The sequence below is a fragment of the Podarcis gaigeae genome (assembly GCF_964106915.1).
Source record: "Podarcis gaigeae genome assembly, chromosome: 2".
Classification (NCBI taxonomy): Eukaryota; Metazoa; Chordata; class Lepidosauria; order Squamata; family Lacertidae; genus Podarcis; species Podarcis gaigeae.
Window position 1 is genome coordinate 71,683,532 of NC_139679.1, and position 63,038 is coordinate 71,746,569.

The following is a 63,038-nucleotide window of genomic DNA, read 5'->3' on the forward strand; positions in this document are numbered from 1 at the left end:
CAATATTTCTGGACAGACTTGATTCTTTCAATCACAAAACTTCCTCCTCCGATCCCTATGACTTTAAGAGAGCTTCTGACTGAAAAACAAGCAATCGCTATCCGCTACTCTGGGCGACTTGGAAAATAACTCTTTGGAAGTCCGCTGCATTCTTGTTCCTGTTGACCCCAGTATGTGTCACAGGTTGTAATAAGCAGAGAGTAGCTACGGACAGCAAGATTTGAAGTGATGTTTGGGGCCAGAACCTTCTGAGAGATTGTGGTGAGTTTCAAGGAATTGCAGCCAAAGAACATAAACCAGGCACAGCCTGCGGCTCAGGAGCCTCAAAATTACCTTTCTGCATGTTTCCTAAGCTTCCCAAAATCCTCCCTCAGCTGGAATAACAGAAGGCTCAAGTGCAGGAGCATTATGCAAATGGTAACCAAGCTGAATTGAACAATGCCAGAGCCAAACCGGGATCCAAATTTTTTAAAAAGAACAGAATTCAATACAGTGGGACCTCGGGTTAAGTACTTAATTCATTCCAGAGGTCCATTCTTAACCTGAAACTGTTCTTAACCTGAGGTACCACTTTAGCTAATGGGGCCTCCTGCTACCGCCACACGATTTCTGTTCTCATCCTGAAGCAAAGTTCTTAACCCGAGGTACTATTTCTGAGTTAGTGGAGTCTGTAACCTGAAGTGTATGTAACCTGAAGCGTATGTAACCCGAGGTACCACTGTATAAAACTGAAAGCTGAGATGGAGACACCGAGGGATTGTGGTTTTTATTTATTTATTTAAACCAAAAACAACCAGTTTTAATAGGGAAAAATAGTAGAGATGGGTACAATACAGAAGCTAGGACCAAAAAAGTTCATACTGCTGAGCCTTTCCAAACTCCCTTCTTGCTGTACTCCAACCTTATTTTAAAGTGCCACTCCCTGCTCAATGCTACTCTCCATCATAGAATTGTAGCGTTGGAAGGGACCCCAAGGGTCATCTAGTCCAACCCCCTGCAATGCAGGAATCTCAACTAAAGAATCCAAGACAGATGGCCATCCAAACTGTGCCTTAAAATCTCCAAGGAAGGAGAGTCCACAACCTCCCAACGGAATTCATTCCATTGTCAAACAACTCTTATTGTCAGTAAGTTCTTCCTGATGTTTAGTTGGAATCTTCTTTCTTATAACTTGAAGCCAATGGTTCGAGTCCTACCCTCCAGAGCAATAGTTCCATCTTCCATGTGACAGCCCTTACTATTCTCAAACATCTGCCATTGTTTAAAATTGCCACTTCCCTCCTTTCAGTGTCTTTCCATCTCTGCTTTATTTAAATCTCTGCTGTTGTTTAAAATTGCCATTTTCCTTTCGGTGTCACGGCATCCCTGCCTTACTTTCCCCCTTTCCGTGTCCTTCCCTTCTCACTCCCATGCCGTGGTCACTTATGTTACGCAACCTGCCCTCATTTTTGATCCCCTACACCATCCTGACTTCCTGAAAATCCAGGACTGCAATAAGGCACTACAAATCCTCCAATGGGAACTGTGCGACGACAGCCTAACATTTTTATTATATAGGAAGATAGAGATAGATATATTCTTGCTGTTGGCCTAAGTGCTGTCAACTTTGCAATGTCAGCCTTTCCAATCTGAACTTTACTGTGAGACTCATCAGACCCTGGGTCCAGAGAGCTATTCAGTCTGATATAAAAGCTCTCTGCTCTTTCAAAAGACATAGCTTGCAACAACGCTTTCAAAGAAGGAAGGTACTATAATTTCCTGAAACTGGAAAATCCCCCGAAAGCAGGAACACTAAATTTCTCTGACTTACTGCTGACTTGAAAGGTTCTAGTGTGGGCATGGATCAGTGGTGAGATGTTCCTGCACATGTAATCATAAAACTGGTCCCTCAGCTTCCTATGGGGCTATTACAGGAAACAGCACTAGACTGGAACATTGCTACTATAAAAACCAACGGGACAGAGAGCTTTCCAGGCTCCTAGCTGCCTACCCACCCCCTTTTCCCAGAAATTATCAGGACTGCAGAACAGATTACTGTGAGGGGACCCCCCCTTTTTTCATTTCGGATAACATCTTTCAAATAGGTTAGTAAGAATATTTTAGGATGTAAAATGCACAAACTGTTCCAAGATCAGTTGAATATTCTGTGCAATTTCTTGTCAGTACTGCTTTTCCTCAGGTCAGGTCAGCCAAGGATGTGGGGGGTCCTTCTACATTTCTAGCAGCTAACATTATTATTATTTTAAATTCTGGATATTATTAGAGGAGTTGAATAAATAGCACCTTGTCCACAGTTTTAATGAGTTATTAGTTCAAGTTGGTGATGCTGTATATTTCTCTTAATAGTTCACCATCTGGGATTGCTTCACTGATCATTACTTCCCATTTGCGAATATGACCTATCTTCATCCTTATGTAGTGTAATTTGGGACAAGATAAAAATTTCTTTTGTTTTTCAGACAGTCTTTTTTATTTTTAAAAAGCATTCATCTTGATAAGACCAAAGAGAAATTACTGGTTTATATTATTGTGGCAACAAGGACACTGTATGTAAAGTATTGAGAGACAAAAGACCCTCCCCAATTAAAGGAATAGAGTATCCTGGTTTTGGGACTCAACATGTTGGAGCGTATGAGACAAGCAGAAAACGTCGTTCAGTTTAAACACAGCCTCAAGAGGAGGAGGGGAAAGAGTCAATTATTGTTTCATAGCTGAAAGAGAAACATGCAAGCTCTTCATTTTATATGTACGCCGCTTTTCTGGGGGGTGGAATCATGTTCAAAGCAGCTTACGACAAAGAAATCAGGAAAGCATTTCAAAATTGAACAAAGCAAAAAGAATTTCATAATAACAGAAGACAACAACACAATAGCAAATATAAGTGCGTACCAAAGAATCAGCATTTCAGCGCTATAAATACAACAAGATTACATTAACAACATTACACCTCCTGGCAATAGCAAAAATAACATGGGAGCTTGACAGTTTCACCTTGGTGTCCTCTGCCACGATGTTGCTCACAGTCCCTCTTCTGAGGCAGATTCTTATAAGGCTTCCAGGGGTGGTGGGGGCGGGGGGGGTAGCTGGAAACATCCCTCCCATTATGTTACACTTTGGAGAAAAATGTGGAGTAGAAATGCAATAAATAAATATTGTCCAGATTGTTCAGGAAGGATCCAAAGACAAGTTCTCTTCTTGACGGATTGGCTAGCACCGTGTGACAGTTAAACTAACTTTTGCTGGACCAGACCAAAAACTTCCCACATCAAATGCATTACAATACCAATGTCAGAACACATTACACAATACCCTTGGAAACTTAATTCAAATAAACATGATTTCTTCCCAACTTTATTTAGGTCGCAATCCTAATTATAGAGACTTATTGGGTTGTTGTTTTTATATTATGTATTTTGTTGTTTTATATTTTTATTTTATTCTGTGAACCGCCCTGAGACCTCCGGGTATAGGGCGGTATGTAAATTCCATTGATGTCTTGGTATATAAATTCAATAAAAATAAAATAAATAGGAAGCCCCTGTTGAGCACACTGAGACTTAAATGCATAGGATTATACCCCATGACATCAAAATAGAAAAGTCTGGAAGCCTAGAGAATGACAGAACAGACCCTTGAGGGAAGAGAGATGGCAGGAAGGAACTTGTTGCTAGCTTAGGAAAGAGATGGAGGATTCAGCTCATTTGTGAAGATTATAATTATTTTAGCCAATTCCACTTTTCTCCCTGATGAGCACTTCAGGAATCTGCCACCTTTCTTTATACTGTAGGGCACTTTTTCTCTTACAGTAACTTGAAGTTTCCTCCGGAGGGACTGGAGGAGTTATCAACGTGGAGACCATTCTATCCACCAAACATTGATTTGCTGTGTGGGTGGCAGTAGAGTAAGTAGGTGGCCATCACTTGATTCTCCCTATTCTGTTTGGATCTTTTCTTCTCTCCCTTGCTCCTCCTTTTTCCTTCCCTCCCCCCTCCCCAGGAGCCACATCTTACTGAGTTCACAGCCTGTAAATCCTTCCCCTTAAAAGAGAAGGAGAATGAGAAGAGAAGGTAGGAGAGGCACTCTTCTGAAGTGAGAGGGGGGAAAAAAGAATTCCAGGGCTAAGTCATTTCCCTAGCAGTACCCCCCCCCCAAATGCACAAAGTTCTGAGGCAGAGTAAAGGTGAGCTCTGGCAACCCCTACAATAAAATATCCTTCCAATGAGTTAAGACTATGCTGTAGAGTGGGCACAGTTTCTCTTGCTGTGGGGTCTCATTTATCTGTTCTCTCTGGGGCACTGCTTTGAATTCCTCTGTTGCCTCTTCTGAAAAATGCACCACTTACTTTTGTACCTGAGCCAAGGGTCTCATTTCTCTTTCAGAAACGAGGTAAAAAGCTTTAGTGCTCTGCTAAATGACAAAGAACAATGTATGCTCCTGTGCAGCTGCGGGAATCCAAGGCTAACCTGGTCTGATCAAGGCCTTGAGAATGAATGAAGCTATTTTTGGTCCAGGCAGTCCTTGATGTACCTTCAAGTGGTTTTGCCCTTCTGGACACCTCTGCTTAATTCTCTTAATAATCACAATACATCTCTGTTAGGTGGTTGGAGGGAGGTCTTAAATGCATGTTCTCACAGCTGAGCCTTCATCTCACAAAGGGATTGATGGACCCATTGAAGTTTGGTCCATGCCAATTCTCAGAAGGGAGAGGACTAAATCTGTTTCCAAGAAGATTTTTTTTTTGGGGGGGAGGGGAATCCTTAAAAGAGAGTGGGGGGAATCAAAGAGTAAGCAAAACAGTCCAATTAATACTGAGCATGCTCACTGGCTGCAGAATGCAGAGTATCTGTTGGGGTGAAACCAGGGGTGCAGAATGAAATGGAATGGAGTGTCCTGGGAAAGGTCTTAGTGGTGGGCTGGAATCCTCCACATCGACACTCCGGATTGCAACACTTGGATGGATGCCCGTCCTGCTTGTCAGAAAGAAAGATGCTTGGTTGACATGGAATTTAACAGGAAATGAGAAGTGTTTGCTATATTTTTAGACTCATTTATTAAAACATTTAATAAAATGTTAAAAACAGTGACAGACGAGATGGTTTCACAGTGTCTAAGAAGAAACTGCAGTTAAGAACATAAGAATTACTTTGCGGAAGCAGAGCAAGCTTCCATCTGTTCCACCAGCGGTCAGCCAGATGCAGAAGTGGGAGAGCAGAGCATAGAGGCAATGCTCTTCCCCTGCTGCTCACCTGCTCTCATCTACACTGGACATTTGGCAACATTCTGCTCTTGTACATGGCGGTTCCATCTCACTGTGTTGGCTGTAGCCCACTGATAAGTTATAACAGGAGGGACTTCAGGCCTGGGGGTGGGGGGCAAATGTAGCTCTCCAAGCCTATCTGGCCCTTGGGCCTGACCCCAGACCACACCTCCATAGGTCAGAGCTTTCCAAACTGTGTGTTGCGACGCGTTAAGTGTGTCGGCTGCAGTGTTTAGGTGAGTCACAAGAACACTCTTATAAGGGGTTAGCTTAACCACCGATTTGCTAATACAGTGGTACCTCGGGTTATAGATGCTTCTGGTTACACACTCCACTAACCCAGAAATAGTACTTCGGGTTAAGAACTTTGCTTCAGGATGAGAACAGAAATCGTGCAGCGGCGGCGCAGCAGCAGTGGGAGGCCCCATTAGCTAAAGTGGTACCTCAGGTTAAGAACAGTTTCAGGTTAAGAACGGACCTCCAGAACAAATTAAGTTCTTAACCCGAGGTACCATTGTACTGGGAAACTGAATGACTGTGTCACAAAATGATGTGTGTCTAAAAAGTGTGTCACCAACATGAATAGTTTGGGAAGCTCTGCCCTAGGCCATGGCCCTCACTAACCCTGCTTTACACCCATTTTTTAGTTGGTTTTGCCTAGCTAGAAGGTGTTCTTGAATCCACAATGCCTTTTCCTTGCCTGGATGGAGGATAGAGAAGGGTGTGTGTGTCTGCAAGAAACTAACCCACTGTGCAAAGGTAAAATGTACATTTGTTGCTCCACCTATTATTGCTTCTGGCCCCGCCCACTTCTGGCTTGTGGTCTCTGGAATGTGGCCCTCAAGCTGAAAACAGTTCTATACTCCTGAGTTGTTGAAAAATGCCAGAACAGTCAGAACTATGAGAGCTAGGGATTGAATTTTCTGAAAATGTCAAACTTATCCACATGGAGGTTTTTTTTTCTAATTAGAGTTACTATTTTTTAACCTGCTCAGCTAAAAATACAAACTATTCTCACATTAATATTAAATGCACATTATATGCATATATATGCCAGGTCTCCTAACGTAGCCAGCGCAAAAACTGACACATATAATAATGCATAGCTGTATAAAAATACTTACATATAAAAACACTGCTGCAGATATATAGGACTACATGAGGTGTATTTTGTGGATAATTTTGCATATGATTATATTTTTTAAAAAAAACACAATGCACTCCTATATAAACAGACACTTGGTGCAAGAGATGTTGCAAAGTGGGCAAAGCTCAACTGGGCCACACCTGCCAAATTCCCTGAATGAATTCATTTTAAATGGACTCCTCCTCCATCCCTAGCAATAGCCATCTCTACAATTTACCACATTTATATCCGGTCTTTCTTCCGAATTTAAGGCATTTTCCATGCTTCCTGCTCTGTAGCCTACCCTCACAACAACCCTGTGAGATAGGTTAGGCTAAGAGCAAGGATTACCCAGTGAAATTTTGGGGCTGAATGGGAATTTGAACCCAGATCTCTTTCCACAGCCCTAGCTTAACCATAAAATTTGCTTTATACTTCCTTTTTAAATGATATGCCTTTGCTAGCACCACAATAACTAGTTTCATAAGCAACCTTTATTGTGTGTGCCATCACAACAATCCTGGGAAATAGCGTGCTGTTATTCCCATTTTTATAAATAGAGGGCCTGAGGCCAAGAGACATGCTCAAGGCCAACCTAATGGGTCTGTGGCAGAGATGGGACTTGAGAACCAGTTCAGAGGGAAAGCTGAATAAGATGTCCTGAGCTAAATGTGCATAAGCCCAGGCTCCAGCGGATCTTACTTTAGAGTAAAGTTGCAGACTCTTGGCTAACACTCTGGGGCCTACATGACCAGAATTGGGTGTGGAGACACCCCCTACCATACCACAAGACATATGCACATTCACAAGACACAGATCACACACAATTATCTGAAGAGTGTGATTCTTTGTGTATCTTTCACTTGAGCACCTCTGAAAGGAAAAGAAGATGGATTGTCCAGGCGTTCAGTGGATCAGTCATGGTCTGCCCAGATTGAATCAGGGGAGTCTGTTTTGGAATCGGAATCAGATTACTCCCCCACTCCTAGCTTCCCAAGTCAGACAACAGGTAGCTCTGTGGGCTGACTCAGTAAAGGACCTTGGGGTGAAGAACTCATGGGAAGTGCAGCCACTTAGAGCTGTCAAAGACAAAGGACTCGCTGTTGGAGCAATACAATGTGATGCTAAGCAAGCTGGGAGGGCGAGGGGGCCAGCCTTGATCAATGTTGAAAAGAGGGCATTTTGGGTCACTGGGCCTGCTTCCCAATTCTGCCTGCAGCTCCACTGCATAATGGATGCCATCTTAGCAATACAGACCCTCTGACAGCACATGTGTGTATATACATCACATGAGACAGAAAGGCCCGCTCTGAAAAACAGTCCTTGAAACAAACAGTAAACAACACTCAATTTATTCCTTTATATACAGATTCAGCCGCAGGCTGAGACATTAAATTACTTTATAGCCCTTTCTAAAACAGGCCAGCATCCAAGGTCCCACATATTCTGGATGTTTCACTATTCTAAGAGGGGTAAGGGGACCTGCCCCCACCTCTTATGGAAGGGATGAGCTTATTTCTGCCTTTTCCTGAGCCCTTTAGCAAGGGGATCATATCGCAGAAGGTCTCCGGCCATGGTTTTCTTGAACCCACCAGGTGGGAGATGCTTGAAGGGAAGCTGCAGGGCAACTGGAGAATCCAAGCTGCGCCAAGCCAAGGCTCAAATGGAGGACGAGTCAGGAAACTTCCTGAGTCAGAGAAGTGAAAGGCTGGCAGTGTTTGCATAGTGTTAGGCTCAACTCAGGTGTGCTACCTGAGAATTGCCTGGCATCAGTCAGTGCACAGTAGCAGCCTCTTCCTCACTCAGCCCACTGGAGTCCAGATCATCCTCACAGCTGGTCAAAGGGGGGAAAGGCTGGTCTTGATCAAGGTTGACATAAGTGACATTCAGGTTGATATAATGCTCCCCCTTTAGACAGGCTAAAATATGCTGGACTTCTTGGATTACTGCAGAGAAAGTTGGTCGCTCCTCAGGACTTGGGGCCCAGCAATTCAGCATTACGGTGTACCTGTCAGATTAAACACACATTACAGCAGGGGGAATGTAAGGCCAAGACCTCTAGCTTCAAAGCCTGAGGACAGTGTAGACTTGTGGTACTGCATAGCCATACACCATCTCCTGGGCACGTTCCAAGATAACAAACTGCCTTGCATTCCCATTCCTCATTCTCCAGCAACCCCTGGCCCACAGGCAATGATCCTTCTTGTTGGCTCATGTTCACTGGGATTTGTATAGAAAATTGGGGCTCTGGAACATTTGGCAAATAGGCTGTGTACTTATGATATGCACGGCTGGGATGGGACTGCAAGGAAGGGATGGAGGCCCTCAGAGGGCCTATCAATCTGGATATTCATGGCAGCTCTAGGCAGTATTGAATCTGACTTGATAGAACAGGCTTTCTGGGCTTCACAAGCATCCCAAAGTCTGATGGACTTGGTAAGTTTCATCGCAGTGCTATATTGTGTTGCAGTCACCGCATGGCCTGTTTTAAGAGGAACTTCCAAAAAGTTTGCCAGATGTTTGTCTCTAGCAAATCTCATCACATTGGGAATCTGGGTCATCTGAACAGTATCAGGTCTCTGAACCTCATTGTTCACTGAGAATGCCGTGCAAGGCTAGCAGTAAGGGCTGTACAGAAAAAAAAAGAATTTTAAAAGGCTGGTGCCAATCAAAAGAAAGGAGTAGTCTCTCTTCCAGTAAGCCTAACCTTTGCCCCCACACCATCTCATTTATAGCTTCTTTTTACCTTCCCCTCTGCCAGTGGAATATACTCTAGGTGTAGCACACACCCCAGTTTATTGGGGTACACATTTTTCAATCTGCATAGTTCTGCACAGAATTCTAGAACACTTCCCCCAAATATGACTGCCTGTGCCTCCATGTAGCCTGGTGGAGACCAGCTGGGTGCCATCTCAGCCTTCCTATCTCTCCACATACTTCAAGGGTCTTTTTAACCCGTCCTTCCCTAAGGCAGAGGTTTTCAACAGCCCTGCCCCAAGTTCATATATACTCACAGAGAATCTGGGCAGTATTCTGGCTGCGGCAACCTTCTTCCTCGCAACAAATAGCGGGTCATATCATATGGGTCCACTTCAGGGTACGGAGAAGCCCCTCGCGTCATCAGCTCCCACATGAGGACCCCAAAGGACCACTGGGCAGAAGAGCAGAATGCACAGATGGAGAACACATATAGCAGAACGCACAGGCGGCAGTGCAGATCTGTGACCCCCAGAAGGGGCGCAAACAGCCTAGGAGGAGACCCAGGAGAGGTTCGCCTAGTTCCTCGGCATCCCCCATCTACCAAACACCATGTGTTTCTACAGTGTCAAGATGCAGCCTTTCATGCACAGGGGCACAAAGATATTGAAGAGAGGCCTGCCCTGGCTAGCTTGGACAGCCATGGGGCCTGTTTTCTGACATGAGCTAACAATATGTACACGTAATCCAGAGAGTCTTATGGGTTATGTCACTCAGTGATTAGTGAGAGTCTGGAAGTATCTCTGTGTCAGAGAGACAGTAAGTGTGAATGAATGTGTGTGCTTGTATATGGCTAGCTATGAATGTGCATGTGTGTGGATGTATATGAGTGCATCGGAGGGGGCTGGACTAGATGACCCTTGTGGTCCCACCCAACGCTATAATTCTGATTCTATGAGTGGCCGTTTATGTGGATGGCCAATCTACTTTCTGTACTGGCCCCACCCACTGCTGCCACGCAGCCCTCGGTAAGCTTACCATGAGGGATGGTGGCCCTTGGGATGAAAAAACTGTTCCCCATTCCTGTTGCAGCAATTATGCAGCTAGGACAGGAAACACTGTCAACATCAACTTCATTGGACTGGTCATGTTGTTTGGATGCCTGCTTATCGTCTTCCAAAGCAACTACTCTGTTTCAAACTTAAAAATGGAAAGTGTAATGCTCTCTCAAGGCAAATCTTTAAAAATGTAGTATAAACACCGACAATTGGGAAACACTGGCCTGCGATCGCTCCAATTGGAGAGCAACCTTTACCAAAGGCGTCATGGGCTTTGAAGACACTCAAACTCAGGACGCAAGGGAGAAACGTGCTAAGAGGAAGGAATGCTTGGCAAACCCTCATCATGATCAACTTCCACCCGAAAACCTATGTCCCCACTGTGAAAGGATGCGTGGATCCAGAATTGTCCTCCACAGTCACTTACGGACTCACTGCTAAGACCCTGTTCATGGAAGACAATCTTACTAGGCTATGAGTGTTCGCCAAAGAATATGACCCTGGTTCCCATGTCTAAATAGCACCCACTGCCTTTGCTTGCACTTACTACATCAGACTTGGTGGTAAATTTTTGGGTCTGCAGGCTCTCAAGGGCCATCCACTTAACCGGCAGCTTTGCTCTGCGGTGTCGCCGGATGCTGTAATATTCCTTGTCGAAGACGTCTCTGGCCAGCCCAAAGTCTGCCACTTTTACTGTGAAGGTCTCATCTAGCCTGCAAAGCACAGAGAGGAGAGGGGTAGATTTAGAGCACACACTGCAGCCAAATGAATTACAGTCCCTCGGTCACGGAGGCACCATTAAGCGACTCAAGTCCCACTTCTGGACTTTTTGACATTTCAACCCAGGCCTGAGAAATCAGCGCTTGCAGCCCTTTTCAAGACCTATGAGCGCTTAGCGGTTTCCCAAACAGCTTTTAGAAGGGCAAGAGAGAACAGCTTAGCCCTGCATGTAATGAGCAACCACCATACTGAATGGGTGCTCCTCCCAACCAAGGCGAAGCTGTCGCACAGTGAGAGAAGCTTGTGGGGCTTGTTCTACCTGCTAATACAAGGCTTTCACAAAAATAGTAGGTGCAAAGGTAAAGCAGCTGTAGGTAGGAAATAGCTATACTGACACCAGGGAGGGCCTATTTCTGTCAAAACACAGGGAATAAATCAGCTGACAGGGGAAGATGCCTGACAGACTCACCCAGGAAGCCTGAAGGCCCAGCCAGGTATTTGTTATTTATTACATTTATATTCCTTCAAGCTCAAGGTGGCATACGGAGTTCTCCTCCGTTCCATTTTATCCTCCCAACAACCCTGAGAGGTAGCTTAGGGATGAGGGAGAGAGAGTGACTGGCCCAGGACCACCAGTCAGTTTCATGGCCAAGTGACGATTTGAACCCTGGTCTCCCAGGCCCTAGTGCAGCACGCCAACCACTATGTTCTACCCACTCATTTCAATACTTACATACAGTTCCTAGCAGCAAGGTCTCTGTGCACAAACTTCTTCTGGGCCAAATATTCCATCCCTTGAGCCACTTGCAGCCCAAAGCCTATTAAATCCTTCACAGTTGGGTTCTGGGGAAGAGCGGGGAGGGAGAGGAAACTTAAAATGAGTTTTCCATCTGGCTCTAGAGTTTATGCCCCTCTCGAGGTCTGAACTGCTTGCTTGTAACTCCCTCAAGCCAGCACAGCTGAAGCTAATTTCAGGGCTACTTCACATGGGGGAAATTTGCTACTTGGATATCACTTCTGGGTGGGAAATGGAGTGCGCCCTGCATGCGCACTGTCCTATGGGATGAGCGCATGAGCCGACAGAAACTCGGCTGGAGGAATTTTCTGCCGGTAGAAAGTTATTCTCTTTTGGGAGTGCACGTGGCACAGACACTTGCACATTACTTGACAAGGCCTGCGCAGGGTGCAAGCAATACGCGGAATTGATGTTGAAGCATGAATACAGTCTTATGTGCAGCTTCCCTGCTTAAGACTTTATAATAATGTGTTATGTATGCGCATGCCTTTGTGGCCCCCTAGTGGGCAGAGGCTCTCATTGCCTCTCCCGTATCTCATTCAAAGTGTGTCCCAACCACTTTTTTTTTTAATCGCCCTTGTCCCATGAGCAACATTTCAGCAAAAATAGTGGGATAGAGTATCTGAACATAAGAGGTAAAGTAAAGGTAATGGTACGCCTCCTCTCTTTCTCTTTTTAAAAAGGCACATGTTATTTTAGGGCTGTAGGAGAAGAAAGTAAATCTTGCAAAAAAATCATACCGCTGTAAAAGGTTTAAAGCTGGCCATGGTTGTATTTGGTCAGCTAGCTAGTGAAACAGGGCTGAGAAAGGGAAAGGAACATAGGAAGCTGAGTCGGACTATTGGTTCATCTCGCTCAGTATTGTCAACACTGACTTGCTGCACCTCTATAGGATTTCAGGAAGGGGACATTCCTACCCCTACTGGGAGGTGCCAAGTTGAAGTGGACCTGGGACCTTTTGCATGTAAAGTATGCACTGCACCACTGAGTCACTGCCCTTCCCAAGGAGTTTTGTTGCTCATTGCTAATGACATTTCCCCTGAGTCCAATAAGCACACAAGGTACACATGCAACAACATTCCGGGCTGCGTTTACAATGGCAGCGAATGAGTAGCCTGAGCAAGCGTCCCTTTTTCGAACGTACAACTGCTCTAAAAGTGCGCTGCACCTCAAATGGCAGTCTGTTCGAGGTGAGGTCTGTGGACGGTGCACTGCAATCGTTTGAAAAGCGCTTTTGTGAGAAAAGCTTTACTCCCCCCCCATCCCCCAAGGCCTTGCTACTGACAAGTTGCTGGAAGGAAGCGAAGGCTTGGCTTAGATTCCCATAAAGATTCAATTCTCTGTATGTAATCATTGGATACAAGATGACATTGCTGTGGGGCCTGTTTTCAAACTCTTTAAGACAGACACAGCAGGTGCTGCCAGAGGTCACTGCTCAAACTCCAGACTTAGGCAAGATGACAACGGCTTCTGCTTCCCTGAAGGGCTTCTGCTTCCCTGTCTTAAATCTGTCATGAGAATGTGCGATGCATGTCAAATCTTGCTTTGTAAATGAGGCTGCATGGCACATATTGTGTACGTAGATAAAATGTTTCTATGTAGAAACAATATGAAACCTGTGGGGAAATGATCCCATGTATAGTAAAGGTAAAGGGATCCCTGACCATTAGATCCAGTTGTGACCGACTCTGGGTTTGCAGCACTCATCTCGCTTTATTGGCCGAGGGAGCCAGCATACAGCATCCGGGTCATGTGGCCAGCATGACTAAGCTGCTTCTGGCAAACCAGAGCAGCGCATGGAAACGCCGTTTACCTTCCCACTGGAGCAGTACCTATTTATCTACTTGCACTTTGATGTCCTTTCGAACTGCTAGGTTGGCAGGAGCAGGGACCAAGCAAGGGGAGCTCACCCCGTTGCGGGGATTCAAACCGCTGACCTTCTGATCGGCAAGTCCTAGGCTCTGTGGTTTAACTCACAGTGCCACCCGCGTCCCGATCCCATGTATACACATAGCAAAAATACACGTGCTTAGCTGTCACACACCAGACAGTGTACACAAAGTTTTAATGCTATTTCCTATGTAGAAATGCTACACCCTTAGGTGGCCACAAACAATAATGGTAATTGTACCACTTATTTAATCGTTGCAAGCAGTAATGATGAAGATGACAGTGGCTACAGAGGTGGTAGGGAAACTGAAGCCTGCTTACTACCCCGGCTCTGTTTTTCTCCCCAAAGTGAAAGGGAAGATGGTGTTGCTGCAGCTCTCAGCAGAGAGTAGCTAGTTCTGCACTGGCCAGGGTGGGAGGGAGACACGATTGTGCTCTGCGTCTCTGGTAGTAGCAGCAGCAGGTACATCAGCCACCAGCTCACGTTCCTACTGTTCAAGAAGGCTCCGAGTCAGCAAAAAGCAAAGAAACACACAACCTCTGCTCCTTGGATGCTGAGGTCCCGCCTGCAAGAGCAGAAGCTACTGCAAAAATAAGGTGGTTCGTACACATAGAAGGCTCCGGCAGAAACCTGACGAGAATGCTTGAGCTAACAAATTCTGCTGCGCTGCAGGACGGATTTCTCTCCCTGCCGCACCTGGGGGAGGGAGGGCCCAAACCCTCAGTTGACTCATTGTTCATTCCATGGTGGTGAAGACCTAACTGGGGGAATGTTCAAAGACTGCAGTGATTGAACAGGAAGACATCCTGCAACAGGGATGTAGGGGGTTCACAAGGCCAAAGCAAAAGCTGACCAGAGTTGAAAGGGAGAGGAAGGAAGGGTCTGATACAGCACTGTCTCAGTACCCCCTTTCCTTAAATGCTCCACTTCACTAGGTGGGTGTGAACCACTCTCAACCCAACGGTAGCTTCAGGATCAGGAAGTCAGCATATTGGCATTGAGATGCTCATCTCCCAAGGGCTGACTTGCTGGCATAAACCCAAACAGGGAAGCAGTACACACCCTCTCCTCCGAACGGATAAAGTGTCGCAGGTCTCCATGCTTCATGTATGGCAGTACCACCCGGGGAAGCCCCTCCCGAGGGAGGGCAATCCCAATGAGAGAGAGGACGTGGGGGTGGTGAAAGCTCTTCATCAGAATCCCCTCTTTCAAGAACTCTTCCACCTCCTCCAAGTCCGTGATTCCTGGGGGAGAAAAGGAAGCAGGCTGTGAAAAGGCACCAGAGCAGCACATCCACACAAGGAACTGCAAAACTCTTGGGAAATGGGTCACTGGAGTGCAGGAAGTGCACACAAAAGCAACACAAGATCCGTTATGGATGGCACAAGTAGCTTGTTTGGACTTGGGACAAGACATGGCAGCAGGTTAAACCTACAACACTGCAGGGAATAAGGGAGGGATGCCTAGCTGGAGTAAGAACTGTGCAGGGCTAGGTCAATGTGGCACGTGGGTCCCTCTGCTTCCCAAGGCCCCAGGGGATGCTGTTGATAAGGAGGATTCTTCTGAGACTACACTCAGAAGGCCGACAAGGCCTTGAAGGCGATTGGCTGAACTGGAAGCCTTTGGTATGTCTCATTGGAGATGATGAACAAACAGCAGAAGTTGGTTACAAAAGCATCCCTCCCTCTCCCCCCAAAACAGTCCAGGACTGTTTCCTGAAGTGTGTCAAAGAGCTTCCTTGGGGAAGCTTTAACAGCATGTCCTCCCATCCCCAACCTCTCTTCACAGCTATATCCACCTACTCTTGAGTGGAATGACATTGCAAAGGGACATCAAGACTTTGCCGCAGAAAATGGCACTTAAGCTAATGGTGTCTCCTTGTACCATGTCACTGAGCAAGCCGAAGGAGAGTGCAAAGTAGGGCAAGTCTCCCTAGAATCCAGATTACGGTGCCATTTAAGGAAGGAATTATCCGAGGGCCTTCCTTCGATGATTGAATTGTCAAGTCTTCCCCTACAGAACTGAATCTATGCTAGTTATAGTCCAGTCGAAGTAGCATGATGCCCCTTTTCTCAAGGGAGGGAGTGGAAGAGCCCATTCACTTTTATTTGTTAAGCAAGCAGAACACTCTTAGAAACTGTCCACTCCAATGCTGGAAGAGGGACATAGAGCATGTCCTTCAAGTTTAAATAACAGCAACAATGGGGCATGACCGGGTGAGCAGCTGGTGAGGAGGGAGAGGGAACAGACCCCTCATCCCTTGGCTTCCTTTTGCAGGACAGTTAAGTGCAGTTGCCACTGCTGTGAGAGGAATGAGGGATTACTCACGGTTCAGAGATTTAACAGCACAGTGTATATGTCTATGGTCCGAATCTATGTACGTTCCATGATAAACACTCCCAAAGTGACCTGGACAGGAAAAAGAACAAAAAGACCTACTAGACACACAGCCCAGCATGCAAACCAGGTACTCTTAGCCCAATCCATTCCCTTGAGTTTTTGCATCAGCCTCTTGCAGTTAGAAGGCTGCACGCATGAGTGCAGCATAACATGAGAGTGCTGCATAGGCTGTTTCTGTGCTGGAGGCACAGAATAGAACAGAAAACACTGTGAAGACGTGCCACATTTACCAGGCTAACATGGGTGTGTGTGCATGTTATGGCTTTTAAGCCTGAACAAGAATCCAATGGGTTGCATCCAACAGAGTTGTGCAATTAGTGCAAGGACTTCTGCCTGCGCAATGGGACTTCCTCTGCCAGTACACCCCCCCCATATATTCTCCAGAGGGTTAGGAGAACAGATAAGGGTTGTGGAGAAAGCAGAGGGAGAGGAAGTCCCATTGCAAAGGCAGAAATCATTCTGCTAGTAGGACAACTTCATGGGGTGCTACCCTAGGTAACCCTAAAGTCTGTGCTTTCAAGATGGTAACTAGAAATGCCTAGCAGAGAAAAGCACCTAAAAACGTATCTAGCATGGTGGTGTGGGTAGGTAAGGGTACTCTTCAAACACAGATTGTAGAAATTGTAACAAAGCTTTGCACACTATGGGTGATTGATAAAGGCAACCTCAACAGGACTTACCTTTGCCAATGATCTGGTCCTGCTGCATAACCAGCTGCTCTTCGGGGATTAGAACGTCCTTCACCTCTTCTAAGAGTTGTGGCCGAAAATTTTTAATGGAGTAAGAAGGTACTCGCATGAAGGGCATGGCAGAACCGTCACTGCTTCCTGTGTAAGAGGCGCTTCCAAGACTCACTCTAGAAGTACGGGGCTCTGCTAGAGCAGTGCCATCAAGAGAATGGAGGGGAGGAGACTGGCGTTAGATAGGTGCTAGAGAAATGGTAATAATTGTTCATTTTGCATCTCCTGCCATGGGGTCACTACTGGATTCCGGGCAAGACAGTGTCCCCACGTGTCAATAGAATGCCACATGTTCCTCCCAAACAAAACGACCAAAGGAACTGGGGCATGGAAAGGGATAGGTGTTTGAGAACAGTGCTTTTTGTTTATAGGACCATTTAGAGTGAACTGTGGAGATGGTGATGGGAATCCTGGTATCAACTTGGGACATGATTGCTAGTGCAAAGCCAAATATACCATACGACTAAGCCTGCTGCCCAAGCCAAGGCAATCCCACAATAGGAAATCACTTATATGACCCTATCCCAGCTGCTCCAAAGCACTAGGAGCTGTTAAGAGTCTCTTTATGCATCCTTACCAGCAGTATCTGTGTAATTAGGGTTGGAGGGGAGGAGAGGGATGCTCGTCATGCCCCTGTTGAGGCTTGAGAGTCTTTCCAAGTTTTCAGTTCCTGCAGAAACAAAACGGAACACTCAGTTCTCTTTCCTAGTTTGTACGCCCAGCCTCTCCCTGCCATGCCTAACCCTGCCCATCTTGCCAGTCCAGTTACCAAGCCAGATTTGATATATGCCAATGCTCTGACTGGAGACCTTACAGATAGATGCAAACCAGCACAATGATTAAAACATTGGAGAAATGCAGTTGAATGAATACCTTTATTGAAAGCTCTGCTCTGATCAGAAAGCTTTGTGAGAAGCTTGCATTTTACCTGACTTCTTCTTCTTCTTCTTCCGCTGCATGAATTTCATCACGAAAAATGCCAAGAAGCAGAGGAATAGGATGGCTACAACGGTCCCCAATGTAACAGCAACAGGAGATAAGGAGGATTTCACAACCACAAAGCCAAGGTCTGTGCAGTTTCCATTCACACAAATCTAAAAGGAGGAAAGGACATGATGGAAGCAGATTATCAGCCATGCCAGAGCAATGGCGTTCAATGGGCAGGAAGGAGCCAGCAAAGCTTTAACGTGCTGAACTATCACACATTAGTAAACTTGTATAACAGATTGCCAGCTGGACAGAAAGGGAGCAACTCAAATATCCTAGGTTGTTTAGAAGCCTGGAGGGCTGTTGTGTACATTGCACTATTAGTCCCAAAGCTTGTGGTCAGTCAAGATTTGGATTCCATGGAAGGGCATAGTTGGTGAGACTCCATGTGTGCTGTGGTGACATTTTGGATGGGGGCTGTTGGAGTCCGTCTGTTTGGTCTGTTTCCTGCCCAGGGGGGGGGATGATGATAGCGGTAGGAGGAATCACAGGGCAGGAAGAAAAGAGATCATGGGAAGGGGGGCAGTGCAGGGCTTCATCTTTGCACAAGATTCCTTAAGTCTAGACTCAAGTGCAAAGAAGGCATCTCTGCTAAGGTTGTGATGCTCTTGTAGGAGGAGGAGGAGAACTATGAAATGTCCTGGAGGGAGGGTAGCAGGATGGCAGCAGGACACATGGTACAGAGCTGTGTCTTTTATTCCCTTGAGAAAAGCAGCAAGGGTGTGTGCCAGGGAGTGATACACTGAGGATGAAAAACAGCTAATAAGGAAAATGATAAACATCTCCTCCCCTTTGTCCTTCTCTCAACCTGAAGGAACCCAAGAGGGGCAGGAAGCAATCAGAGAGTCACATATACAGTGTAATTTCTCTCACAGAATCTATAGAAGTGACAGACAACCCAGCACACCACCCCCTCTTCAGTAGTTAAGACCACAAGTAGCCGACTCCTTCTTTAGGCAGGATTTGGCATGCTCTGTACACAAATAAACTTTAAAACACACACACAAGAAATTCTAAACTCTGGAATGGCCAGACAAAAAGAGAGAGAGAACACACATGCATTCCATAGTTGGCCGGTAGCAATGCCTCTGAGAACAGAGAGTGCCCCCCCCACACACACACCAGCAGAGAATGACCCAGGGAAAGTATTTAGAGTCATACTGGGTGTGCCCTTGAAAATCAGTGCCATCTAGAATGTGGGCAGTGATGCAAGCATGGGCACCGGAACCAATTTTCTCACCATGTGCTGTTCAGTGCAGGAACTCCAAGGCAGTAGAATTGATTATCCACCTTTTTCTCACCCCCACTCCTGAGAGACTTGAAGATACACAGATAGATTTTTAAAATTTATTTAAACCATTAAGAGTCCCTGGTGAATTCCAAACACGGAAAAACCCTTTCCTAATGAAAAATGAGTCTAAGAAGTAGTGCCAAGGGGAGCCAGAAATTTCCCAATGTTCTGCTGTAAAAATGTATCTGCGGCTTGTTTGGTTTGGATATGCCAGGTATTTCTTTAAAGACTTTCTTTAAAGGTCAGAATTAAGTCTGCTCTGAACTCACAAGTTGCTACAAAGGCCAGATGTTATAGATGACGTGGGATGACACATCCACAGGATGCGGCCCAGATCAGTTTTCCTGGGAGCCATGTCATGCTTAGCTGCTGCCTTCGCTACTTCTCAAACATGCGTTATTAAATAGCCTATATGTTTTAAAAGGAGAGAGAAGCAGAAGTAAAGGGGCAAAAGCTTGTCAGAATGAGAATGCATGGAGCTACTGCCCCACGTTTGTTCAGTTCCATTTCCTCTGCAGCCAGTAGTGGAAAAACCAAATGAGTGACTGAACGGTATCAGAGGAAAAAGCAGCCAGAACGGACAAGATGGGAGGAGGCCAAGCTGCAAAAAGGAGAATGGGCCAGAGGAGGCAGAGAGAGAAGCATGTCATGGCATCAGTGCTGGTTGCGGAGAACTGTTGCAAGCTTCACCTGTGCTGGCAAACGATGCAGAGGGGAGTTCAGGTCCCCGGGGATTCGGCAGGTCACCTCGTTTTTCAGCACAGTGGGGTGGCATTCTTTGCCAGCCACTGTGATAGAGATCGCCATGCAGCCTGCCACAGCATCCAGTCCTCTATGCTGTACAAACAAATAAAGACATATACGTTAACCCATTTCGGGAAAAGATCTTCCTCATTGGGCCTCTTGGCTTTGTTGCCCCATGTTTCCCAGACTCCCATGTAACCCTGCTCTGAATCCACAAGCACTTTTGTCTATGCAGAAGAAACTGTTCTGATGACGCTTTAGCATCCCTACCCTCATCCCAATCCCCTCCTGCTCACATCTAATACAGGGGGAACTATAAACAGCAGCACCACCCTTGCCATTTTATTTAATGGGACCCCCTTCGCTATATACAACTTGATTTCTTGGTGCCAATTCATATGCTGCTAAATGGCTCTGTGAGTTAATTTCAACCTATGGAAGTGGTGTACACATATGAGCACTGCAACTTCAGAGAAACTTCAAAACAGCCAACAATGGAGCAGCTTCTTTGTGCAGAGAATTACACATTCCCAGAAAACCCCACTTGCAGACACTGCTACTATGTCCTCCGTGGCTGTGGTCCTATTCATGTTTACTCAGAAGTACAACCCTATTCCCAGGTGTTGGGAGGGTGTTGCCTAGGGTTGCAGCCTAGGTTTTTCTGATGCCGCATTGCTCAGGTGAGCACAGTAATATTGTTCACACATATTGTTGCCCAACTAACAATTACATACATGGATCTCGATCTCATCCTCTCCTGGATTGATTGTGTACAATTGGTCTTGCTGCTCAAAGGGGTAAATCACTGGCTTGGGGTAGTAGCGGATGCGAAACGTCTGGTGCCTCAGTGCTCCATCCATCAAGATCTTCAGGTTCCCATGAATGCTCGCTGCCTTGTTTTCCAATGGGTAGCGAGGACTCTGGCACACGAGGCTCGTAGCAGACCTTTCCCCTTTACAATCCTGAAGACATCAAGAGAACAGTTTAACTTCATTTGACTTAGTTATATCTATCTGATCACTGCTGGAACACTGGATTCTGTTCAAGGGCACACCTTACTGTAAACTAAATAGGAAGGACAGTGTGAAATTCAGGGGTTGAAGAATATGCCTTACCATGAAAGAGAAACTACATAAATTCCAGAGTTTAATTATGCATTCTGTGCAGCTGTATTTAATTTGCCTGCTCTGTACCTATTAATGATCAGTTTTGTTGCTTCCTTGACACTGTTATTTTACCATGCTGAATCGATGAGATTTAAATCATGATTAAATCAGTGAGAGGGAAAGGGCACATTTAAATAATAATAATAATCAAGTCTCTCGGTGATACTTCATCATATATTTACTAAACAATGGTAAACATCTAAAATCTGCAAATCAGGCAGAGTTTAAGAATTCATATTTGAGAAATAATTGAACAAGTTCTTCATTTCCATAGAAAAAATTTCTTTAACTCAATAGAAGCCATTGATTCAGTTTAGAAATTAGGGCTAATATATTTATATCATTTAATATTCACCAACTTATTCTTTAAGAGAAACTTAGCATTTTCATTTTTTAATGATCTACTTTAAACAGTTCTGAATATTTTTTTAAACCACATTTTACATTTTTTAAAAAATCCAATTTTTATCTACTCTTCATGCTGGTATTTTATTAAATGTGTTGGTACCACCCTGAAAGGTGGCCTATAAATACAGATGACAACAACAACAACTCCTCTATACCCTGCACAGTATTCTATCCCTTTCCTACAGTTTTTGGTCTCTTTTTCCAATCTTTGACAAAAAGGATTTTTTAATCTGCCACAGCAAGACATGATACGATCATCCAGGATAAAAATTCTGAAGGATGTTAATTGCTGAACAAACTATTCACAATTCCAGCAGTTTTCATGTGATTTGATGGGGAAAGCTTTTACAATGAGCAGAATCAAAACCAGGTTTATTTAAGGCAAAACATAAGGAGAAATTGTTAAGAAGAATGAAAATAAAGTCAAAAACAACAGCACCGAGTACTTGAAATATAAGGGGGTGGGGACGACTAAAAAGGTTGTAAAAGTATACATTCCATAAAGGAAATGTTAATGTTTGAGGATAAAACAACCACAATCTATGCATAGCTAGGTGCCCCTCAGTTCATCTTTTCACACAAACAAAAGAAAATGCCTTTAGGTAGTCCTGGAAGAACTATTCAAGGATATTCTTACTCATTTAGAAGCAGGGAGGCACCTTCCTGCACAAACTTTGCTTTTGCATTATCTGTTGGTGAACTAAGACGTCACTACAGACTGCCTTCCCCCCTTCAAATTGTAATGATTTATTGGGTTGACCGAGAACATCCTCTCCATTAGTCCATCTTTGAGACAAGTCCCTACAAGGACATACAGGGAGGTATTCTTACTGGGTGTCCCACACTTGCGGGAATCTGTTTCACAGAAAACATCAAAAATGCTGAAACTAAGAATTTCTAATACTTAAACATAGAATTCCTCTGAAGTACAGTAAGTCCTTTTTGTTTCAAAGTGTTAAAAGCATATGGAGAAGGGTTACTTTGATATGGTATCTCATATATGCAGCATGTTTACTCAGGCCAATGGGACTTGCTCTCTAGAAAGTGTGCAGCCTTCCTTTCTCTCCCTCCACCTGCAATACTCACCTTAGCTTCAGTAAGCACTCCGGCAGACTCAAACTCCACCTTTGCATAATACACTGAATCCAAATTGGTGCCACTGATGGAGATATTTGAACCTCTGAAGAAGAAGAAAAATAAGAAGGCTGTGAAAAAGTTTCCTTATCAAGAGATCCTACAGGTATATCCTGGTTGTGTAGGCGGACCTGAGCAGTAAACATAGGAAATCGGTAATGGTACATACAGTTCTCAGTTCCTGGTGGTAATAAACATCCAGGTCTGTGTAGGCCAGTCTAAGGCCTATTTAGGATGAGATTTAGGCCACAATGCTACATACACTTAGCTGGGATTAGGTCCCACTGACCTCAATGCAATTTACCTCCAGGTATCTGCATTGAATAGCCCTGTTGCTATGGAGCTTCCATTTAATTTGGTTAAATGAGATATTTGATGGCTTGGGACCAGGAACTTTGCTTCACAAATAGCATGATGTGCATCACAGAAAGCCTAGAACAGGGAATGCAATGAGACAGGATGGAAAGAAGACATTCTTCCAAGAATCAGGGCAGCCTTTGACAACCAAGGGCCCTCCAGATGTTTTGGAATACAACTTCCAGCAGCCCCAGGCAGTGCTAGCTCTCTCTCTCTGTATGTGTGTTATATTCCAAAAACATCTGGAGGTTCATGAAGGCTGAATAAGGGTGTCCACTCACTCATAGCTGCAGTTGGGAGCGATATGGTGTATCTGGGGATCTTCTCGATACCAGAAGGGCTTCGGAGAAAGAAACGGCTGTTCATCTATTACTACAGTCACAGAAGCATTGCCCAGGTTGTTCACAGGAGGGGTGGTACAAATAATAGCTTCCTCTTTCTGGCTGGGGAAAAGAAGACAAACAGCATGGTAAGGCCCTGCTCAGCCACCTACCATTTAGTCCCATCCTCCACAAGGTCAGGGTGGAGGCAGTCCTTTGCATAATTGCATCATTGTACGTCATGTCACGATGCTGGACCATGCCTGCAAACTGCCACCATGTAAAGAGGTGGACCCCCACACAATTATCTGTGCCTGCTCACTCTGGGAGATGTGAGAATGCGTCACCAGGGATGCAGGTCCTGACAAGACTCATGTGGCACAGCCTGATGAGAGTGTGACTAATTTAGTTAAGGAGATGCAGCATAACCAGACCTGGCGTCCGTGGTCCAGCTAGGTCAGGCGCTGGCTGAGGGGGTTCAAGGACTTTGGGGGGGGGGGTCCTCTCACTGCTCTGCCCTGGCTGTGCTGCCATTCACCTTGGATGCTTTTCATGTGGTGAGTGGGGGTGCTGCTGCTGCTTAACAGCTTGGCTCCCCATCTGCAGTGGACACCCACAATTCTAAGGGATCCAAAATGCCATGTCCCACTACATAGATCTAGCAAATGTGTTGCTTTCATAGGTTCATAGTCTGGTTAGGGCTATATGGGTTTGAGCTTTGCATTGTGGATAACTTAAAATGGTGGATAGTCACTGTAGGTGGGAAACAAGCTTAGCTGCCATTCTGAAGTGCTGTTCCTTGTCCATCTGAAGCATATGGGGGATAGATGAAGGCTGAGAAAACATGTGGGAGCCTCCACAGCCATGGCAAGTAAGGCAAGGTCCTGTCCTGGTAGAGAAGAGATGCGAAACCATGTTTCTATCTTCCATTGAAGTTGTAATTAGATCCTAAGTCATCCTCATTCATTTTGAGGAACCTTAAAAAATAGTGGGTTCAAGCTAAAACTTTCCTTCCATACAGTATAGGCAGAAGATGGTTGATAAGAGGAGTGGTGGCTGTCCTCTCCCTCACATACCTCTGCCTAGAGTAAGCATGATTATGGGAGTATTCATAACCATTCATAACAAAGGGAGATGGCAGATGGCTATGAACTCACATGCCCTGCAAAGCTCTACTCGGTTCATTTGCTTTCACACAAGCAATAGAGACTGTGACTCATTAGGAAAGTATGACTACGAGCAATCACCAAAGAAGAAGAAGATGATGACTGGTGTAGGGGCAGGCAACCACAGATTTACACACAAAAGAACACAGGAAAAGAGTTGTCTCTTGCATCACCAAGATGTGGGAAGGATATTTTTGACACCTCAAACACTGACCATTTAAATTTAGATACTCTGTATCATTTTCCTGGAGATAATACCAAAAGAATTGAAGAGATAAGGAAGCTGGTAACATCTTATAAGGTTGCCTCAAACCAGCTTAGCTAATGTCTGTGGTCACTCCATTAGCTTCACATTAATGCTACAGTGCTAGAAAATGAGAAAAATCCAACATATCTGGAAGGTGGTCAAAAATGTGTTAATCAACTTTCTAAATGTATTTTGAAAACCACAGCTCTATCCTTTATCAAAGGCAATGAATGTAATTCCCATGTTACAATTAAGTGTCACTATTTGCCATACCTTTCCCTTGAGACCAAGGGACAATCCCGACCATTAACCATCACCTTCCTTGTGCCTCCCACCAGAACGTTTTGTCCTTGGATAAAGATCTCTGTTCCTCCAGCCTGTGGGCCGTACGGTGGATGGATAGAAGTTATTTTAGGCAGCTGTTGATAGTGAAGAGAAGAAATGCTAAACTCACTGTATCAAACTCTCTGAGCCCTGTAACCAACTTTGAGAAAGAAAAGGGAAGGCCACTGTTTTTCACAGACACTGAAGTAATGAATTTAAGCTGTGGCAAGGTAGTTTGGTGTAAAATATTAAAAGAAATCCTGACCATCAGGACCAACAGCCAGAAAACAGAATAAAAGTAGAGGCTGCAAGACCTTCTTCTGGAGAAGTGTTTGCCTAGAGTGGCTGATTACTTGTTCTCAAGTAATAAAACTTGTTACTAGATATTTCTTAAGCAGAAAAGCCATGGCTGGACCTAGGAATTCAAAACTACAAAGCAGGTTTCCCACTAAAGCACCCAAACCCAGCAGTTGAGACCGGCAATCTTGCATTATGCCTCTGCACTACTAGCTCCCATGGAACACCAGCTGCAGAGCACCAGAACGCCTATCACTGGCTCTTAGTGGGTCTATTAAATTCTCATTACATCAATGAACAACAGCCATGAAGAAGCATGCAGGAGCAAAGGTAGTGGAAAGAAACCAAGGCTCACCTTAAATTCAAAGCCACTGAGGACTGAGGAGCCACTAATGTAAAATGGGGTGTGCTCCTTCTCTACAACAGTGACCTCAACCTTCTGTGGCCCCAGCATGTTCACTTCCTCTTTTGGTGTCAAAGTGCAGACAATAACTTCAACATAATCTTTCCAGCGCGGCACTTCACTGTACCTGAAAAGCAAAAAGGGTGCTGAAAAGATGCACAAGAAACTAATGTGATGATGATCTGCCTAATAAAGTCTAGTGGCTCTTTAGCACCATGAAATGGAAAAATATTCAAAATAGTTCACTTGTACACTACTAACCTTAGGGCAGATATGGGGAACCTCCTGCCTGTGAACCAGACCTGGCTAGCTGGACCTCCACATTTGACTTGCAGGGCTGTTTTAGGCAGGCCACACCTACCTGCCCTACACCTGATGCCATACATGAGGGTGTGGCTTCAAAGGAACATTAATGAATTTAACATGAGATCAGGGTTATTCCTTTGTTGGATCAAGGTGCGCTCCCATCAGTTTATGAACAATGCCTGCTTCCCTTGCTCCAGCAGAAGGAAGCAGTTCCACTGAATCAGGGCTTCAAAGTGTAGCATCACCTGATGTCATAGTGATGGCAGGTGACTGACAGGTGGGTAAGGCCACATCCTTCTGTCAAATTTGGCTTGCAGGAGTAGGGAGATAAGGAACTGGCCTGCAGGTCACATAATGTAAAGGTAAGGTAAAGGTACCCCTGCCCGTACGGGCCAGTCTTGACAGACTCTGGGGTTGTGTGCCCATCTCACTCAAGAGGCCAGGGGCCAGCGCTGTCCGGAGACACTTCCGGGTCACGTGGCCAGCGTGACATCGCTGCTCTGGCGAGCCAGAGCCGCACACGGAAACGCCGTTTACCTTCCCGCTGGTAAGCGGTCCCTATTTATCTACTTGCACCCGGAGGTGCTTTCGAACTGCTAGGTTGGCAGGCGCTGGGACCAAGCAGCGGGAGCGCACCCCGCCGCAGGGATTCGAACCGCCGACCTTTCAATCGGCAAGTCCTTTCAACCTGCGTCCCCATAATGTACCACACAAAAAAAGATTATCTGACCTGCAGGCCAGTTCCTTATCTCCCTACCCCTGCAAGCCAAATTTGACAGAAAGATGTGACCTTACTGTTGGAGATGTAAAGAAGGGGAAGGTACATTTTACCATATGTGGGGGGATTGCAAGATTATTATTTTTTAAAAAAAATGGGAAATGATATACAATGAATTGAAAAAAAATGTTTAAAATAACATTTGTTTAAAAACCAAAAGCATTTTGTTGGGTATTTTAGTACAAGATCTGCCGAATGAAAACGGACATTATTCATGTATGCTACAACAGCAGCAAGAATCTTAATAGCACAAAATTGGAAGAGTGGAGAAATACCATCAAAAGAACAATGGCAAGAAAAGTTTATGAACTATGCAGAGTTAGCAAAACTAACGGACAAACTGTGTGAAAAGGACAATAGTGACTTTGAAAAAGAATGGGACCCTTTTATAACATATTTGCAGAAACAACAACAAAAAATGAACTCATTGGCAGGGTTTAAATAAACATTTAGAACTTTATTTAAAGAGAACAAGAAGTATAACAATGGGACAACATAGTATTAAATACAAACAGCAGATTGTATCATTTGATGTAACAAACCAGAAATGGAAGCTGAGAGAAGTCAACAGGTAGGGGGGGGCTGGAAAATGAATGTTTAGTAATGATGATGGATATTTGTTGTAAGAAATAAAATAAAATAAAATAAAATAAAATAAAAATTATTATTATTATTTTAAAAAAAGATAAAGTACCGCATCTCTCCCTTACAGCAATTCATCTCTGAAGGTTGTGTTTGCAGAAAGTGGCAACAAGAGGATGGGTCTTTTCCATTGTAGTTGCCCATCTATGGAATGCTGTGCCCAGGAACGCTTATCGATGCCAAAATTGCCAGTTTTGAGGAACCAGTCAAAGGCATTCCTCTTCACCCAGACTTTGGGATCTCAATTTAAACTGAAATGTGATATGTTCTGTGGTCTGTTTTAATGCTTCTCTTTTAATGGGGTAGGATAGGAGAAGTCCTTTTTATTCTTGTTAATAGATGAGCACCTTCAGAAAAATACAGAAATTTAGGTTTTATGTTTGCTTATTCCATGGTTTTTGGAATCTACCGTATTTACGCGAATCTAATGTGCCATCGAATCTAATGTGTGCCTCAATTTTCAAAACCTTGAAACCAAAAAAGGATTTGCTGGCGAATATAAATGAGCCTTAAAACCTAATGCACACCCTAATTTTTGTGATGTAAGTAGGCAAAATATGGTGTGCTAACTTTGGCCCATCCATTTCAAGAGGTTCACTCTGAGTAAAAGTTAGTTGAATACGGTCCACACATATATATTATTGTGGCAATTTTCTTTGAATGCACACCTGCATATTGCAGGGTGAACTCAGGGAGCCAGCTTCTGTAAATACACAATGCCTGGGCTCCAGCATGCTGTTATAACTCCATCAACTGCCTCCTTCACAGAGGGTTTATCATCATCCTCAGTAGGGATTGTGGTGATGGATCAGCTTGGGTCAAGCAAGGGCTCCAGCTTGGAAATACTTGATCATTTATGGAATGGAAGAATTCAATTCACCTATTCCATTTGCAAGTCCAGAGTTAGATGTGAAAAATGGATCGGGCGACAGCAAGACATAACAACTGTGACTCCTGCTATGTCTTCCTATATACCTGTTTCTCCCTCTAAATAGTTTTTAAGAGGCATTTCCTTACCCAAATATGACCTGCCCTCTTGAATAAAATGCTGCCAGACAATGCTCAGTTGTTGGTTTTAGTTTTTTGCTTAATGCAGATCAAAGCTCACTAGAATGACTGACTCCAGCATGGGCCATGGAGGTGAAACTCTATTTGTACTAATAGGGAACAGTAGAAACTGCTGTTTCATTTCCGCTCCGGGAAAGCTGCCAATGTCTAAACTGTGACACACAGAAATGTCTCCTCTCCTGATTTCAACATGTAAGTGTAAGGCTGCTATGACATCATCTGAGGGCCTCACACAGGCAGAAAGAAGTACCAGAAGGAACTCTAGAAAAAGTCATATTCTAACCATAAGCCCCACATTTTGCATCTAGTCTATGAATACATTGATTAAATGAGAAGGAGAGAGAGATGGATTTGGCCACATGGATAGCACTGTGCTAAGTAAAAGGGGTGAATTACTCAATGACTGAACTGCTACCCTCACAGAACTGGCAGGACCTCTGCAACCATGAAGACTAGAAAATTCTCCCCCCGTAAAAAAATGCTTAGAATCTCAGGATTCTACTGAGATTGTTGGATGCCACATATATTCTACATTCCACAGTACTTTCATACTTTCATCTTGAGAGCTCTGGAAAAGAACATTCTAAACCAGCACCAATGTTTTATTCATATTATAATTCCCTTCTAATGGTGCTCAGGGAGCTGTGAGGAAAGAACAACAAACCACACAAAAATTCATTTAAGCTGAGTGGTACAAACACTCTGAGGTGAAAGGAGAAAGAGAGTCTGTTCACTAAGGCTCCCACACAACCTACACCGTACCCCTACAGAGCCCTATGTCTTCCTAAACTTATCCCTTGGCTGGCCCCATTTTCCTTCAGGAAGATACCAGAAGCTGAAGAAAACATTAGACCACTGCTGGCTTAATGTCCCTTAGCAGTGAAAACACAGAGTCCAGACCAAGAGAAGAGAGCACTTTTCCACCAGTTTTCCCCAGACAGCTTATCAGCTGTGGCCTCACTCTCCCTATCTGGCCTCACACATACCATGTGGAGTCTGAACAGAGCACTGTGCCATTGTCAGCCAAGGCTTCTGAGATTAAGGGCTCATCCAGACTTCCACTTGTCCTTCCACTTTCTGCTTGGAAAATCTGCTCTTTGGTGCTGAATCGGAACAAATGTCAATCAGGTTTTCTGCAGATTGGCGTTTGCTCCTATTCAGTGCTGGGTTTTCCCAGGGAACGCAGTGGGGTAAATGGAAAACCACTCATACCTGTGCCTAGAAAGCATACGACAAGGGTGAAACCCCTCAGACCCATGCTTTCTAGGCACAGGACAAGTGGAAATGTGCACCAGCCCTTAATCAACGCATCACTCAGTATGTTCCTGGTGTGAAGCACTGAAGAACAACACCAAAGGGAGATAGTTCTTCATAGGGACCATGGGACAAGCATGCACAAAGGAATTCCCTTCGATCTTGAACGCCAACCCGGAATGTAAAACTCCTGGACGAGAGGGAATATTGCTTAACTTTGTACATTATAGTCTGCCTGCTTATAGTCCATCTTATTTTGAAGGTTCAGGGCAGCTTTCAACCTGAAAATACAGGGTATAATTCAACATAGTGCTAAGCAGACTGCTCCACCAGCTGAAGTGTTTCTGCTTGCCTGATGGCATGCTCTCTCCTCTCCTCCCCCTTGTGCAGACTTCCACTAGTGGGACCAGATGGTGGAACACGGCCCTTAACCTCTCCAAATTTAAAACAGAATTTATATATAATTATAACACCATGGGAAGTCTCCATGCTTCTACTAACCTATCCAACCTGTCTTCACCCTGCAAAGGTAGCCCAGACACACAGGCCTAACAAGTCTTCCAGAAGGTGCTCAGGCTGAGATTGTGGTGAATCTCCAAAGAAAAACAGCCACCAAGAATTCCTCTCTGCACACCTTTCTTACATGCATAAGGAACATTTACAGAATGCTAGTCTGTGTACAGTAGATGCAGGGCTGAGAAAGTGAACTGGAAAGAAGGAAGGGGGAATACTGTTTGCAGGCTTCGTGTTTTTTAACTTTCAGATGTTACCTGTTTTCCAGGCTCTCTTCAAACAGTATGGTGCAATTCTTCCGTCCCACTGTAACCTTGTAGTCACCAAGGGTTGAAGGTGAGGCATCCATGCCACTGAAATATGAACCTGAACGAAAGCCTGAGCCACAGAGTGTCACCTTAGTGCTGCCTTGTAGTGGTGCATTTCTGGGGTAGAACTGTGAAAACAGATGATACACAAAGCTTTACTTACGCAGTCACCAGCATGATTCGAATAGCCCTTAGATACACCTGTCTTCTGCTCAAGTTCCAAACACCAATAAGACCCAGTTATTGGCACCAGGCAATGCCGCAGACATACTCTGACACAAAGAGAACTTACATGGGAATGGCAATTTTTTCTCCAGGCCCTTCCCTAACTGCTGCAAAAAGCCTTAGGTTAGGATTCACTTCCATTTGGAGGGAAGATGTTGAATGAATTATTAGGATAAGCTGTTGCTCGGACCAAGTGCAGGAAAGTTCAACTGCATGCAGTAAAAGGTGAACACAGTCCATATGGGGAACATAAAGTAGCAGTAATCCCAATTATCTGCAATTAGTTAACATGTTGTTTCAAAAACTGTCTAGGATCAAGGCTGGCATGCTCAGGCTAAACTAATGGTGTGATGATGTCACCAACCAAACCTTGAACAAGGGTGAATAGCAGCAAACTGGGATAGTCCCACTTCTTGAAAGTGCTACTTTGGTACTGAAAACATTTGAGCATGAACATTTAATACTCCCTTGCTTTATGCTCACAACAAACTTATTTTTATTCACTGTTGAGGTCACGTGAAAGTGACTTGATGAAGGCCACCCAGTTTGCTTCAAGGGTGAGCTTAGATCTGAATCTGTCACCCATATTCAAAATCAGTATAAACATGGTATCACAGCATTTGCCTAAAATTTAATACAGGGAGCAAAATATGCAAATAGCAAAACATTTAAACAACTCTAAGTGTGTTTCTTCAATAATATTTTTATATGTTATTTAGCTAGTTAAAAATGAATAAAGAAAGAGTGAAGTAGAAGTTTAAATTTATTCCTTTATCAAGCTGTTACTCTGCCTCTTTTTGAAGCCAAACTAATTTGACCTAATGACTCCCTGTGACGACAAGTGACTAATGTTAATGGTTAAGAGTTTACCTCAGAATGGTTTGCTCTGCTAAATATTAACTCACCTTAAAGGAATATAAGAATCGCAGTGCGGCCACATCAAAAGCCACAAAAAGAAAGTCTTAATCAGCCCTAGCAGCAAACCATGATTATGCATAGACTCTTTATTAGTATCAAGGAGACTTTTTAGATGCCCGCAGTGGTGTGAAGATGACCCCATTCCCAGAGGAGCCACTGTACACCTGGAGTGTGTGTCTGCGCAGGCTCTCTGACAGAGCTAGGGAACCTCAGGCCAAGGGGCCAAGGGTAACTCTGTTTATCTAGTCCTCAGCCACACCTCCTTCTCCCATTCACACCTCTCACTAGTCCTAGTCATATCCTCCCTGAGCATTTATGCTTGTCTGGAATGTGCCCTTGAGCTCTGATAACAGCCATACAGAGGCTGTATTTACATTTCTTGCTTTGCCCACTTTTGCCTCAGGAGTCACCTACTACGGGCATGACACGCACAGAAGGTTGCCCAGGTGGGAATGTGGCCTTGGGCCTGAAAATGCTTTCCCCCACCCCTGCTGTAAAAGGAGCAAGTGTATGTGGTCTCCATATACTGGCTGTTCCATGCACACGAGCCCCAATCTGCTTGAGACAAAGGGGGAAGGTCAATACCAGAACACCAGGAAGGGCTTCGCACTATAGCTGAAAACTCATCAGCCCACCTTTGTCCCCACATGACTGTTCCTTGTGCATGTCAAATGCAGTGAGTCGTTCCAAAAGATACAAAGGATGTGAATGTGTATCTTTGTGGGTTTTCTGTTTGGGAAACAACAACACTGCCCTCACTAAAGGCAAAATGGAGAACACAGTGCTCAATATTGCCATGCTAAAGTCACCCTTTCAGGAAAGATGAAAAGGGTCACATAGAGTAAAAGAGAGAGGGAGGGTGTGGGGTTTTTTTTTTTTTGGTTTGGTTTTTTTGTCCCCCACCCCCCATGGCTCCACTCAAGAAGTTGAGCCAGTGGTGAGGTAGATGTCTTAAGTGCTCTATTTGGACGAACATGCAAAGCAAGAGGTTAAGTCAGAAAGAAAAAATACACCCCGTGGAAAACATAATAACTAATGCAAAATGCAGGTGGAGCATGTCTCAGGAAATGCAGGCATTATGGGTCCCAAGATGCCCAGAGTACTTTAGGCTTTATGACAAACACATTTGACAAACAGAAATATAAAAACATCCAGACAGTTAACAAAGGGTGGAGGGAAGAACTAAGGCAGTCCCAAAGCACCAAATAGCTCAGTGAGCATAGCTGCAGTGCGCATAAGCCACCATGCCAGTGTACCATTAGGCAATCTCATACATAAGAAGATACTTGCGTACATCAGTGAGGACAGGAGAGCAGCTCTTCTGGTTCCACTCTGCCTTGCAGTCTTCCTGACGGGTGCATGCATTTCCACACCAGCCACACTGCATGAAACGCTCTGCCTTCAGGCAGCGGAAGCATGTCAGGAAATGGCGACAGCCTGGACCAGTTATTTTCACCTGGGACACCTGCAAGATGGACAGTTGCCGAAGAGGATGGGTTGAGCTCAACTTTGCATGCAGAAGGTCCTTGTTTCAATCCTCAGCATCTCCAGGTGGGACTGGGAGAGACCCCTGCCTGAAACCCTGGACAGCCACTGCCAGGCAGTGCAGGTCAGCAGCACTGAACCTCCAACCCACTGTAAGATCATTTCCCCCAGCAGGCTGACCACCCACCGCCCCACACCTGGTATCATGTATGACAGTCAGGTGTGGGCAGGAAAAGATATGTCTCCAAAGGAGCCTTAAAATGCACGCCAAGTGTTCACTGGAAAATGGGTTTGTATCAAAGAATCCAAGCCCCACTTGGATCAGCTTCGCTATAAAGTACTGGAAACTCCTGGGTGCAGCCAATCCAAGCAGGGATTTACGTCACCACTAAACAGCTAAATGGCAGTGACTTCAAGGCTGGCTTGGATCCACTGGGATCTTCCTGTGCAGCACAGCTTGAACTCAAGCTACATGGCATCATGTTGATGTCAGGTGATTGACAGGGAGGTGGCACTTAACTCCCCCGTGCTTGGTGTTGACAAGCATGAGCAGGATGAACCAATGACCTGACTTACTGTAAGGTAGCTTTCTATGTTCCTATGTCAAGGGGACTGATGGTCTTTCCAACAGCACATCTTTCAAACAGCATGTACTTTGCTCACCAAGAAAATCAATTTATTTATAAGTATTTTTATACCGTCCTTTAACCATATTCCCAGGGTGGTCCACAACAGGAAAAACCCAATTAAAATATGAATGCAATCTACCCTCAGAACAGCCCCCCTTGTGCATCTGCCACACTCGGTGCTTGTAGCTTGTATCAAGGCATCAAGACATCAGAGAGACGAAGCAGGTGGGCTCCTAATACTCCTGGTCTCAGCAAGGAGCTGTCATCAAGTTCTGAGCTCTGTTTTACAGCTGCCTGACCAGAATATTCCCCCCCCCCCAGTAAAGCTAGAATGAGTTGGCAGCAGAAAACACCCAAAACCTTGCTGAAATCCAGTGGGATTTGCCATGTGATGAAGCCACTGAGACCAAAAAAGGTTAGGTAGGCAGCCCTAGAGCTATCAGAAGAACAAAATGAGGCCCAGTGAAATGGTGACTTAGAACCACCATTTCTTCAATTAAAGTTCCAACATCCTAAGAGAGATAAATGACTGACTAGAGACAGCAAGTTCAAAGGATTTCTGTAGAAAGAAATGAAAATTTAAAGGGCTGGAAGAGTCAAGGAAATGCTAATAAAAGAATAAGGTGAAAAGGTAGCTCAAATAAGCCTTTGTGATCTTGAATGGGGAGACATCTGCTACTCTGACATAGCTTAAGAAGATAGTTCTTTCCAAAAAGGATCATACCAAGGGTCAATCAGTCCTGGAGGACTGTATCTGCTCAGAATGCCAGAGGTAGATTGAATGGTCTTCCACCTCACAAATTTTCTGCCTGTGGAAAGGAAGGAGATGACCCTTGGGGTCCCTTCCAACTCTACAATTCTATTATTCTATAACTAGGCTAGAACTCTTACCCCTGATGTATGCATTTTCTGCAGGCAGGCAGGTTTTTTATGTGGGGTGCTATCAAAACATGTGCACTCTATGTGCACTCTAAACTGGTGTAGAATGCCTCTGCCACTCAGTTTTCCTGAATATGTATTTTGGGTCTGAGATGATGGATGGTGAGATCAGAGCAATCTCAGCATTCTCTCCGTTTGTAAAAATCAAAGCACCTGTAGAATAACCCTCCTCCCACCCAGAAACAAGCAAATAAATAATGCTTCCATTGAAATCTCAACCTCCATGCACAGTCGAGCTTCAGAGCCACACATCTCTTACCTTTTTTCCTGTGACAAACAGCAAAGAGTCATTCAGCTTGCTGACTTCTCGCAGCACTGGCAATGTCTCCCCCAAGGAGAAGTTGGCCAATACGTTTGTGTAGAGACTGGATGGAAGAACCACCTAGGAACATACACACACAAAAGCTTACACACCCTCAGCAGCTGTTTTTAGTGGAGCAGGGACAGTTGTAGGGAACTTCTTCATTAATTTGGCAAACACATCTGTCTGCTGGGGCTGCGAATTACAAGCAGGAGAGTAACTCCACGTTTTTATGAACATCTCTGCACACTGCTAAGTGCTATGAGATGCTGAAATAGATGTATGAATAGATTTGGGCACCTGGGATTCATGTTCAGAATTCCTGATACTCTGCAGGTCGACTCTCCAACAACCCCAAGAGTAATTCCTAATAGCAATTTCAATTATGATAAATCCTTGAGAAGTTTAGCTGTTGACACTTCCTACAAGAAACATTGGGAATTATAATTTTGTGAGCATGTTGAGAAACCCCTTGTTTCAAAGAGCTAGAACTAGGGAAAGGGTTTCTTGTAGAAAGAATAAGAATAAAATAGAATTAGCTTAAGTTGACAGTGGAAACATGGTAATATTTCCTCAATGTTAATGGATTGGCTTTCAGCATTACAGCTTTAAAAGTACCACAAAAAGCCATTTAAATACATGATGGTATTTAAAGAGATATCTGTGCGGCAGATGATAGCACAGAGGTTCACCATATTATAAACGCATATTAATAGATATAAAAAGCAGAGCTGCAGCTCTTAACTGACCTGCAGGACACGCCCTTCTGATGTGCCTAGATGAGCCACAGTCACCTCATCTATTACAGTTACAAAGATGGAGGTCAGCAGCACTCCAGCCATACGTCCATTGAAGAGGTCCACCCTGTAGTAATTTGTAGAGATGAAGGTGGGCTTCTTCCAGCAGCTGGTGTCCACCAGTGGGGCTGAGAAATTTACCTGGCATGACAGAGAACAGGTGCTGTTTCAGATGCTAAGTGAAACATGCCAGGAGTCTCCAACTGGGGACTTTGGCATCCCCACACCACCAGGTCACCAGAGGGAGCTTCTTAGTCTGGTCTCTGTTGTACAGCAGTGCAACCCCCATAATGGCCAGAGGGGGCGCTAATGCTTTGTCGCGCCAACCATAACAAGTGACTTGAAGTTTCAATAAAAGCTTGGCTGAACCTATACAATTGTTCAAGGCTGAACAACTTTTTAATGACAGAAGGTACTAAGTAGACTCCTGCCTTGCCTCTACTTGCCTCATCATCCAGCTCTGAAATTTGGGGGTTTTATTGATGGGCAGGGCATAAACCCTCAAACAAACACACAAACACACCAGGCATACAGCCCACCTTAGACCACATCATCTGTCTCTGGGCCTTTGGATCATTGCCTGCCTGCTCTGTAACCTGACCAATGGAAGGTCTGGATCACGCTGTTTGCTTCTGACTTTGCTGGGCCCTGACACTGAACAGGAAGGTTAAATACCAATTATCTAGTCTAGTCCCTCTCTATCAGCCTGCCAAAGCGAAGAATTGTAAGACAACAGCTTCTCCAGGTTCACCCTTGCCCTCTGCTGGATCCTTATGAGACTAGAAATCCTGGTTTGTTTACATGCTAGAAAGTCCAGCTGCCTCTTTATTTAATACCCTGGCAATAAATATATTCTGCTTTCTTCCCCTATTGTACCCACTTCTATTTTGTTTATTTATTTAGGAATGTCAAACAGATAAACAGCTATGTGATTTTTAAAAGACATATGAAGGCAGCCGTGTTCAGGGAATTTTTTTAGTGTGTGATGTTGTATTGTATTTTTACTATTTCTTGTTGGGAGCCGCCCAGAGTGGTTGGGGCAACCTAGTCAGATGGGCAGCATATAAATAATAAATTGTTGTTGTTGTTATTATTGTTGTTGATATTATTATTATTATTATTGATTAACACACCTACTAACTGAGTTTTTTGAGGCAGCTTCTAATATATTAAAATTTGAGTTGTTATGTGCATAATCACAAAATGTACAGTATTTGTATGTTTTCCCCCCAATCCCAGCCCATAAATGGCAGCCAAATGAGCTGGATGTGGGGTCCCTGCCAGCCAGGTCTTTCTCACTGGGCTTCTCACAGCTTCTGGCTCTGGTGCCAGAGGCAGGAAGTGCTAAGGGAGAAAAGGTGTTAGAAGCTTCTCCTCAGTCCTCCAATGTCCCAACGGCCCATACTCTTACCATACCATATTTCACCCATAGTCCTGCAACATAAGCCATGTGTCTGTTAGATGTCACTATATAACTGAACCAATCGGAGTCTGCATTTTTAACCAAATAGTATAAAGTTAAAGACACAACATTCAGCCGTACACAATACATTCCTGGTGTATTGCTTCTCCCTGCTTGATTGCAGCGGCACATGCTATCCTGCTACTTATTGTGCCCTAGAGACATTCTCCTCCAATATATGAAGCTGAGCTCATAAGGAAATGAGAGTCTTCTCACTTGGCCCTGGATTAACACCAGGCATTCCTAGCACAGAAGCAACCAAACGTTTTCAGAATAGACGGTACACTTTAGTCACAGTCAAAGCCTGCAGAGCTATAAGGAGCAAGAGCAGATGCTGCAGAAGAGATTGACCAATTGCTGTAAACAAAGCAAGCCTTAAGGACACACAAAATTATGCAAGGCACTCTTATGAAATGGAAGAGACATCTGGAGTTTCTTCAAGATCAGATTAATGAGACACAAAGCAAAGGGCAATATAAGCAGCCAAATGACAACTACAGGAAAGAGGAAAGCGTCAGTCATTCTTCAGAGAAAAAGACAAGTGATTAGGCTTAACTGAATTCACAATAATGGAGCACACACATAGGCATTTAAAAAAAAAGAGGGAAAATAAAACTTGCAATAACACCCCACCAAAGCCCAGTTCAGATTTAAGAGGAAGCCATAGTTTCCTGCTACATGAATAAGCCATCTGCTTATGGTTTTGAGCAAACCACAGATCCTGATAACAACCAATCTCAGAGAATTATGGCTTCTTTCAAACCTAGGATTCACTTGCCTAAGATCCAGGACAAAGTGCCGCCTTTTGGAAATTGACCTCAGACATCAATTCCGCCTTTGAAATCCTGGTAATGTCCAGGAAAATCTGGATGCATGGTAGTCCTATTTAAACCACAGTCCTGCAAGCCTAATCAGTGCATCAAGTCTTCCCTGGTGGCCTGCCAGCTCATTTCCTGAATTTGTTGGCAGGGATGCTACTGCGGGGGAAAAATAGTCTGCAGAGCATGGGTGGTGACAGAATGATTTTCATTCCCATCATGGGAATGGACAGGGCAGAGATGCAGTGCCTCCAGGGCACTTCAGAAAGTCAGTGTGATGTCTTGGGAATAGGGCAATGTTTATTCCCATCATGGCTTCATAGTTTCAACTCCCTGGCAACCCAATGCCAGTATGGGGGTGCAAAGTGCTCCTCCTCACTCATTAACTCTATTATCTGATAAGGGAGGAGACTCAACCCCCCTCATCAGCTGATCTGCATAGTTCAACTGAAAAGGTTTCTCATGGGTCACAGACCCATAGAATTGTAGAGTTGGAAGTGATCTCAAGGGTCTAGTCCATGGGTAGGCAAACTAAGGCCCGAGGGCCGGATCCGGCCCAATCGCCTTCTCAATCTGGCCTGCAAACGGTCCGGGAATCAGCGTGTTTTTACATGAGTGGAATGTGTCCTTTTATTTAAAATGCATCTCTGGGTTATTTGTGGGGCATAGGAATTCATTCATTTCCCCCTCCAAAATATAGTCCGGCCCCCCACAAGGTCTGAGGGACAGTGGACTGGCCCGCTGCTGAAAAAGTTTGCTGACCCCTGAGTCCAACCTCCTGCTATGCAGGAATTTCGACTAGCTCATGCATGACCAACTGTCGTCCAACATCTGCTTAAAAACCACCAAGGTACGGGAGTCCATCACCTCTTGTGGAAGTCTGTTCCACCGTCAAGCAGTTCTTACTGTCATAAAGTTTTTCTGATGTTTAGTCGAAATCTCCTTTCTTGTAACTTAAATCCACTGGTTTGGGTCCTGGCCTCCAGGGCAGGAGAATACAAGCTTGCTCCATCCTCCATGTGACAACCCTTTAATCATTTGAAGGTGGCTATCATATCTTGAAACTAAATCCTTCGAAGACAGAGGTCCTATGGCTGGGTCGGGATGGCATGGGGATGAGAGACCAACTCCCTTCTCTTGCGGGGGCCCAATTAGTGCCATTGCCTTCCATTAAGAGTTTGGGTGTAATCCTTGACACTTCCCTTTCCATGGAGGTGCAAATTACAGCAACAGCCAAGGTGACATTTTTCCACCTTCGCCGCATCAAGCAATTGGTCCCTTACCTTTCCCGCCCCGACCTGGCCACAGTGATCCATGCAACGGTCATCTGCAGGCTTGACTACTGTAATTCGCTCTACGCGGGGCTGCCCTTGAAGCTGTCCCAGAAACTCCAGCGGGTACAGAATGCTGCAGCGAGGCTCCTCACGGGGTCTCTGCCATGGGAGCATATTCACCCAGTGCTTTTCAAACTGCACTGGCTCCCGGTGGAGTACAGGGTCAGATTTAAGGTGCTGCTTTTGACCTTTAAAGCCCTTCACGGCCTAGGACCCTCGTACCTACAGGACCACCTCTCCCGGTATGCCCCACAGAGAGCCTCAAAGTCCATAAATAACAACATCCTAGTGGTCCCGGGCCCTAAGGAAGTTAGATTGGCTTCAACCAGAGCCAGGGCCTTTTCAACTCTGGCTCTGGCCTGGTGGAATGCTCCGCCTCATGAGACCAGGGCCCTGCAGGATCTGATTTCTTTCCGCAGGGCCTGTAAGACAGAGTTGTTCCTCCTGAGTTTGGACATCATGAGGAACCATAGTTTGTTTAAAATCAGAAGCAGAAGGTTCCAATCTCCTTCTTGGGAAGAGAGATAATGTGAGCCCAGGGCTCACCACAGGGAAACATGGTTTCCTGTAATGTCTGAAGTGGGCTAATGACCCAATATGTAGATGGGCACAAGGCCATCAACAGGGGGCTACAGGAGCTGCAAATGTACTAGGTCCCCCTCTTAGCTTTCGCTAAAAAAAAAAGGTAAGCCAATTGGACATGATTTTATGACATGTCTAAAGAAAGTTACATACAAAACACGGAGGCTACTCTAATGCTTTGCCCCTTGCAGGCAACACCATTGTGAAGGATGCTTAATCACTGTTGCCAAGCAACAAGAGGAAGGGATGTTGACTACCCCCATTTGGGACTCAGGACGGGGAGCCATCCCAGAGCAGGAGGGGAAGCTGGATAATAATAATAATAATAATAATAATAATAATAATAATAATAATAATAATTTATTATTAATAATAATAATACCCCATCGATCTGACTGGGTTTCCCCAGCCACTCAGGGCGGCTTCCAACAGAATAATAATAATAATAATAATAATAATAATAATAATAATAATAAATAAATAAATAAAAAAAAGTGATAGAACCTAAAACATTAAAAACTTCCCTAAACAGGGATAGAGGAGGATACTCTGATATGTTTGTTTAAGCATTTTCCTCATGTCTACATTGTTTCATTCATGCCCCAAGTATGATACCTTCACAGAACAAAGCATAACTGGCTGGCTTTTGTATGTTTTACTCAAAGGTAATTCCCTTGAAATGAAGGTTTCACAAAAAAAGTGAAATCGCAACCTGCCCCCCCCATCCCATCTAGTGTGCCAGGCCCAGAAAATCCTGTTGGCTTCCCTTGATTTTACAAAAAGATCCTTCATCTTCAGGAAATATCAATATGTAATAAATGTTCAGAGAGAGAGAGAAAATAAAAGGGTGCTTTCTTCCTGCACATCAGGATTTGTTTATTTTTACACTTGAAATGCAGCTGGGTTTGCGGAAAACCAAAGAAAAGGCAAAATGTCTCCCAGCGGATTGTTCACATAAAAACAATTACACAACAGACATTCATGTGATGGAACTGGTAATTTCTGGAGGAAATTCTTAAAATATTCCTTACTCCAGCAATTGACCTCACAGTATCAGGGTTAAGTCACCGTGAGGCAACTATTTTAAAATCACACCACACTGTGTGAATAATCCTAAATTTGAAACAAGGCAGCCTTGGGGTATAATTATAGGATGAAGTGCTTTGTGAAAACTGCTAAATGAATGGATGGATGGATGAACGAGTTTCTCAGAGGTAATCAGCATTCTTGGCTAGGGGTAATTCCACATCAACATACACTCCACTTCAGCTCCCAGGGTCCCTTGTGGGGAAGCTATAGCACATAAACCAGTTACAGTTGATCATGTAGCCTCTTAATTAGTTTTTCAGTGCTCTGCTGACTCAGGGCCTCACCTGTCTTTGTGCGGGAATTTCCTTGATGCATTTCACACCCACCTTGCAAACTTTTCCATTTTCTCCTGCTATCAGTCACTGAGTAAGAAGTGACTGGGCGAGACCTACAAATCAAAGTATGACCCAGAAATCTCTCTCCCTCTAATCAGTTCAAAAATATTAAAGAAGTGTTCATGCAGGTTTGTGCTTGCTTCTCCTGAGTGGAAAAAGCAACAAACATGAGTCAGGAGAAAGTCCCCTTAGTCCTCAGGTTGCAGGTCTTTTGCAGTCTTCTTTAGATCTCACCACGGGTGGGACGCGGGTGGTGCTGTGGGTAAAAGCCTCAGCGCCTAGGACTTGCCGATCGAAAGGTCGGCGGTTCGAATCCCCGTGGCTGGGTGCGCTCCCGTCGCTAGGTCCCAGCGCCTGCCAACCTAGCAGTTCAAAAGCACCCCGGGTGCAAGTAGATAAATAGGGACCGCTTACTAGCGGGAAGGTAAATGGCGTTCCGTGTGCTGCGCTGGCTCGCCAGATGCAGCTTGTCACGCTGGCCACGTGACCCGGAAGTGTCTCCGGACAGCGCTGGCTCCTGGCCTCTAGAGTGAGATGAGCGCACAACCCTAGAGTTTGTCAAGACTGGCCCGTACGGGCAGGGGTACCTTTACCTTTACCCTTTTAGATCTCACCATCTTGATAGATCAGGAATACTTGGCTGTCTCATTTTTCATTCTCAACACCTGATTATTTATAAACAATCTAAACAGCACCAAGCCCAATATAAATCTTGGGGTGGGGGAAATCCCGTGGTTTAATTCCCTTCACTGTGAAAACTTTCCATTTATTTGTTTCTTTAAGTCACTTACATCTTGCCTTTCTGTCAAAATGTTCTCAAGGTGATTTACAACATAAAATATTAAAATAATCAATATTAAAACGTTAACAACAAAAATCAGCCATAAGGTAACATTTTAAACAGTCAAAAGAAAATTTGTGGCTACAAAAAATAAAAACTAGTCCAAGAACACTTTCTTTAAAAGCTGGTCTTAGCCACGGGTGTTCGTTTTGATGACAGTTTGCAGCTGATGTGCAAGTAAGCTAGCACTGAGCCAAAATTTCTAAGTGACAGTTTGATAATGCTTAAAAAAACAAACAACCCCCCTCTTTTTTTGTGTAGGAAATTATCTCTCTGGGAAACACCAATGCAAAGCCCAGAAAATGTTTATTTACTGTATCTTCCTTTTGCATATTCCCCCCTACTTAGCTAAAATGTACTGCTTTATTTGTACTTTAAACACCCAGGAACTGTTATGTGTGCCATTCTCACACACCTTGCACATTAGAAAAAGTTAGATACACTTGCAACCACTGCAGAGGCCACTCCAAGAGGACGTGAGTCTCCGAGAAGCATGCCAGTGGCCAAGGACCCATGGCTAGAAGCTGCCATCAGTGTAAGACCACTGGCCTCACCAGTCCCACACAAAGCAAGATTAGCGTTGCCCCAAATCTCCCTTTAACCAGACTTGCCACTCCTCAATCCCAGTAAGGTCTTCCATGCCTTATTCTAGGCTACTTCCTACTGTTTCCCCACTAGAACCTCTTCTACATGCACCTGAATTCTTCAGGAATTATACTGATTTGGAGTAAAACATTCTCTAATAAAAAGACATTAAAGAGCATGTGCCAAGCAGTCATGGGAACGTGACGGAAATCCCTGCTTAAACTTCTACTCTCTGCAGTGAATGTATGGAAGGGTTCATGGCAGCAGACTGTGAAGCCAATTTCCCTTCCATGTATTGACTTTACATAGATATAAGTTATCTGTGCTGCACAGCAACCACAAGGCTGCTACTGATACAGAGTCAAGCTTCTGTTGTTCTATGGTGCTTTGACACACCCATCCTTGAAGACTGCTGGGGCTCAAGATGCCACGCATCTGCCGAATCAGACGACCCGCCACTATGCTGCCACGTGCCATGGAGACTAAAATTTTCGTCACTGCTGTTCTTTAACAAGTTAGCACTGCAAGAGGAAGATGAAGTAATAAAAATGAGCTTGCAGTCTTCTCCATGTGCTTCCTTCCTACCTTCTGGGAGGAAGGCAGTGAAGAGGAAATCTTCATCACCATTTCACCATAACCTGAGTCAGTCTGTCCGTTCTAACAGTGATGGTTTGTGGAAAGTTGGTTTGGCAAGACTGACTGGGGAAGGGGTGGGGTGGGGTAGGGTAGGTGAAGAAACCTCAGGCGTATGTCCCAAGCACAGGTCTGGGACTCATAGCAGGGTCCTGAGAAAGCCAACATTTTCATTAGCTTAGAGGACAGACGCCAACATGCACTTCCAGCCACGTATTAAGAGAACAGAAAAAAAGCAGAGCTATTAGAGACATTTGCTAATGTTTTTCTTATAGCACGGATTTACATTGCGGGAGATATTCAGGCTGTCACTGAGACAACACGTGTAGTGCATGGCAGCGAACTAAGATAGTTGGGACAAGTCTTAGTTTTGGTCTGGTTTAACTTGAGCAACAAACCTCAAAGCCACGAAAGAGAGCATACGCACAGTAATGTATGAAATAGAAAATTGTGCAAAGCTCACACGAGTGCCAGGAAATGGACAATGAATCTCCCTCCCTCTCTCTCTCTCTCTCTCTCTCTCTCTCTCTCTCTCTCTAAAACACAGAATGAATCTGCAGAGAAGTGAGCTGAGCACTCTGAGGGCCTGTGGGACAGTTATTTTGACCTAAAAGTGTGGTTCTTCCGTACAAGGAAAGCAGCAGGAAGAGCAATTATGGGCTCTTAATAGGTTTGGAGCAATCTAGACTTCTTTTGTCATTCTCATCTTATTTCCTGAGCATTAGCAACAGGTTCAAACCACCTAACAAGAACTGGAGTCTAAAATGTCTTCCACAAAACTTTTGCACAACTTGGTATCTCGGCGTTTCAAATTTCAGTGGCGCCCTCTGCGACACCAAAATCTGGTGCCCCCTCCACCTCTTGCCTTCCGTTCGACTTAATAGTTGTGACTCCTGCTGCAGCGCCCCAGAATCTCTGTGCCCAGTATGACCAAACTGGTTGTGCTCCCCTAGATCCACCTTTGGTTATCTTCACAGGCATGATAACCAGGATTCCTTAAATTCCACATTTATTTTACTATGCACTGCCTGATTCAACTCTGTGCAACTCTTTACTGACAATCTTTAAGAGGAATATATATGAAGCATGTAGAACTTATGGAGCATTCACACCTATACAGCTGGTACAAACAGATGTCCTCCCCTGAAATATGCTGCTGTTGTTAATGTTGTTATGCGATGGGCTCTCTGTCCTCTGAAAGTGAATAGAGTGAAGATAAAGCTGATATGCCAAAGGAATTTTCACAGTGTTGATCCCTACAGAAAGAGACTTCATAATTCAGGAACATTTTTGCCCCAGAGATAGCCAAGCATTAAATGAACCTCCATGGTCATTTTGTGTGAATGAACTGCACTGATCCCTTTACACACAGCTGTAGGGCCTGATTGGAGCATCTCTCAGCATGGCTCAAACAGAGCTTGGGGTTTGATTGAAGTTCCTAAATCATGTTGTCAACTGAAATTGCCACTTCAAAGGATTCTATACAAAGAAAGCATTTAACATAGCCATTTGAGCACCAGCTGATGCTTTGAGGACCCTTACCCCAATCGTGGAGTAACACTTTTCAAAGTCAGGAAAGCTACCTGTTATTCTTGATTTCCTTGCGGCATCTCTAATACCTCACCTGCCCAACACAAGGCATTCTTCCTCCCAGTTACATCTAGGGTGGGAGTGAATCAGGGCTCAGTAGGACTGAGACCCAATGCCAGGAATTAGCCTTGTCAACTCATGGTATCATTACAGTATATAGATGAGGGATCTCCTGCGCTGGCTTGGCCGATGGGTGTTGCAACCCAAAGCCGTTGGATGGCACCCAGTTGGTAAAGGTTGGGCTACAACAGCAGAGGAAACACAACACTGCATAACTGCAGGATATTATAACACAGATGTTATAACACAGATGCAGAGAATACAATAGCTAATTTGAGCAGCTTGCAAAAGCAGGTGCCGAATGTACCAGACACAAAGGAAGCATAGGTGAGTTTATTTGTTTGAGTTCCTTTGTGTATCTATAACTTCCAGGTAATAAGCTCAAGGAAAACAGCAGCTAAGCTGGAAAGGACTTTGATAATCACGTGCCCTTTGTATTCTGCAAGGGGTTGAAATTACATTTCTAACCACTAAGCTTTCAGGTAAACTTCACTCACTTTCTAGCCTAAAGGTCACAGCTCACAGTACTCTTATGATGCCAGAATTGTTTCAGTTTCAAGAAGTCCCAAAACCTAGACTGATATTACAGCCTGAAGCCACCTTTGTCAACAAAGAAGTGTCACACTCTTAAAAATAAAAGTATAGCACCACATGGTGTGTTACTAAGCATGAAAAAATCCCTATTTATTTTTTTAGGGTTCTGGCAGCTTAATTGATGGAACAGGTGGGTGTTTTTTTAAGTCTGTGAGCAATTTTATTTGTCTGTGGCACAATGGGCACTGCAAAACATGTGAATAGTACAGTTCCCACAATTGCAAATCTAATCTCCTGCTAGGACAAGCACCAGGGAAGCAGGAACAAAACACGGCGCTAATATATAACACTAAAATTTATCAATACAAACTGAAATTAAAAACATATCAAAATATTGTGGGTGGCCCTCTTTGCAGTCAACAGCAGACATGGGCTTACCCACACTTCCTCTTGTCTCACTGCTTTCCCCTATAGGGAAAACTGCTCTTTGGCACTCAATCGGAACAAAGAGCACTTTGGGTTTTCTCTGGACTGCTGTCTCATCCAATTTAGCATTGAAGAGTAGGTTTTCCCTGGGAAAGGAGAAGGGCAAATGAAAAACCACTCGGATCTGTGCTTTCTAGGCACGGGACAAGTGGAAGTGTGGATGAGCCCATAGGGAGAAAATTGTGCCCCAGCTTGTCTCAACCAGCCTGCCAGGAGTTCTCCCGGCTCCGCTTCTCCCCCACTTGTCAAGCCTCTTGCAAAAACCCACAATTTTTCCTACATCGTCGCCCACTGTAACCCTGAAAACGTCCCCCCTCCCAACTCTCTCTTAATGGCCTATCTGCCAGGTGATGCCCTAGTCCGGAAAAACAAGCTCAACTTATATTCTTACACTGTTAAATTGTATGGCTCCCAGGGGAAGGCTCCCAGCATTTAGTAATTCCAATTATTTAGTAATCCCTGACACTTACTCACTCAAGGAGTTATGGATGATTTTGCACCCACAAACTCTGGGACCCAAATATGCAGGTCCATGCTGGGGGGGTGGGCAGTTGGGTACACTTGCCCTGGGCCTTCGAGGGCTAACATACCCTCCAACATTTATTCAATGAAAATAGAGACATCCTATTCCATAATGATAGTTTTACTATTTATGCCCTGCACTTCTTACTGGGTTGCCCCAGCCACTCTGGGCACCTTCCAGCATATATAAAAACATTAACCCCCCCCCCCAACTTCCCTATACAGGATTGCCTTCAGACAAGACGGCTCAGGGGTCGGATAACTCTATACCCTCCAACATTTCTCCAATGAAAATAGGGACATCCTAAGGAAAAGTGGGACAAATCAGAAACTGGGAAGGCTTCTCTAAATCAGGGACGTCCCTGGAAAATAGAGACACTTGGAGGGTCTGGGTTAAGATGTGCAATGGTTATGCTAGGGTTCAAATGTGAAATATAGAATGCTGTCCACCAACATCCATTCCAGTATTTCAGTCTTCTAGGATGATATTGCATTATAATATATTTTGTACACACACAAATAAATGTGGGGTTCATGTTAGTTTTCAGACTTACAATGTAGAATTGTGTCCTCCTGACTGTGTGTGCCAAATTTCATTCTGATATTTCAAGGCTCAAAGGAGAAACTTACTCAAGAAACGTAAATGACAAATAGACAACTAAACCAATGACTTCACCACACCTGGCCAAAGGAGATGAAATCCTCCCCTCCATTGCTGTGACTCAAATGGAAACAAAGCCAAGAGATTTAAAGGTACTCTGAAGGCAATTGCAGGGCTGGTACCACCACAAGCCTTTCTGAAGCAGTTGCCTCAAGAGGCACTCAGGGAAGGGTGGCAGATTTGCACCCCTAATTTGGGTCTCCCATCTTGAATCAAACTTGGGAATCTGGGGAAGGAGAAGACATGGAGGCTTTTCACAAGTGCAAAACTTAAACAAATTTTTGTATAAGTTTGTTTGTAATGTGAGTGTTATTAAGCAAGAGTCAAAACGCATAGTCAGATTCCAAATGCAGTTCTTCTGCTCTCTATTCTTCATTGTCTTCAACAATAGCATCTTCACAGTACAAGAGCTGCTCAAAGGCAAGATTTGCAACTTAGCTGGAACGGCTGCCTAAATGCCTTAAAGCAAAGCCTCCTTCCTGGTTTCTTTCTGCTGCCCAAGATTCCAGGCTTGGTTTGGGGGGCATGAGCGTCAAATAAGACAAGATTTTAACAACAGCACTTCCCTGCATGGTCCCTGTTGTCTCTCAAAACCATTAATGAAGTGAATAAGCAGTTGTGATCACATGCCTATGACATTCATGGAACTCTATTTCATGGAACAGTCCTAATAGCTGTAGATGCATACCTTAGGGACTAACTGCATTTTCACCAGCAACAGTTTGCATGCTGAACAAATGCAGTATCTCCACAACAACAGTGTAGCCTAAAGAGAAGGTGTTGGACTCTTGTGTCACATATGAGAAACATTTTGCTGTGTGTTGGGGGCTGGGGGACCCAACTTGTGAAAATACACGTTGGATGCTAAGTCTGCATGACTTGGTAAGCCAAGTTATAGTTTACCTGGAGTCCACATGAATACTTGTTCTTGGCTGCAGCTCATGGTTGGTGAGAAGAAAGCTGAGCCCACCTTTGGACAACACACTAATCTAAATCTTAGCTTAGCTCAGCATGGCACAGGAGCAGAAAGGACCAAGGAAAAGCAAAGTAGCTTTAAGCTCTTCTCTGGGAGCCCACACATTCACAACAGTCCCAGTAAGCCATAGTTTTGCTTACTATGTCATGAGAAGCAGGCCTCAAGTGTCGTTGGCCTTGTTTTCTGGTTACATTGCATGGGGATTTCACTATCGCCTACTCCCTGTTCCTCTTTTTGAAGAAATCTGTGCTTCAGTCAGACATCTATGTAAGGATGCAGGAGGATCGAGAAAAGGGGGTGACTAAGCTTTATTGCATAATAATCCATAGACTTTAATCACAGAATTGCAGAGCCAGTGACATTTATCTATTCATCCTGCCAATGTTTTTGTTTGCGTGGGCAAATATATAGGAAGGGGTGTGCAGCCATCAGGTCTCAGCTAGCCCAGATCCCACTTAGAAATGTTACATAAGTCCATTGCTTTTGTTTATTAAAGTGTTAGGAAATATTTGATAAACAGACCAAGCTACCACTTCTGGCCATGTTTATCATAGTGGCTACTGGAAGAACTGAGGCATGTCAGTCTGAGTATGGGGCTAGCCACAATGTAAACCATACATCAAGCAGGGGGGAAAGATGGTAAATAATTATGACACTTTTTGATGAATAGGGAGCACATGGGGCTTGCTCCCGGGCAAACCTGTAGATTAGATTATACCCAATGCTAACAAATAAGCTTGCTTGCATTCTCTTTCCCATCACTCTTTCTATATGATCTGATTTTTGCTTTAATCTTAGTTTTGCTCTGTCTTGCCTCTCCACTGCCCTCATATTCAAAATGTCTTTACTCTTTCATCTGATCACACATCTCTTTCCAATTCTTACTTTTACCTCTGTCTTGGTGTACACTGGTGTATACTGTAACTAAACATCTTGCACCCACAGATTAAAGGGCACAAAATCAAGACTCAGCTTCAAAATCCTTGCTCAATGGCTGGAAAACAACATTTACAGTCCTCGAATACACCAAGCGATAATGTACTTTTAAGAAGCAATGTCCCAGGAGGACTGTGCGATGTGCCTTTTCTCAGTGTTTGAATCAGCTCTATGTCAGTGCCACCTGGGAATACACGATGTAATAATGGGACTATTAGCAGCTACATCCTAACAGAGATAAGGAACATGAGAGGAATATGATTTGCCTCCGGAAAGGGGGAGAAATGGAGAAATGCTGAACGTTTGAAGTGCATTCCCCAGTAACTAAGTAGAGAAAACCAAGCAGCTGCAAATGGCTGGCTGAGACTTTTTGCATACCTTCCAATTGCCTTCTATAAATAAAATTAATAGCCATGCCCCTCTGGCCTATTGTCTTTAAAAAACTAACTGGTTTAAATATTTGGAATTTTACCCTTCTGGTTGCAATGAACAGTTTATTTTCCCTCCTGTTGTATCATACAGAAACCACCTTGAGATTTACGAATGAAGGGCGATATACAAATTTAATACATAAAATAAATTGAAACCAGTACAGTATAATATTTAGTGTTGGTCTGGGACTAGGGGGACCAGGGTTCAGGTCCCCATTCAGTCATGAAGCTCATTGGGTGCCCACTTCCACTCAGCCTAACCTACCTCCCATAATGTAATGGGAAAGGGAAGAACCATTTATGCCAGCTTGAACGTGTTATGAGAATTATAAGGTCTAAGATATAAAATACATATACCAAGCAAACACATACATAAATATATAAACCGTATGTCTGAAACGGTACAGGAAAAAAAGTCCTGAAACCATTTTGTCTCTCCCAAATTGACCTCAAATGTTTCTCTACAAGGAGGGAAGAAATGGGAAAAATCTCCCCATTTGCTCACAAATTCTGCCCTAAGGGTACATTTACCGGTAAGCTATGAATAGGGCGAGCCTGTGATCTGGACTCAGGAATTAAGTATTTATCATCACAAAATAGCCAGGCTGCCCAGGCAAACTCATTAACAGCCAGGTAAACCCATCAACAGGTTTCCTGCCAGACAGGAATCTGTTGAAGACCAACCCTTCTGTGATTTATGCATGATATATTGGGCGGTGGTCTTGGGCTCCAGGGTGGGCAATTTCAAATGTCACTATAAGAGCTTGTGCGCCATTGTTCAGGGTCCCTCCTGCGTGTGGTTGTGAAGCACCCTGTTGCAACAGTTAATAAAAATCAGGCTTACTAGCTGCTTTGCTTCTCAATATTCTCTGGTTGGCCTCTGCTATTTTCTCCTACTGATAGAGAACCTACATAAGGACTCTATACGTGCTCTTGGGTACCCCACAAGGGACAGGGAGCAGTTTTTTTTTCTTATAACAAACTCCTTGGAGAAAAGGCAGGATATAAATGTAATAATAAATAAATAAAATTATGTATGGTGTGAAGAAAGTGGGCAAGGAGAAGTTTTTCTTCCTCTCACACAATACTGTAACTTGGGGGACGTCCAGTTACACTGAATGTTGGAGGGTTCAGGGCAGACAAAAGAAATAACTTCTTTGTCTGCAACTTAATTAAATACAGTGGTACCTTGGGTTAAGAACTTAATTCATTCTGGAGGTCCGTTCTTAACCTGAAACTGTTTTTAACCTGAGGTACCACTTTAGCTAATGGGGCCTCCTGCTGCCGCCGCACGGTTTCTGTTCTCACCCTGAAGCAAATTTCTTAACCTGAGGTACTATTTCTGGGTTAGCGGAGTCTGTAACCTGAAGCATCTGTAACTTGAAGTGTCTGTAACCCGAGGTACCACTGTAATGGAATTTGGTCCCCTGGGGAAGCAGCAATGGCCACCAGCTTCAATGGCTTTAAAACAGCTACCATGGCTGTGCTCTGTTTTCAATGCTAGAGGAGGCAGTACTACTTGCTGGGAATTCCACCTGTGGGGAGCACTGTTGCACTTCAGCTGGCATGATTTCCATAGGCATCTCGTTGGCCACTGTGAGAACCAAAGGCAACATTATAGAATCATAGAGTTGGAAGAGACCACAAGGGCCATCGAGTCCAACCCCCTGCCAAGCAGGAAACACCATCAGAGCACTCCTGACATATGGTTGTCAAGCCTCTGCTTAAAGACCTCCAAAGAAGGAGACTCCACCACACTCCTTGGCAGCAAATTCCACTGTCGAACAGCTCTTACTGTCAGGAAGTTCTTCCTAATGTTTAGGTGGAATCTTCTTTCTTGTAGTTTGGATCCATTGCTCCGTGTCCGCTTCTCTGGAGCAGCAGAAAACAACCTTTCTCCCTCCTCTATGTGGCACTATCTATCTTCATAAAGGCAGCTAAGAAAGCATGTGGGACTTTGGCCTGATCCAGCAAGTCTCTTCTTACATTCTTATACCCTACGCTGCCTGCACAAGCAGACTGCTCCCTTGAGTAAAGAAATGGGACCATAAGGAACACATGGACCAAATTTCGCACACATTGGAGCTGCTATGTATTTCTTCTGTGTTTGCAAGCATGCCTGGGATATCAGGTACCAAAGCAAACTGTAGCATGCATGCTGCAGCACTGAGGAACGCCAACGTTGGCCTAAGGGGAGTGGTGCTTCTTAAATTACCCTTTCCCACCTCTGTTCAATCATAAGAGCCCAAACCAGATGCACATTCCCAACCCATCCCAGCAGGGAGATTACGAAAAAGATTTCAAAGGAGAAATACTTGATTTTCCGACTGCCTGTGCTTCAGAAAGGGTGTGCACTTGGATTCCAGCCAACACAACTGAATTCTGGTTTTGCCTCCATCCGGCGTAAACTCGTTGGACTAATCGTTTTATCTTATTATATTCCAGCTTTAACGAAAGTGATGCAATAACATCATCGCCATGGGAGACTCCGTAAACACCCACCAACACAAAAGCCTCCCCACTCCCTTTTAAAGAAGCGAAAGTACTTGTTGCAGCAAGCAGCCATGAAACAGCTGCATGTGCTAAATGATGGTAGTGAAGCTGATGAACGTAGACTGAGATGGAGACTGCTTCACAGCTTCAATATTAATGAAGTGGGTAGATTAAAAAAAAAAAAACAAAGAAAGCCAGAGGCACAGAATGTGAAAAGGATTTGGGAGAGCACGTGTGTTGGCGTGGGGAGGGGACTCAAAGATGGAAGATAAGTATGCTTTGACTGATTCTGTTTTAAAACTTAAAAAAAAAAATCCCCAGCATGCCAGAAGCCTTAAAACATGCAATTCCAGAAACCACATTGGCTCAAAACATGATGCTTGTTATTCTAGTAACACCCCACCCTCCATTATTCAAAGTATCTTCTTTTCCTAGTATTTGAACATATTGTGGCCATTCTGAGAAATACATGAAGATCAGCAATACTTTTAATCAGTGGGTAAGTTCTAGAGAATCTTGGACTATAAAGATTAAAATGCTGGTCTGGAAACAAACCTATGAAGAATTCCCACAGGAGTTATCAATATATCTAACAACTTCCAGATGCGTAACCATGATTGTCTGTTGAAGCTAAAACAACAAAGAGCCTTGTGGAATCCTACAGAATAACAGATTTATTGTAGCACACACTTTCATGGATTAGTATCCACTTATTATTATTATTATTATTATTATTATTATTATTATTATTATTTAGGGAAGTTTTTAATGTTTGATTTTATTTTTAATATTCTGTTGGGAACCGCCCAGAGTAGCTGGAGAAACCCAGCCAGATGGGGAGGGTATGAATGAATGAATGAATGAATGAATGAATGAATCAATCAATCAATCAATCAATTACTACTACTACTACTGTACCTTGCTTTGAGTTTAATGAAAAATCAGCAAATTAAGTAAGGTTATTATTAAAGGTAAAAAAAACATTATCCTGGATCTTTAGGGGATTTGCACTGGCATCCACAAACCAAGCATACAGGATTTTGATCAGTTCTTCCACACCATGATGAATGAGAAAGAACTATGCTTTGCTCATAGCATGGAGCTGCTGCTAAAAATGGCACCCCAGAGTCTGGTTCTCTCCATCTTCCCTGTAATGTAGGGGTCATAGGGGTAGGCCAATCTGTGGACCTCAAGATGATGTTGCTGGACTCCATCTTCGATCAGCCCTGGCTGCCATGACCAGTGGTCAGGGATTATGGGAGCTGTAGTCCAGCAACATCTGGAGGACCAAAGGTTAGACAGCCATCCTGTATGTGCAGAAACCCTTTCAGTACCATAATATCACCAAACTGTGTGTATTCTCCTTCACCCAACATATTGTTGGAGGTCATTAGCCTGGGTGGGGAATGTACAACAGAATGATATCATGGAACTGGGTAAGTTTTCCAACATGTTGATGAAGAAGAAATATTTGATGGCTGTTCCCAGCAACCCTGAAATTATTAACTGTGAGGATATGTAAGATTAATGTTTGCAGTCTGTTATGTTTTCACATTTTTAAATTATGGTTTTGTTTTACAGTCAAACCTTGGCTCCCGAACGCCTCCATTTTGGAATGTTTCAGCTCCCAAACGCCAAAAACATAGAAGTAAATTCTCCAATTTTCAAATGTTTCTCGAAAGCCGAACATCCAGCGCAGCTTTCACGTGTGTGCAGGAAGCTCCTGCAACCAATCAGAAGCAGCGCCTCGGTTGTCGAACATTTTGGAAGGTGAACGGGCTTCCGGAAGAGATTACATTCGACAACCGATGTTTGACTGTATTTGTATTGTATTTTTTACCACTTTACTAACTGCCTGGAAATGTAATAAATAAATAAATAAATAAATAAATAAATAAATAAATAAATAAAGTTTGCAAAAGTTTGACAGAACTCTCATGTTTCATGAAAAACAATACTGTACTAGTATCAAGGTCTGGAGAATTTTTTTTTTTTCAAAAGAGAGAAAGAGAGGACACAGCAGAGGTCTCTTTTGGTTTTGTGTAATGTCAGTTCACCTCAGTTAACAAGTATGGTCTGGTGGCTACAGTGCTGGGATTTGCACTCAGGTTAAAAGCCCACATCTGCCATGTTTACAGCTGGCCAGCTCCATTCCGCCCCCATCAGATTCCACCCTTGGACAGCCACAGCATTTCTGATAAAGGTAGCAAAACCAAATACTCAGGTTGTAGATACAAGGAATGATCCTGCTTTGCAGAAAAGGCAGACAATGGGAACAAGTGGGAACTAATGGAAAGGCTAATCGAAAAAGGTAGGAAGGAAGCTAGGTCTCTCTTTTCTCTAAAAGTCAGTGCAGAAACTCTCCTCTGGCCTGTGCTTTGTTTCATTAACCTTGCCCTTCCCCCAGGTGGGTGGTGGTTGTTTTTTGGTTCCCTAGACTTGATGGGCAGGGGGTGTACCTTGCTGGCATCCTGCAGAGTCCCAAACCGCCCCAGAAGGTGGAGTCCCAAAGCACTGGGCTCCCCTACTAACACCCAGGCAACCTCTCTACCACTTGTTTCTGTCTGTTCTGACGTAAATATACAATACTCATGTAACCTTGCCTCAAAGTTTCTTAATTTCCTGTCTTTAAAATGCGTCTTAGTGCAACTTATCTCAAAGAACTGTTTTGAATATTTTTTAAAAAACCTGTAAAAAATACTGTATATAAGTGACTAATGATAATTTCCTCCAACCAGGCCTAAGAATCACCTCTGATATCACATACAATAATTTCATGTAAGAAGACGGGAAATGATTGCTGGGAACTCACATTATGTGGACAGTACTCCAAACCCTGATAAAACTTCAGTCCTCGAGGCACACTGTTGTGGACATCTACATTGCAGCACTCCTTCATCCCTTCATCGATAGCCTCATTTATCTTGTTCACGGGGAAAGCGCAAACAGCCGAGTAATTCCGGGGCACTTTGCTGCCTGGCAGGCTTTCAGCAAACACCCCAAAGAGAACCAGTTCTCTGTCAGCATCACTGACAGTGATCTCAGGAGCCAGTTTCGAGCCAGGCTGAGTAGCATGAGCTGCTTGCAAAACATTAAAAACGACATCCCTGGGGGTTGCCCCAAGACTCCGCTTCCGCTTGGTGTTAAAGCGGCAGTCCAAGTTCAGTTCACGGTACGTGCGCACTTCTGTTTCTTCAGTACTGAGCCGTACGATCCTAGTGTGGTACACACTGGACTCAGGGTTTTCTTTTTGGACTGTTAGGAAATATACAAAATCCCGGTATTCAAAGGAATACACATAGTTAATTGGGTATGTGTCTTGAAACACTGGTAGCACCGTTAAGGAGTGGAAAGGATGGTCGAACCCTTCCGCGTTACTCTTGAGTCTCCGTATAGACACGGATTTGGGGCTATATGTCTCTGCAATGTTTCTGTTAATGGTAGATGCAACGTAAAAGTATACTGTGTTTGTCATATCAGAAACTACAACTTTAGTGCCTAAAGGACTGGCCACACAGTCTGGACACTCAGAAGGCCTGTTAAATTTAGCAGAGAACAGGCATTTGGTGTCGACTGACACAACATTGCCATTTTTTTTAATCTCATGCTGGAAGCAGACTCCATGATGGGAAGTCCCACAACTATAAAGCCAAAATTCTTGAGGATCCAACACCAGAACTATGTTATCTGTATCTTCGGGGTTCATTGGCCCTTTCACGGGGCATTTGGCACAGATCTCACACGCGGCGTTGCCCCAGGGACCAGTCACTATCGTAGACAGAATTTCCATCTTTGAGTTCAACATGAAGATCTTGTTCCGAACTGCAACAAAGATCACATCATCGTACTCAGAAGTGACAATGTTCTGAATGGAACTCCCAGCATCGAATGTAGGGAAGCTGTACTTCACTGTGAAATCTCTGGTTGAGTCAGACCATCGAGGTGGGCATTGCCATGCCTTCCCAATGATTATTGTGGGTAATAACCCCAATGTGAGGCAAAATAACAATGATACACCCATACTAGTGAGGTAACAGTAATGCAGAGTCCCAGACCTCAGAGACTACCTCAGCTTTTCAGTTCTGTGTGGAGCTGAAATCCATCCAGAATAGTCTACCATCGCATTGCAGCTGAAAGGGAGAGAAAATATAAATGACTGACATTGAAGAAATAAGAAAACAAGCTTGCATCTAAGTATTACGGAGCATCCGATAGAAGAGGAAGATATTAGGAAGCTGTGTTGAGTCTGCTGCAGCAAAAACAACAGTTCTGTGGCACCTAAAAGATGAACAGATTCCTTATATTTTTATATTTTATTTATAAAAATATTCATATTCTGGGAAGCTTCCAACTTCATAAAGACACAGCAAAACATCACACAATTAAAAACTTCCCGATACAGAGCTGCCTTCAGAGTTGTATAGTTGTTTATCTGTTTGACATCTGATGGAAGGGCATTCTACAGGTTTACAACAAAAATAAATAAAATACATAAAACCAGTGCTATTTTTCTAGAAAAAGAGGTGCCGGAACTCACCATGAACACCTCCCTTGTTCTCTTATAATGGCAATGGTGCCCACCTGAGAGGTGCCAGAACTGGGTTCCGGCAAGTTCTGGCTGAAAAAAACCCCCTGCATAAAAGCATATTGTAAAAACCAGTTAAAAACAGAAATCAATTAACAATTGTGGGAAGATGCATTCTTAACTGCCTGGACAGGCCTGGTGGAATAGGAAAGTTTTCAGAAGGTGTTTAAAAGTTGAAACAGAAGTTCCCTTCTTACAGCATAAGTTTTTGTTGGTCGCACAATAAAAGGGAGTTGGATCTCCTTGTGTAAAGGAATCCTCTACAGAGGCTATACTGTCCGTGAAAATCCAGCCATACAATGTTCTTGAAAATCCGGATGTATGGCAACCCATGTTGGCAGTGTTGTTTTTGGCAAATAAATTGTGATTTTGCCAAGAAAACTCAACAACTTTTAGCTGGTGCCCATCATCATATCTGTGTCCTAAGTGTTGTTGCTTTTGATCTGATGTTTTCACCAGACAGTAAAGGATCTAGGGTGTCAAAATCTCATGGATTAAAAAACCCAACCAATTCCTTTCTTTTCTCAGTAAAAATTATACCAAAAAGTAGGTGGAGTATGTAATAATAATAACTTCGTAAGGATTATTTCCTATGTATGTAATTGGTCTACATCAGTTAATATTTACAGGCAGTTTTACACTGACTATCAATGGGTTCATTGCACAGTGGGTTTATTTTAAAAAGGTTTTAATAATGTTAAAAATTGAATTAAAATTATTCATATTAATCATTTTAACTGAATTGAATATGACAATACAAACAATAGAATACAAAAAAGTAAAACATAACAACATTTGACTGGTACATCTATTATTAATTAAAGTTTGACAAGACAGTTATTTTTACTACATTCTTCAGTAATTGAACCAATATAATAATTCCCTTTCCTTTTATTTCTGGTTTTTACATAATCTGGATGATAAAACTGCCAGATGCTTTTGGCAATTTGGGAATGACTTCTTCGTGAGCCTTATTTCATTTCTAATAATGTCTGCCATATAAACCTTTCTATTTCTGGAATCAAGAAACAAGGTTACCCCCACCATTCTATACTGGATGCTGGGACAACCTCCCTGCCAAAGGCCTCAGTTTGAAAAGGAAATAAAATCATACCAGATTGCATAAATTTATATATATACACTGTATTTTTCCGTGTATAAGACTAGGCTTGTTTGTTTTTTACCAAAAAAATAGGTTTAAAATTGGGGCTTGTCTTATACACGGATAGTGCTGAGGGGTGTTTTCTTAATTTGGAGTCCCCAAAAATACATGGGGGCGTCTTATACATGGAAAAATATGGTGTGTTTTGAGTGACCTCTTGCCACTTTTAATTTATGCAGCAGCATAATATTTACAGTCAGTTTTACACTGGGCGGGGCAAGTTGGGGCAGGGCGCATTGCCTGGAGCCTCACCACTGCCTCCCCCTCAGTTGTAGGGTAGCTGAGGGAGAGCGGGTGCAAGCCCCACGCTGCCGTTTCAGGCAGCGCAGAACCAGCAGGCGCCTGAGCCACCGCATCACTTCCAGGAGAGACGCATGGCTCGGGCGAGCTGCAGGCCCCATGGTAAGTGTCACCCCCTGCAGTGTGGCGCTCAGTGCCCCCAGCTATGCCTCTGAATTTATGTGATATCTTTTTGCTTCTCAGTGGTAGGGCATCTGCTTTCATTCACATCCCTGGTTCAATCTCCAGCATCACCAGGTGGGCCTGGTAATAATCCCTGGCTGAACTGCTGCCAGTCAGTGTAGGCAGTACTAAGTTAGATAGACCAATGGTCTGATTTTCTATAATGCAGCTTTCAATATTCCTGAAATCCCCAAAGAATAAAAAAAATGGTGCTCTCTCTTTGAATTAACAAATGAAGCAAACATTAAGTGATCTGGATAATCAAATCTCATTATCACTGGGTGCAGCACACACAATCCTACATATACAAGAGGAAATGCGCACACAGTGCAAAGGTGCACTCTTGGGTGTGGCCAACACATAATAATGGAACACCCAGATACTTTATTTTAAGTGCCTACTCTCCTGTTGAAATATCTCCATCCATTAACTCTGATTCTATGTATGCATATTCAGGAATGCCATGAAGTTCAACTGAGTTTACTCCCAAACAAGTGCAATAACATGAATCACCCAGTAAGTTTATTTCCCCAGTGCACAACTGAAAAGATGGAGGGGTTTAAGGGGGTTATGACTTCAAACATTACACAACAGCAAAACCACATTTGGCACCAGGAGTGTACACTCACTGGGAAGCCCCAGCAAGGCCAAAGTCCCTGGCAACCCTACCTGCATAACACACACCAACAAGCACTGTTTCGGGATGAAACATTTTTGCCTCACCTTTCAGTCTTAAGGGGTTAAGGCAGCTTACACAAATATCAATTACATATATAAATATATATATATACACACAGACGCACCACTAATAATAATAATAATTACAGCTCCAAAAAGCACAACAAAACACTATCAGGATTAAATCAGAAAAAGGCAACTGCCCTCGACACACCCATCTATCAAGAGAATATCAGGAAGGAGGTACAGTCACCGACTATTTTAATAGCTTCTTGCTTGCTGGCTAAAGCGCAGTAAGTGAGGATGCCAAACGAACCTCTCCTTGTTGTTTTCGCACACTGCATTTTTCGTGGGCGCGCATATAAAAGGGTGCATTAAAAGAAAAGAAAAGCCGTGTGATAGTTGTGGGCAATGGGTGTCTACTAGTGTGCCCTGCTGCGAGCTGAGGCCAACTCCGGAGCAGAAGCGAAAGCGAGGCTGGCGGCATTGCCCTCGCTCGAATTCTCCTTCTCCCAAGCGCCCTGGGCAACAGGTGACCCAGGCGGGAAAAGCCCTCTCCCCCCGGAGGGCGGGCGGGCTGGCGCCCCGCGCAAATCCCCCTCGGGGCAGGCGCGGCGGGAGAGCGAGAAGTTTCGCCCCTTCCATGCGCCCAGATCCTGATTCAGATCCCGCTACGCGCTCGTGGACTGGAAAAGAAACCGAGCCTAGGCGAAAGGTAAGGCCGGCAGCACTGCCCACCTCAAGGCTGAGGCCCCTCTGAGCTCCTTCCCGACCCCATACAGAGCGACTTCCCCGTGGCCAAGGACTCACCCCGCCGCAGCCGCCGTCTCGGACTCTCTGAACTCGGCGCCGACTACACACCTGGCTGGGGAGGCTCCCAGGCGGAGGACGGGACGGGACCGGGCGGGGACAGCGCGCCGAGGGCGGCACTCAGCCCGTCTCCGCCTCCTCCTTCTGCCGGGCCGCTTCCGTAGCAGCCCGTTCCCGCCTTTGGGTCGCGTCCCAGCGCCGTCGTCGAGGAGTGGAGCGGACGCCCTTGTAGGACAAATGACTTCCCAGGGAGGGAGGCGCAGCCCGGGTTGGCGCGTTCGGGCGCGCTCAGAAGTCGCCCTGTCTGGCAAGAGAGAGACAGGGACAGAGAAAGCGCTTGTCCCCTCAGGCTGTGCCCTGATAGCCGGCGCTGGCGACTGTGGCTACTCCTCGCGGCCACTTCGCGGCGGAACAGGGAGCAACCCGGCGCGTCTCTTACCCCGCGCTTTCTGCTGCGGCCAGAGGACTTTGACCGCCTGTGGCTCGCGCGGAGTACCTTTCTAACGTCTGCAAGGGAAAGACTCGTGTCTGTAATCACCGCGGTGCCTGACCGGAAGCCGTGATTGCCTCCGTTCCGCGGCGTGTATCCCTTGGGTTTAGTTTCGGGTTGTGTTGGGTTTGGAGTAGCAAAAAGAAAAAGAGTGAGAGGACTCTTAAAGACTTTAAACGCTTTATTATGCTGTAATAAAGTTGTTGCATTTAATGTTTTCCACAGTAGCCTTTCTTCTGTTTGTAGGCTCGTTTTGATTTCAGACATTACGAAATAATACAGCGGCATCGGCACTTGTCTGGCGTTCGGAGTATGTGGGTGGATGGTTACGAGGAGTTGCATGAAATTTATTGCTTAAAAAAAATAAACTCAAAGGATCCTGGGGAAGGGCTACAGTATGTCGCAACTGGAAGCTGCCCGGGAGAGTGAGAGTACGCAGCACACGCCCTTTGACGATTACTTAAGGGTGCTGGGAATTATAGCTCTGAGGGTGAACTAGGATTCTTTTTTGGGGGTGCTTTAAATGTATGATGTGTATACATCCTGATTAATACTTTCCACTCCTGCTGCCTTGCAGCTCAAAATCGCCTTCTCCCATCAGTTTTCTCACAGGTGAGGGAGAAAGGGGACACTCCTAAGACATTTTGCTGCCTGAGGAGAAATAGCAAATGTCTTATCCTCCCCATCCCCAGTCAAGAAGCATAGTAGTTAGTCAAGGCCTACTTAGCTATTTGGCTCTTGAAACCTTTACAAGCAGCCTCTCGCTGAGAGGAGGAAAAGGCAATAATATAAATAAGGACCAGGTGTGCAGCCTGAGAGTCATTTTGGACTCACAGCTGTCCATGGAGGCACAGGTCAAATCTGTGTCCAGGGCAGATGTGTACCAGCTCCATCTGGTACGCAGGCTGAGACCCTATCTGCCTGCGGACTGCCTCGCCAGAGTGGTGCATGCTCTGCTTATCTCCCGCTTGGACTACTGCAATGCACTCTACGTGGGGCTACCTTTGAAGGTGACTCGGAAACTACAACTAATCCAGAATGCGGCAGCTAGACTGGTGACTGGGAGCAGCCGCCGAGACCATATAACACCAGTCTTGAAAGACCTACATTGGCTCCCAGTATGTTTCCGAGCACAATTCAAAGTGTTGGTGCTGACCTTTAAAGCCCTAAACGGCCTCGGTCCAGTATACCTGAAGGAGCGTCTCCACCCCCATCATTCTGCCCGGACGCTGAGGTCCAGCGCCGAGGGCTTTCTGGCAGTTCCCTCATTGCGAGAAGCAAAGTTACAGGGAACCAGGCAGAGGGCCTTCTCGGTAGTGGCGCCCACCCTGTGGAACGCCCTTCCAGCAGATGTCAAAGCGACAAACAACTACCTGACATTCAGAAGACATCTTAAGGCAGCCCTGTTCAGGGAAGTTTTTAACGTGTGATATTTTACTGTATTTTTGGTTTTTATGGAAGCCGCCCAGAGCGGCTGGGGAGGCCCAGCCAGATGGGCAGGGTATAAATAATAAATTATTATTATTATTATTATTATTATTATTATTAATATTATTATTATTATTAAGGAACAATTCGCTGCGCTTTTACTACACCCCAAATCAGCTGCCTGGGGCAACTGTCTCATGCTGCCCAATAGTAGACAAAGTGGTTCTTGTTTTTGAAATATGCAGTGGCAAATGTAAATACAGAATGGACGGGTAGGTGGGCTGCTACTGTGTAATACAGTATGGGTAAGTTAAAGACCCACACATGGATCCTAAAATCGGTCAGTGTTATTCTCTCCCTTGCACACTTCCTCCCACCCAGGCAGTGTCTGCCACAGACAAGGCAGAGCCAGAACCTGAGAGTTGCACTCTGTGCAGCAAGTAATATCTCCAGGTGAATACTGTATTACCATAATGTTCACAAGAGAAACACACCTGGCAGGTTGTCATGCCTCTGTATGCTCACAAGCACACATGTCCTCAATGGCCTGGTGGACTACATAATGCTAGTTACAGATAGGTAGCCGTGCTGGTCTGCCATAGTCAAAACAAAAACAAAAAATCCTTCCAGTAGCACCTTAAAGACCAACTAAGTTAGTTCTTGGTATGAGCTTTCGTGTGCATGCACACTTCTTCAGATACCATGCACACGAAAGCTCATACCAAGAACTAACTTAGTTGGTCTTTAAGGTGCTACTGGAAGGATTTTTTTGTTTTTGTTTTTACATAATGCTAGATTCAGCAACAGCAGCATCATGGGGGAAGAGGGTACAAGTATGAGGTGAGGATTATTCTGTGTTTTGAAATCATGAGGGGGTCCCTCTACAACCTACCATCTTTGTGCGGAGGGAGCAGAGTTGCTTTCAGCGATCAGAAGGAAACAGTTCTAACTTTAAGATGGCTTGCGGGAACACTTTTTATTTACAGTGGTACCTCGTGTTAAGAACTGAATTCATTCTGGGGGTCCGTTCTTAACATGAAACTGTTTTTAACCCGAGGTACCACTTTAGCTAATGGGGCCTCCTGCTGCCGCCGCGTGATTTCTCTTCTCATCCTGAAGCAAAGTTCTTAACCCAAGGTATTATTTCTGGGTTAGCGGAGTCTGTAACCTGAAGCGTCTGTAACCTGAAGCATCTGTAACCCAAGGTACCACTGTACTGGGCTCTAAAAATCTAACACATTTTATGAAAGAAGAGAGAACTATCAAAGGGGGGTGTCACCCAGACATCTCAAACCATTATTTTTCTTTTCTTTTCCTATATGGTAGTAGATTTTTAAATAACTAGTATTAATGCAACATGCAC

At 44.3% G+C, this 63,038-nt stretch overlaps 1 protein-coding gene across 3 annotated transcripts; it reads right to left on the reverse strand.

Annotated features, from left to right (window-relative positions):
* Window positions 1-7,718: 7,718 nt before the first annotated feature.
* On the reverse strand, window positions 7,719-60,455 carry MST1R (macrophage stimulating 1 receptor). Of its 3 annotated transcripts, XM_083726502.1 has the most exons (22): window positions 59,758-60,455; window positions 56,598-56,692; window positions 54,873-56,190; window positions 35,645-35,833; window positions 34,854-34,976; window positions 32,836-33,006; window positions 30,348-30,526; window positions 25,482-25,656; window positions 24,779-24,924; window positions 23,054-23,215; window positions 22,368-22,461; window positions 20,442-20,669; window positions 19,654-19,800; window positions 17,614-17,779; window positions 17,263-17,355; window positions 16,626-16,820; window positions 15,874-15,954; window positions 14,608-14,789; window positions 11,592-11,701; window positions 10,686-10,851; window positions 9,398-9,534; window positions 7,719-8,391 (listed from the first exon to the last, which is right to left on the reverse strand). In XM_083726502.1, exons 3-22 carry the CDS (start codon window positions 56,079-56,081, stop codon window positions 8,157-8,159), a joined length of 4,188 nt encoding a protein of 1,395 aa, XP_083582628.1. In that variant the 5' UTR covers window positions 56,082-56,190; window positions 56,598-56,692; window positions 59,758-60,455; the 3' UTR covers window positions 7,719-8,156. The 3 variants fall into 3 exon arrangements, with proteins under 3 accessions (XP_083582628.1, XP_083582627.1, XP_083582629.1); XM_083726501.1 differs by lacking the exon at window positions 56,598-56,692; XM_083726503.1 differs by lacking the exon at window positions 56,598-56,692 and having other exon boundaries at window positions 16,626-16,817; window positions 59,758-60,454.
* Between the last annotated feature and the right edge of the window lie 2,583 nt (window positions 60,456-63,038).

Coding starts and splice junctions, on each gene's coding strand:
- MST1R (XM_083726501.1), bottom strand. CDS start 56,081: ATGGGTGTATCATTGTTATTTTGCCTCACATTGGGGTTATTACCCACA. Junction 17,356..17,613: donor GAAGAAGAAGAAGAAGTCAG/GTAAAATGCAAG, acceptor TTGTTTCTGCAG/GAACTGAAAACTTGGAAAGA. Junction 9,535..10,685: donor TTACCACCAAGTCTGATGTA/GTAAGTGCAAGC, acceptor TCTTCTGCCCAG/TGGTCCTTTGGGGTCCTCAT.